The sequence below is a fragment of the Humulus lupulus genome, chromosome 1 (genome assembly GCF_963169125.1).
Source record: "Humulus lupulus chromosome 1, drHumLupu1.1, whole genome shotgun sequence".
Lineage (NCBI taxonomy): Eukaryota > Viridiplantae > Streptophyta > Magnoliopsida > Rosales > Cannabaceae > Humulus > Humulus lupulus.
The window spans coordinates 13,083,520-13,155,608 of NC_084793.1; the positions used below are offsets into that span (position 1 = coordinate 13,083,520).

The window sequence follows — 72,089 nt, forward strand, 5'->3', positions numbered from 1 at the left end:
CGGAAACTAGTGAATTGAAAGGTAAGAAAACTGCACCCGGTTGTATGATTGTGATGGGACTAAGTGCTCCCGAGAGTTGCATCGTGTCAATGTTGGTATTATGCCATGGGACATGTAAAAGCGGTCTAAGAGTGCCGTACATGACTTTAGCGCACAGAGCGTTGATTGGCCACTGGTAGCCAAGAACAACGGGGTAACAGAGGGAGCAGCCTGAGGGTGGTAGCCCTAGTTATCATTTGTGAACTGTGTATATTATGAACTGATATGCCTAGTATGTGGAATACTTGATTATACTGGTTGATGATATGTCTAAGTTTATGTGATACAATGTGAGACATTTACTTGTCTGCTAATTGTTTATGCTCTGTTGTTGTTGTGTTTTCTTGCTGGGCCTTGGCTCACGGGTGCTACGTGGTGCAGGTAAAGGCAAGGGCAAACTGGACCAAGCCTGAGGTGGAGAGCTCCGAGGTGGAATATACATAGCCAGCGGTTCGACTGCCACGGTCGAGGAGTGGAGCGGGACAGGGATCACCTAACCGCTTGTTTTGCCTTAGTATGGCCGGTTGTTGTACATAAACCTAGTGTCTTTTGTAAATGGTCTTTGAACTTAATATTTTTGGGATCCCATGTAACAGATGATACTTTCTAATGAAAACGTGGCTTTGAGACCAAAACGCTTTTAACCCTAGTTCCTTTATAGTTTCAGTAACATGATTTTATTTAAATGACTTGATTAGCAAGTCTGGCACTTTAAAAACACACAGTGTAACGGTCTTGGCTATCCAGAGCGTTACACATTGAGTAAAATAACTTCCATTATACAAACTTGTAAGATCACTATAATTTTTGGCAGCACCTCCCCTTGTTTTTAGCACTTCCCAAAATCAGAAAATTTCTTCACAAACCACAATTCTCCAATCCAATATTTCAGAATATCAAAAATATCCAAAATGCACCACTTAATCCATAATAAAACCCAATTAACACTAGATTTCCTAATAACCAAAGGAGTCTCATTAAATTGAAAAGATGAGAGGCAAGATCACTTACATTAATGAGAAACCCATTGATAATCTACCATTGTTGTCCAAAGCTTGGAGAAATGAACAATATTGAGGAAGAGAATGGGATTTTCGGATTAGGGTTAAAATGAGTGGGAAAAATGGTATTCTTGAAGTAATTAGGTGAAAAGGAACAAAGAAAATGATGGGGGAAGTGATTTTTATGGAAATGGATGAAGAAATTATGAAAGATGAGTGAAATATTGGTGGTTATGGAGGTTGTAGGGTGATTTGGGCGGAGGAGAGGCGGAGAAGATGAAGGGAGGCGGATGGGGTATTTTGGAGGGTCTAAAAAAAAATAGGGCAAATTTTAGGCTTTAAGTGGTGGCCCGTGCTAGTGCCGCGGCGCTAATGTATTTTTCTCTCTCCAGGAGCCGCGGCGTAGGAACAGGGGCCGCGGCGCTAATTCGAGTCCAATTTTTTTGTTGCCTCTGTCAAGCACCTCGCCACGGCGCTAATGCCCCTAAGCGCCGCGGTGCAACAAGCTGCGCCGCAGTCTTACTTAAAAAAAAACAACAAAATTTTTCAACTTTTCACGGTTTTCTCTTTACACAGAATACAATAAAAATACGAAATAAAAACACTTAAAAATACTAATTGTTCCAAACCAAAGATTAAAATGCAAAACAAAATACAATTTGGGATGCCTCCTAATGGCGCTGTTGTTAACGTCATATAGTCGGACGCTGGTTTCCTCTTTACTGCGGAGCTAAGAGGATGACGGACTTGGCTTGATCAAACTAACCACCAAGTAGAGCTTTAATCGCTGACCATTTACTTTAAACTTGCCAGTCTTTTCACTTGTTACTTCAACGGAGCCATAAGGAAACACTTGTAATATCGTGAAAGGACCAGACCATCTCGATTTAAACTTGCCCAGAAAAAGTTTCAATCTTGAATTAAAGAGTAATACCTGTTGAAATCCCTTCTTGACAAGGTTATGGTCATGCCACTTCTTAGTCCTCTCCTTGTAAATCTTGGCGTTCTCATAGGCTTCGTTTCTAAACTCCTCCAACTCGTTCAATTGCAAAAGCCTTTTCTCACCAGTTGCTACCAAGTCCATGTTCAAGTTCTTCATGGCCCAAAATGCTCTATGCTCAAGTTCCACTGGAAGATGACATGCTTTCCCAAAGACCAACCTATATGGTGACATACCAATAGGTGTTTTGAAAGCTATTATGTATGCCCACAAAGCATCATCGAGCTTCTTAGACTAGTCTTTCCCCGAATTCTGTACCGTCTTCTCCAAGATTAACTTAATTTCCCGGTTGGAAATCTCAGCTTGTCCATTACTCTTCGGGTGATAAGGTAATGCTTTTCTATGTCTAACTCCATATTTTGCAAGTAACACTTCAAATTTCTTGTTACAGAAATGACTCCCTTCATCACTAATAATAGCTCTAGGAGTACCAAACCGAGTGAAAATGTACTTTTGGAGAAAAGTAAGAACTGTTTTAGCGTCATTAGCATGAGTTGCAACCGCTTCCACCCACTTAGAAACGTAGTCCACAGCTAGCAAAATAAACAGGTTGTTGTATGATGACGGAAAAGGACCCATGAAGTCAATACCCCACACATCAAACAGTTCCACTTCTAAAATACCAGTCAAAGGCATCTCGTTCCTTCTTGAAATATTACCAGTCCTCTGACAACAATCACATGCCTTGACAAACTCATGAGCATCCTTAAAGAGAGTTGGCCAGAAGAACCCACTATGTAGAACCTTTGCAGCAGTCCTTGTCCCACCAAAGTGACCTCCACACTGCAGACTATGACAATGATTCAGGATAGAGTACATCTCCTCTTCTGGCACACATCTTCTAATTATCTGATCGGCACAGTGCTTATAAAGGGTTGGCTCTTCCCAATAATAGTGCTTTACCTCAGAAAAGAATTTCTTCAATTGTTGTCTTGTTATGTCAGGAGGTGTGATGTTTGCAGCTAGAAAGTTGACATAATCAGCAAACCATGGAACCATCAAACTTTCCTTTAAAGCAAACAACTGCTCATCAGGGAACTCATCATTTATCTGGACTTCCTTCATATTCTGACTCTCTTCTGACTCCAATATTGACAAATGATCTACTACTAGGTTCTCGGTACTCTTCTTATCTCTGATTTCTAACTTAAATTCCTGGAGGAGAAGGACCCATCGGATTAGTCTTGGCTTGGCATCTTTCTTGGTCATAAGGTATTTGATCGTCGAATGGTCTGTGTACACAATAACCTTATTCCCGATTAAATATGAAAAGAGTTGTTTGCCGTCGTCTTTGCTCTTGACAAATTTCGATCTTATTTGATTTGATCACCTATTACAATCTTCACGGATCACTCCGCCTTGAAATATCTCCTTTCCAAAAAGGATGCTAAGGCGTGATTAATACAGTAGATCCTTCTTTTGCAAGAATTTGACATAACGATCAAAGACAAGAAAGGTGTTGAAAATGTCGTTGCAGACCACTTGTCCCGACTTAAATTCAGTGATCCCGCTGATGGTCCAACTATTCATGATGATTTCCCCGATGAACAATTGATTTCTATTACTAAGTTACCGTGTGTTTACCCAAAAAAGGTCACTGATGACATGGCAAAGATTACTTACACATAGATTGACACATGGCAGACTTAAAAGGCAGAGGTGTGGTTCGACCATCGACCAGAAGCGCACCTCCTCGTCGGTGTTTATTTTTGTCATGACCAGGCTGGTCGTGAAGCCCGATTTATTTCCTTCTTAAGTTGTAATCTAATATTAACTGCATTTGAATATTTCTTCATAATTATCCTTGATATGTGGTTATTGAGGATAAGATAAGACACGTTATCACATGTAACCCTCCTTGAGCCTATAAATATGCATGAAATAGCTCAAGGAAGGGACTCTTGGATTCATTTTAGCTTTTTTGCTTATGATTGAGAGAAAATGAGCTAAGGTGAGTTGTTACCATCTGATTGTATTACGCCTAAGGTCTGTGGAACTCAAGAACCCTAGTTCTTTGATCACAACTTTAGGATTCTATAATAATAATATCACAAAGTGGACGTAGGACATTACCAATCACTGGGGCCGAACCACTATAATTCTTGGTGCTTTTTCCTTTCCATTAGATTATCTTTTCAAGCGTCATGCTATTTCTTGTCGTATATTTGACTCCGTATCGTTGGCTTATTTGAGGGTCAACACCGTGGTATGCTCACGTTGGCTGAGGGTCCGTCCTCCGGGAGGCCTGCAGTGCGAGGCTTCTTAGCTTGAGGCACTTTACTGCTTTCCCTAGGATGCCTCTTCCACGCTTTCTTTTTGCATGAGGGAGTCGTGGGAGCCTCGGGGGCGTTGTATATGTCGAACACGCACTCGGAGTCCATATCTGAAACAGAAGCAAACATTCGAGCAGTGAGACAGTATAAACAATTAAATATGTCATGTTAAGAAAAGAAACAGAAAAAATTGTAAGTGAAATACCTGAGCTATCATTATTGGTCGCTACGTTATAAACTCTACTAGTCTTATACTCATTCTCTGGCATGAAGAAGGATAATTCTAAATTTGGAGCGTACTTAAAATTGTCATCCCCGTCAAATAAGTGACAAGGAGTTGGCAAGCTATCTAAGAGCGAGAGATTAGTACTGTTCTCGTCTGAAGATTCGTTGAGGGGCTTGAGGGGTTCGGTAGCTTTCTTTTTCCCTTTTCCCTTTGGGACAAGGGGAGCGGCAGCCCGCGGGGTGCTGGAAGGTTCCCTGATTGTTACTCCGGTGGCCCTCCTCGGAGGAGTTTGTTCCACCTCCGGGTGCTACTTAGGATCTTCTCCGCCAGTAGCACTCCCCGCTGTTAACTCTCTCATGTCCTGATGAGGGGCCAAAAGGCCGACCAACCTAAGGTTAGCCTCTGTGACCAGATGTTTGACGTTTTTTTCCACGTCAGTCATACTGACCAAGAGGGCTGATCTCAACTCCATGTCTGGAGTTGGGTCTGGTCGCAGCCATGGGCCTGAAAGGCATTAAAAGTCTAAGAAAATGTGGAGGAAACACTAAATAAAGAGTAACATCCAGTGGTACAAAGGATTTACCTCCTTGAGCAAAGGCCAAATTGTTCGCGATCATGTCGGTCGTAAGGGAATACTCCTGGTAGTACCTCCCCACGTTCGATATGTGAGTGGTGTCGGTCAAGAAGGTGCGCCCAGTCTCCTGGTGATAAAAGTGAAAGAACCTCGTATCCTCTTGGTTGGGGTTGGATTTGAGGTCGAACAAATAGTTAACCTCATGAGGAGTTGGCACAAGCCATTTCTTGTGGCTGTAAAGGATATAGAGTGTTGCAAGCATTCTATACCCATTGATAGTTATTTGAAAAGGGGAAACTTCGAAATAGTTGGCCACCCCTTGGAATAATGGATGAAGAGGCAAGGTAGCCCCTGCCTCAATATGGTACCTCGACCAGGCGCTGAAGGCACCTCCGGGCAGGTTCGCCCGTTGATCTTGGTTGGGTCGAACTAATGTTACCCCCGTGAGTCCATATTTCTTGATGTAGTTGGCGATCATCCTGATTGTCACTCGGCTCTCAGGTACTACATACCACTCAACATCTGGTTGAATGGCATTTCGGGGCTGAGCGTGAGTTTGGATATTGGGGTCAAGAATATTTTCTGCTCAACCACTGGTCGAGAGAATTTCAGCCCGAGGAGCAGGCTGATTTGAAGGATTGAGAGTTTTCTTTTTTTGGGCTGTAGTTTTTGCTCGAGCCATATTTTGAATAAGGACAGATGGAGTGTTTAAAGTGACACGAGAAAAGGGATTGTCAGGTATTAGTGATGTTGGTTTCTCCTCATCCTCAAGCAACTGAGCCAATAAGTCATCGTCGATGGGTCTTTCTCCTCCCCATGGATCTTGCATGAAAGCTGCGAACAGAGAAAGGAGGAGAAAAGACGCATAGCTTGAAAGCTTATGTTGAAAGTTGGAATAACGTTGCTTGCGTATACGACCAGTAACATTCTAACAAGCAGTTTGAATGAGCAGTTTGAAAAACAGATTGAATAGCGGAAGTAAAAAGTTTTTTGGGAAAAATCTTTTTCGACTTCGAAGGGGCGGGAAAAACCCAGTTTTTCACCTAGCTTAAAAATCGAATTTTTACTTCGATTTTACGCCCTAAATCTACAATCTTAACTACCAAACTGGCTCCTAATTCATACAAAACAATATTTCATTACCCTATTAATCATCTGTCAACATGAAAACATTCCCCATATATTTTCAGCCAAGAACATGAAGGGGTTCCGAGATAAAAACACGCATAAGGCAGTTTCGAATAGCAACTAAAAGGACAAGAAAGTTCGTAAAACTTACTTAGGTAAAGATTGAAGTCCAAAGATGAGATCTATCGAGCGTCCGAGTATAGATGTCTAAAAGTTCTTCAGTGTTCTTCAAGAAGGCAAAGGCAAGTAAAAGGTAAAAATGGTAACTTTAGAATTATTTATGAAGACCAAGGCACGTTAAAAGAGGCAATCATGAGTTGCTTTTTTCTAAGTATGGGGAAGTGGAATGGCCGTCGGACACACTCTTGGGAAACTGAAAAGACCTGATTAGACATGATTGGTCACGATTGGTCACGATTTTTGAGAAGGCATGGGTGGTTCTGACAGATTTCGTGGGGCATACGAAAGGTTAGTTTCCTAAGTTTACTTATTGCTGGTCGTAATAAATAAACTTGGGGGGCAAATGTTTACCCAAAAAAGGTCACTGATGACGTGGCAAAGATTACTTACACATAGATTGACACGTGGCAGACTTAAAAGGCAGAGGTGTTGTTTGACCATCGACCAGAAGCGCACCTCCTCGTCGGTGTTAATTTTTGTCACGACCAGGCTGGTCGTGAAGCCCGATTTATTCCCTTCTTAAGTTGTAATCTAATATTAACTGCATTTGAATATTTCTTCATAATTATCCTTGATACGCAATTATTGAGGATAAGATAAGACACGTTATCATATGTAACCCTCCTTGAGCCTATAAATATGCATGAAATAGCTCAAGGAAGGGACTCTTGGATTCATTTTAGCTTTTTTGCTTAAGATTGAGAGAAAAGGAGCTAAGGTGAGTTGTTACCATCTGATTGTATTACGCCAAAGTTCTGTGGAACTCAAGAACCCTAGTTCTTTGATCATAACTTTAGGATTCTATAATAACAATAGCACAAAGTGGACGTAGGTCATTACCAATCACTGGGGCCGAACCACTATAATTCTTGGTGTTTTTTCCTTTCCATTAGATTATCTTTTCATGCATCGTGCTATTTCCTGTCATATATTTGACTCCACGTCGTTGGCTAATTTGAGGGTCAACACCGTGGTATGCTCACATTGTGAACTACTTAGTAGCAGGTGAACTCCCATCTGAATGGAGTTCACAAGACAAACGCAAATTTCTAGTTGAGGTGTGCAATTTATTTTGGGATGACTCATACTTATTCAAGTATTTCCCCGACCAAATCATGCGAAGATGCATCCATGACGATGAGGTGTCTAGTGTGCTGAATTTTTGCCACAATGATGCTTGTGGTGGTCACTTCTCTGTGAGGAAAACCGCTGCAAAAATCTGACAACGCGGTCTTTACTGGCCCACTTTGTTCAAAGACACTAATGATTTATCTCGTTCTTATGTAAGGTGCCAAAATTTAGGTTCCTTATCCCGTTGGCACATGATGCCCTTGAACCCAATTTTTGTATTCGAAATATTTGATTGTTGGGGGATAGACTTTATGGGACCATTTCCACCTTCTTTTGGCTACCTTTACATTCTTCTCACTATGGATTATGCTTCCAAATGGGTTGAGGTTGTACCATGTCGAACCAATGATAATGCTACATGTTATCCCCATTTCCTGCATGGGCTCGGGGCCTTCGTCTTGGCCCGCTGTCAGGGGGCCAGCTCAGCACGCGGGCTCGGCTCAAGGTCTCTTGGTATGGAGAGTGCCCATGGGGAAGGGTATGGACCGGGGACTCAAGACTGGGCCCATTGGAGGGGTCCGGGATGTCCCTCCGGGTCCGTCCTCAGCAAGGATAGTCCGGGCGGCGTCCAGAGCGTTCCAACCACCGTGGCCTTCGCGTCCCCATCTCGGAAATGGACCCGGATTATCTCACCCCTGGTTGAAGGGGCCAGGCGTCCAAGACCCTGACGCCGCCTTGCTCCACGTGGGCGTTGTCCCCTATTTTTCACCTGCAGAAAAGGTCATCTCGGGATTGCACGCCAATGTGTCAGGGCTGCGTAGCCAAGTACTCTGACCGGTCTTGTCTCCTGAATCCGCCTCGTGACTCGAAGTGGCCAGGCCAAAAGCGCCGTTTTTTCGGGCGAGATATAGCTCTAAGGTCAACCTGTTGGGCCTTAGCTGGTTTTGGATTTATGTATTTTGTACCTTTTCGTATTGGGCCTCCACTAGAAAGGCCCCTTGTATCCATTTCTCCGATGGGCCCGGATCGGACCCGGTCTAGACCCGATATTCCCATCAGCCTATAAATATAAGCTACAGAACACTGTAAACAGGGTCTCCTTACACAAAAAATAGAGGAACTCTGTCAAAATATAAAGAGAAAACTCCATTGTAATAACTTCTTCAAGCTTTAATAATATAGACTCGTGGACTAAGGCCAGTTAACGCCCCAACCACGTAAAAATCCCGTGTTGATTTTCTGCTTTCATTATTATCATCAATAAACATTACTTATCGATAGAGTTGCCGAAAATCTCAGTTAACAGTTTGGTGCTTTCATTGAGAGCAAAAGGAAGCTAGTGCCAACGTCAGGCCTTTACTACGATTGTGAACACACGACACACCACCATCGACCCTACCAATCCAGAGCAAGGCAACGGAGACCCGCTGCCTTCTCAGCATATTCCTCAGAACCTGCCCGAGGACGTGCCTCCTCAGACATCTCACCAAGATGAGGCACAAGACTACGAGGGTGAGACAGAGTACGAGGTGGAAAACGAAGGAGAGTATTATGAGGAGGAAAATGACGGGGAGTACCACGATGAAGCGACGGATCCCAGGACCCCCCGCGCCGATCAGCAGGATTTGGAAGTGACTAGACTAAGGCAGAAAGTCCTGGATCAGGAAACCAGGATCGTTGAGCAGGAGGAGGCACATCGCCGGATGCAAGAGTCTCTCCAAGCCGTGCAGGCTCTCATGGTCGCGCAGGGTCCGGCAGCCAACCCCACAGTTGGCCCACTTCCAGAAACGCAACAACCCGTTCCCCAAGAGCAAGCCGGGGTCCCCAGAGGCGCTAGCCCAGTCCGCCCCCAGGAGCCTTTTGCCGAACCGGTTCCAGGAGTCCCGGACAAGGAGCGACAGAAGACCCAGGAGAAGACCACCCCCGTCGAGAAAACCGGGGCACGTTCACGGCCGTTACCTAGGAAAGAGAAGGTGCCCCCCGTCCTAGGACGAGGCCACCCGATCGATCCGCAGGGGACGCGGCCACGGAACGGACAGCCCCGGCACGCCCCAGGGCCAAACGGGCGGGAAAGGTCTTTGCACTCAAGTGCCTCGGTCAACAAGAACCGTCGAGAACGGCCCCGTCGCGAGGATCGTCACGTCTCAGTTCAGGGGACGACACTTCCCGGATAGATTTGCGCGATGGACTGAACGCTCGAAAAGAGCGGGCCCGCAAGGAAAAAATCCTCCCTCAAGACAGCGACCTCAAGAACGACATCAACGATAGGAGGAATGAGAGAATCCCCCTGGAGGATAGCACGGCCAAGCTACTCATGGAGCAGATGGCCGCATTAAAAAAGGTCACTGATCGCCTGGTCCACAAGCAAGAAGGCGCGGACACTGACTCCGACGAAGAGGATAAAGAGCCATGCGCGAGGCACATCCCGGACGCCGTACTGCCCAAGGGGTTCAAGATGATGAGCCTCACTGCCTATACTGGAAATACCGATCCCAGGGACCATCTGTCCCGATACAGCCGACTCATGACAGTAGCTCATGTCAGCGACGACGGCAAGTGCCTCTGCTTCTCGATCACTTTGGACGGTCCCGCCGAAGAGTGGTGGAAGAGGCTTAAACCGGGGTCCATCCAATCCTGGTCCAGGCTGCAGTCAGCGTTCCGAAAGCAGTTTGTGGCCGCAATGAGGATGGATATGCAAATCAGCGCTCTCGCCAATATTAAGCAACTACTCGCGAAGACATTGAGAGCCTACATCCAGCGCTTTACCGAAGAAGCCTCCAAGACGAAAAACAACGACGGACAGCGCCTGGTGGCACTGCAGTCCGGGATCCGGGCCGTGTCCCCCCTTTGGGATGACATGCAGCGCAGCAAGGCCGCCACCTTGGAAGAATTCATCACGAGGGCCCAAGGATTCATCAACTGGGAGGAAGCTCAGATCCAGGCCTTCGGGTGGCCCCCAGCTCCTCACCCCACCTATCAGACGATGCCGGGATGTGCGGGACAGTTCCCGGCGCAGTCCTATACCGCGCCCCTCATTGCCCCGGGATCGGCCGTCACGCCCGGAGTCAGCTACACCCCTACGGTATACGGTCCTGCCACTTCGGGGTACGCCCCGGCCCAGTCAACCCACTTCTCCGGTTATGGCGTCGCATCGGCAGGACACAGCATGGCCCCCGTCGTGGCCCAGCAGTCACAAACGGGACTGACTGAGGCAAGCGTGAATCCCTCCTGGGGGAAGCGATCAAGCAAGGGCCAGAACCGGCCCGAGCTGGCCAAAAAGGGGAAGAGGGGCTACGAGCCCCAGTATTCGGAATACACCAACCTGGTGGACACCCAGGAAAACATCTATCTGGCGACAGAAAGGGCGGTCCACTACCGGAAGCCTGGCCCCATGTTTAAAGGGGGAAGGAATCCGAGAGACACCAGCAAAAGGTGCGCCTATCACAAAGACGTGGGCCACACCACCGACGAGTGTCGGTAGCTCAAAGACGAGATTGAAAATCTCATCAAGCTGGGGCACCTCCACCAGTGGGTAAGGATGCCCGTGGGAGTCCCGGGCATGTCAGCAAGCCCCGGTCAATCCACAGCCCCGGTAACGACTCGGGCATACCCCCCCCCCCCAAGGGAGGGTATGCACAGGGACCTCCAGCGCAAGCCCTCAGGGGGCCCTCGCCGCGCAAATTCCCGACCCTGGGATGCCCTATCCCTCCAGGGCAGCACCCCCTCGAGTGGACGGGCTTATGGCGACCATCTCGGGCGGACCTCACCTAGGAGGACCCTCAAGGAATGACCAAAAATGCTATCTGAGCGAGCTGGACCACGACCAGGAAGTTTGTGCCCTTGTCCACGCTCCGGCTCAGCGCCCTAAACTGATGAACCTCCCCATCACCTTCACGGAGGACGACGCCCGCAATGTCCATTTTCCGCACCACGACCCGCTGGTCCTAGATGCGCAAATCGCCAACAAATTGGTGTCCCGCGTGTTCGTGGATGACGGAAGCTCCGTCAACCTGTTGTTCAAACCTGCCTTCTCCGCCATTGGCCTGACGGACGCAGATCTGGCGTCCTGCCCGACCCAAATCTATGGCTTCAACGGAGATGCGCCTCTCCCCATGGGAAAGATCCAGCTGCCGGTAACGCTGGGGGGTGAATTGCAGCGCTCGTTCAAGTTCTGTACCTTTGTTGTGGTGGATTGCCCCACCGCTTACAACGTCATCTTTGGCCGGCCCGCACTGGTCGAGTTTAGGGCCATCACCTCCATCCGCCATCTTTTCATGAAGTTCCCATGCGACAACGGAGGGGTAGGGACTGTCCGGGGAGACCAAAAGAGCGCCCGAAAGTTACCATATCTCCGCTGAGCCCATATACATGGTCTGGGAGGAGCCCGTCGAACCAGCCCTCCTCCTTCCTGCTGAGCAAGTGGCCCAGGAAGAGGATGATCTAGACCCGCGGATAGGAGGCGATCGCGTCCTGGAGCCAATGGACGAAATAGAAGAGGTATGCATCAGCGAATCCGACTCGGCTAGGATCATCCAAGTAGGAAAGAGCCTGCCGGCAGACATTCAGGCCGCCATCATCGCCCAAGTCCAGGAAAACCAGGACCTTCTGGCCTGGTCCCACTCCGACATGACCGGGATCGACCGCAATATCATCTGCCACGCGTTAAGTATCGACCCAAATGCGACCCCGGTCCGCCAGAAGCGCAGGCCTTTGGGGACGGAGAGGGCCGAGGCCCTCAAGCTGGAGGTGGAGAAGTTGTCTTCTATCAACTTCATACACGAGGCTGTATATCCCGTGTGGCTGGCCAATCCCGTCTTGGTGCCGAAACCTAACGGGACCTAGAGGACATGCATTGACGTCACGGACCTCAACAAAGCGTGTCAGAAGGACTGTTTCCCGCTCCCCCGAATCGACAAAATGGTAGATGCTACGTCTGGATACGAGATCCTGAGTTTCATGGATGCTTACTACGGCTACAACCAGATCTCCATGCACGTGGCGGACCAGGAGCATACCAGTTTCCAAACCGACAAGGGCATCTATTGTTACATAGTCATGCCTTTCGGACTCAAGAATGCCGGAGCAACGTACCAAAGACTCGTCAATCGAATGTTTCGGGCCCAGCTAGGGCGAAACGTGGAGGTATACATCGATGATATGCTGGACAAGTCCAAGACGTCCCGGAACCATTCGGACGACTTGGCGGAGGCTTTCGCAGTTGTCCGGAAGTATGGTATGAAGCTGAACCCTAGGAAGTGCACTTTCGGCGTGGCTTCCGGGAATTTCCTGGGCTTCATAGTGAGCTTCCGGGGAATAGAAGCCAACCCGGAAAAAATCAAGGCACTGGTCGACATGGCCTCTCCCCGGAAGCATAAGGACGTGCAAAGCCTGGCGGGGCGAGTGGCCGCCCTGAGCCGTTTCGTTTCTAAAGCCACGGATAAGTGCGTCCCTTTCTTCAACGTCCTTCGAGGAAACCAGCGTTTCGAGTGGTCGCCCGAGTGCGAAGAGGCCTTCCGGAAGCTGAAAGAACACCTGGCCAAAGCCCCTATCCTGGAAAAACCAGTAGAAGGAGAGCCACTGTATCTATACCTGGCCGTGACCGAGCACGCGATCAGCGCCGCGTTGGTGCGAGAGGAAGAAAGGACGCAACTCCAGGTATACTATGTGAGCAAGCGGTTACTAGACGCCGAGTCTCGATACCCATTGATCGAAAAGCTGACATTCTGCCTGCTGATGGCATCCCGGAAGCTTCGACCTTATTTCCAGGCTCACGCCATAAAGGTCTTAACCAACCATCCCTTACGACAGGTGTTGCAGAAACCCGAGTCGTCGGGAAGACTCCTGAAGTGGAAAATGGAGCTGAGCCAGTTCAATATATCCTACGTTCCCCGGGTGTCCATCAAGGGACAGGCCTTGGCCGATTTCATCGTCGAATGTTCCGGGATTTCTTCTGAAGACAGTATTCCCGCAGCCCCCGCGGCACCCTTGTGGAAAATCTTCGTAGACAGAGCCTCGAACGAGAATGGTACTGGGGTCGGGATCATCTTGGTGTCACCACAAGGGCACCAGCTACAAAATGCCCTTCGTTTCCAGTTCAAAGTATCGAACAACGAGGCAGAGCATGAAGCTGTCCTAGTAGGTTTGCGCCTGGCCCGGGAGGTAGGAGCAGCGAACCTGGAAATTTACAGCGATTCCTAGCTGGTCGTTAGACAAATCTCATGGGAGTATCAGACCAAGGGAGAAAGAATGGCGACGTTCGTGACTCAGACGAGGGAAATGCTCCAAACGTTCGCAGTGCATTCCATCCGCCGAATCCCCCGGGTGCAAAATGTCTTCGCGGATACACTAGCAAAACTGGCGACCGACGCAGAGGCTGAGCTGGCCGGACTGGTTCCCGTCAACCATCTCCCCGTCCCGAGCATCAGGGCCCCCACCGTCCACACCGTCGACCACTCCGCTTCCTGGATGGGACTGCTGATCCGATACCTATCCACCGGGGAAGTTCCAAACGACCGGACCGCAGCCAGGAAACTCCTGTACCAGGCGCACCGGTACGTCATGATGGACGGAAAAATCTACCGCCGGGGGCTATCCATTCCTTACCTCAGGTGCGTGTCCGGGACTGAGCTGAGTGCCATCATGCATGAGGTGCATGAGGGTTTTTGCGGAGATCACACGGCCGGGCCCAGTCTGTCCAAAAAGATCCTGCGCCAAGGATACTTCTGCCCCACCATGAAGAAAGGTTGTATAGACTACGTCCCCAAGGGCGAACAGTGCCAGAGATACGCGAAGGTCCCACGGGCCCCCCCGACAGAGATAACCTTGATGAATAGTCCCTGGCCCTTCGCAGTGTGGGGGATCGATCTTGTGGGATCCCTCCCGACCGAGAAGGGAAGGGTTAAGTATGCCATTGTGGCTGTGGTCTATTACACAAAATGGGTTGAGGTAGAGCCCATGAACACGATCACTTCCAAAAAGTTCTTAGATTTCGTCATCAACAACATAGTGTGTCGGTATGGCCTCCCCTACAAAATCGTGTCCGACAATGGGAAGCAGTTCGACAGCGCCCACTTCACGGATTTTTGCGAGAGGCACGGTATAGTGAAGAGCTTCTCCACGGTTGCCAGGCCTCAGGCAAACGGGCAGGCAGAAGCCGTGAACAAAATCCTAAAAGGGACGCTTAAGAAAAAGCTTCAGGCCTGTAAGAGAAAATGGCCCGAGGAACTCCCCCGCGTACTATGGGCCTACCGGACGACCGAGGGGACGTCAACAGGACACACCCCCTATTCTATGGTCTATGGATGTGAAGCCGTCATACCAATCGAAACGACAGTCTCGTCCCACCGACGCGACACGTATGATCCCACCCAGAACCACGCCTTACTCCAGAAATCGCTGGATCTCATCGAAGAGATCCGGGAAGAGTCGCAAGTGCAGCTGAAGATGTACCAGGGCAAGATCACGCGGCATTTCAACTCCAGAGTCAAGAGCCGTAAGTTTGGAACTGGCGATCTAGTCCTGCGAAGAGTCTTCCCTGCTACCCAAGATCCGGGAGTGGGGGTTCTGGGCCCTAATTGGGAGGGGCCGTATGAGATCCAACACGAGGTATGCCCCGAAAAATACTGCTTGAAGCGGCTCGACGGTTCAGAAGTCCCGCGAGCCTTGAACGCGGAGCATCTCCGCAAATGCTATTAATAGTCCTAGAACATTTCCCTGTTTAATATTCTCGTTGTGAACAATGTACGCCTCAGGGCGAATTTCTTTCGAACAATGAAAATGACGTGTACAAAACGTCATAAAGGGCTATTGTCACAACCATGCCAATCTTTCTCAAGTGACCCCAGACCCGTCTCCGCTCACTTGCGGGGGGTATCATCCCAGGTATAAACAAAATACCTGGCGGGGCGCAAACATAGGCTAGTCCCAGCTCGAACCACAGTCTGGGAGACGCAAACCCCAAGGCCGGTCCCACCCCGGATGAACGACGTCCGGGGGTATAAAAGAGAGGACCGAGCCCAAGGCCGTTCCCACCCTGGACGAACAACGTCCGGGGGTATAAAAAAGAGGACTGAGCCCAAGGCTGGTCCCACCCCGGACGAACAACGTCCGGGGGTATAAAAAGGAGGACCGAGCCCAAGGCCGGTCCCACCCCAGATAAACGACGTCCGGAGGTATATAAAAGAGGACCGAGCCCAAGGCCGATCCCACCCCGGACGAACGACGTCCGGAGGTATAAAAAAGAGGACCGAGCCCAAGGCCGGTCCCACCCCGGACGAACGACGTCCGGGGGTATAAAAGAGAAGACCGAGCCCAAGGCCGGTCCCACACCGGACGAACAACGTCCGGGGGTATAAAAAAGAGGACCGAGCCCAAGTCCGGTCCCACCCCAGACGAACGACGTCCGGAGGTATAAAAAAGAGGACCGCGCCTAAGTCCGGTCCCACCCCGGATGAACGACGTCCGGGGGTATAAAAAAGAGGACCGAGCCCAAGGCCGGTCCCACCCCGGACAAACGACGTCCGGAGGTATAAAGAAGAGGACCGAGCCCAAGGTCGGTCCCACCCCGGACGAACAACGTCCGGGGGTATAAAAGAGAGGGCCGAGCCCAAGGCCGGTCCCACCCCGGACGAACAACGTCCGTGGGTATGAAAAAAAGGACCGAGCCCAAGGCCGGTCCCACCCCGGACGAACAACGTCCGGGGGTATAAAAGAGAAGACCGAGCACAAGGCCGGTCCCACCCCGGACGAACAACGTCCCGGGGGTATGAAAAAGAGGACCTGCCCGAGGCCGGTCCCACCCTGGACGAACGACATTCGGGGGTATAATAAAAATGATGGAGCTCTAAGCTCGTCTAATCCGGACATATTGACCTCCGGGATATAAAAGCATCCGATTTGCCCCAGGGCAATGCCAGGGCCTAAAAACTGGTAAAAGGAGATCAAAACTTCGGGTTAAACCAAGCCCCGAGGGCCCTAGACTGAGTGCCAAGACTAGAGACTTGGAAAATTAAGTCGTTGGGTCTAGTCCCAGCCGTTGGAATCGGAACTAAACCCCTGCAATCAGTTAGTCGCGGCGACTAAACGAAATTTCTACTGAGCAATGGAAAGAAGCTTTCGTAAAAACCAAAGAAAGTAGTAGTGTTTTAAATTTAATTACAAGCCAAAAACACTAACAAAAGTACAAGTTCGGAGTTCGGGCCTACAGCGCATCCGCTCGGAGGTCCGCATCCTCCCTTTCCTTGGCCTCATACTCGGCCCGCTTTGAGTCAGGATCAAGGAAGACAAGGAGGTTCATATTCTTATCCTTGCACCAGGCCATGTAGATGGCCTTATCAAACGTGACATCCAGTAGGCCCTCGACCTCCTCCTTTTCGTGACGGGTAGTTTCATGCGCCGCCTTCTCCTGAAGCAGAGAGTCGCCCAATTCACAGACTCGGGCTTTCAAGGCCAGGATCTCCTCCTTATCCAGGGCGGCTTGGGCCGCGGCCGTCTCCAAGAGCGTCGCCCGTTCATCGACCTCCTTTGTCTTACGGGACAGCTCCTCTTCCAACCCGACCTTGGCGCGGCCGAGCTCCTCGCGCTCTGCCTGCACACGGGCCACCTCTGCTTGTAGGCGAGTCGTCTCCCGGCCAAGGGTCTCCTTGGCGGCCTCCCTCTGATTCACGGCCGCCTCCAACTCCAGCTTGGCCGTCTCCATCTTTATGGCAAGCTCGGCCACCAGGTCGACGCTCCATTGAGACAACAGATCAACCTGGAGCAAAGAGAAGTTAGAAAATAAAACCATCATCAACAAATGAAGAAAGGAATATGAAAGAAGTAAAAGTTATCGCTGTGGCCTGGTGACGGAGAGCCTGAGAGATGAACAGCACGTCCGGATTGGCTATCGTGGCGTACCTCTTCAGCTGAAGGTTGGACATAGTGCTCCCAACCTGATCCAGCAGATCAGCCGCCATGGGGGCTGTGTCCTGGCCGAGCTTGGGGCGGAAACCCGCTTCGGCGACTAGTTGGTCCACGATCGGCTGGGGAGCGCTGAACTCGGCAGGACGGTCCGAGAACTCGACCTGGCGACGGATCGTCAGGGCCTTATAAGTGTCGTCCCTCCAGCACCGGCCGTTTTCCCAGGTCCGGTTGACCAGCCGGGACTGCTCATCCCGCAAGGCGGACTCCCCCTCCTCTAGAAGAGTTAGGCGAAGGGGAAGAACTAGCGGCGTGGGGATTTCCTTAGCGATTAGCCGACTCTCCCCGTGTGATTCTTCAGTTGAGCCGGCCCGCGTCGTCCGGGGCCTCTTCTCGAGGTTGCCTTCCCCAGCGTTAACTTCCGGGCCCCTCTTCCCGGAGCTCCGGCTGACAGCCTCGCCCACCTCCAAATCAATCACGGGGGGCTGGTCAGAAGCAAGGTCTGCAGCAGGCTCCACGGCCTGGAAGGGAACCACGGCCAGTGCTTCACCTGGACAGAGCTCAGTCCCGGGCGTTTCCCTGGTAAGGTGGGGCTCCGAGCCCGTCACCTCATTTGCCTTCCTGACCGCCTTCTTGGCCGCCCGGTCCTTGATGAGTCTCCTCATTTCATTGGCCGGGTTTGACATGTCGGAGTCCTCTGCAAAAGTACAGAAAAAGGAGTTAGAACAGTGAACCAAACAGATGAAAACACACAAAGCAGTTAAAAACGCCCCGGGACGAACCCTCATCTAGGCCCCGGGCGAGACTCAATTCCCTTGGACCCGATCCCCTATGTCGTCCGGGTTCGGGAAGCCCCCGTACTGGAGGAACCCGGGTAAGAACATTAGGACCTCTGAGCCTACGGGGACGGGAACTAAGGGCATCATCTCCCCATCGGCCCCAAACGCGGGGCTCGGGGGTACTAGCCCATCCCTAGCTAAGTCCCCGACTCGGGGAGCATAAGTTAAGATTAAAGGGGAGTTACCTCGCCCCGATACGCTAGCCCCGGGAGTCTCGATGTTTGGTAGGGCATCTTCGAAGAGCTCCTCCAGCTCCTCTGAGGTGGCCGCTTCCGCCGGGGGCTGGTTCTTCTTACGCCGGGTCTCGTCGGCCCGCGCCGCTCTCACCACCGTGGCAATGTGGTCGAGGGCCAACTGCTCCCAGACATCGACGTTCTTCTCGCAGGGGATGCCCCGAAGGTTCGGGATAACAATGTTCTGGGTGGCCGCGAGCATCCCAACCAGCCGGAGGTTGTCGTCCCTGACGTAGCCCCCTACGTCCAGCTCCTCCGCGGTCAACTTAGCATAAAACCTCCTCCTTTCCTGGATGAACTCGGTAAGGGGGGTTTGAGCGAAAGGCCCTGACACCCGGAAGACATGATAAGAGACTAGTAGAAAAGATGAATAAAAGAGAGAGGTCCGGAGGAATGCTTACCCACTCGCTGGAAGTCCAGAAGCAGTGTGGGGTTCTTGTCCACGAGGAACCCGGACGTCATGAACCAATAATGCCTGACATCCGTGGGGTGCCTCCAGGAGCTGGTAGGAGCAGGATAGCTGCTCCGCGGCTGCAGCCTGTAAAAGCCGTCCAGGGTCTTGTTTTTGACGTTGACCTGCGGTACCATCTTGTAGAAGTACAAGACTTCCGCGAGGGTAGGCTCTGCGATCTCCTTCGCGACACAAAACACACTCCAGCCAGCGAGCAGGCGGTATGCTTGTGGCAACAGCTGGAACGGTGCGATCCCCACGTACATCAGGAACCGCACGAAATAGTCATGAAGCGGGAGCGTAGCTCCCGCGCTGATATGACCGGCGCTCCAGGCTCCGAATTTTTCCACGGACGTATGCGCCTGCTCCTCGAGCTTGGCCAGGCGGTTGTGAAAGAGGCCCAGAGTTGATTCGATGCCCAGTTGCTTCTCCAGGAACAGCATCATCCGATAGTTCCGGAACGAGTTGGCCGTTACGTCCATTTCCCACCTGTTGCCCTTGGGCGTCCGGGATCCGGGAACGACGACAAGGGCCCTATTGACCTCTTCTTCAGAATGGAGCGTAACGCCCGTTGCCATAACTGACGATCTGGGAACAAAGAAAGAAAGACCAAGCAGTCAGTACCTAAACCCAAGAAAGTCAGTCAAGGTACGGGGAATCTCCTAAGGACTGCTTGGAGTCCCGTCGGATCAGGTCCGGGACCCCGAAAAGCCCCGGAACCCTGATCGGGGGAGGAGACTACTAAGGCCCGCCCCTTGTCCGAGAGGCATCCGGATACAGAGCAACCCGAACCAGGCAGCCTTCCTAGCAATTTCTAAAGCACAGAGCCTAAACGCACGCATCAAAAGAACCTAAGTTCACAAAGTTGTCAAGAGAGTTAAAAAGACTTATTGGGTGGTGTCGACCGTAGAAGATGATGGTTGTCCAACTGTAAGGACGGCAGAACCTCGTTCTTGAAATGGTGCAGTCACCGTAGTAGTTCGTCGGCAGGGCAGACCCGAGATACGTCTTCAGGTAGAGGGGCGGGAACTGGGGTTTTGGGGAACAGGCGGCGGCGCAGAGCTAGCAGGTTGCGATGTATGTCGTCGGCGATGTCGGACATGCAAGGCTCAAGTAGTGCTTATCGGTTTATACGCTGGTTCGAAGAAGTAAAAGTGCCAAATGTTGTTTTCTTGGGGTATTTATACTGGCCCCAATTTCTGGCCCACGATCCAACGGACAGGTGTCTCTTCATCAGACGGTCAGGAGTCGCGCAGGGGAATTTATGAGTCCTTTCAGGTAGGATCCTCGCCGTCTCGGATCCGACGGCCCAGGAATGGCGGATGCCAAAGGTCGCCCCATCCTACAGTCCACCTCGTTCCAGGGACATTAATGATGGCCCCCCCGTGCGGATGGGACGCCTCGAGACGTGCACTGACACCCTAGTCTAGGCCTAGCGACCCTTGGGAGGTCTAGGCGACCCTTCAAGACCCGTGCAGCAATCACCCAGCGACACGTGTATCCTTCCCATAAAGCGGGCCGAAGGTAAACGTCCCTAGATCGTGGTAGACGATCCGGGCTAAGCATCCAACCAATGCCACTGCCTTCTGCCCAGACCCACGAACTCGGGCAAGAACTGGGGAGGCAACCTGGCGAGCGCCGTGGGGACGATGCAACCCTCCTCCTGGCGAGCCCGGGCGAAGGCTTTATGTTATCCCCATTTCCTGCATGGGCTCGGGGCCTTCGTCTTGGCTCGCTGTCAGGGGGCCAGCTCAGCACGCGGGCCCGGCCCAAGGTCTCTCGGTATGGAGAGTGCCCATGGGGAAGGGTGTGGACCGGGGACTCAAAACTGGGCCCATTGGAGGGGTCCGGGATGTCCCTTCGGGTCCGTCCTCAGCGTGTATAGTCCGGGCGGCGTCCAGAGCGTTCCAACCACCGCGGCCTTCGCATCCCCATCCCGGACCTCTGGCGCGGTCCGGGCCAATGGTAAACAAAGCGGGACAAAGGTAAATGGACCCGGATCGTCTCACCCCTGGTTGGAGGGGCCAGGAGTCCAGGACCCTGATGCCGCCTCGCTCCACGTGGGCGTTGTCCCCCCACTTTTCACCTGCAGAAAAGGTCATCTCGGGATTGCACGCCAATGTGTCAGGGCTGCCCAGCCAAGTACTCTGACCGGTCTTGTCTCCTGAATCCGCCTCGTGACTCGAAGTGGCCAGGCCAAAAGCGCCGTTTTGTCGGGCGAGATATAGCTCTAAGGTCAACCTGTTGGGCCTTGGCTGGTTTTGGATTTATGTATTTTGTACCTTTTCGTATTGGGCCTCCACTAGAAAGGCCCCTTGTATCCATTTCTTCGATGGGCCCGGATTGGAACCGGTCCAGACTCGATATTCCCATCAGCCTATAAATATAAGCTACAGAACACTGTAAACAGGGTCTCCTTACACAAAAAAGAGAGGAACTCTGTCAAAATATAAAGAGAAAACTCCATTATAATAGCTTCTTCAAGCTCTAATAACATAGACTCGTGGACTAAGGCTAGTTAACGCCCCAACCACGTAAAAATCCTGTGTTGATTTTCTGCTTTCATTATTATCATCAATAAAAATTACTTATCGATAGAGTTTCTGAAAATCTCGGTTAACACTACAGTTGTCAAATTCTTGAAAGAAAATGTGTTATCAAGGTTCGATACTCCTCACGCTATCATTAGTGATCAAGACACTCATTTTTGCAACAAATCCTTTGAGGCTCTTAGGAGAAAATACGGTGTACTTCATAAGGTTGCAAATTCCTATCATCCACAGACTAATGGTCAAGCTAAGTTAGCCAATAGGGAGATAAAACACATTCTGGAAAATATGGTAAATCCCAACCGTAAAGATTGGTCTACACGTCTTCTATACGCTCTTTGGGCATACCGCACTACTTTCAAATCCCCTCTTGGGATGTCTCCCTATTGACTTGTCTTTGGAAAAGCATGTCATTTACCTGTCGAGCTCGAGCATAAAGCGTATTAGGCTATCAAAGCCCTAAACTTTGATCTGAATGCTGCAGGTGTCAATCGCAAACTCTAGTTGTCCAAAATTGAGGAGTTAAGAAACGATGCATATGACAATTCCAGGATTTATAAAGCGAAATTGAAAATCGCTCACGATAAACAAATCTTGTGAAAACACTTTGAGCCAAATGAGAAAGTGCATCTGTATGATTCTCGCTTGCACTTGCACCCCGGTAAACTGTGATTGCGATGGACTGGTTCATTTATTGTTAAGCAAGCATTTCCCAACGACTCTATTGAGGTCGAGGACCCAACTGATGGGAGAATTCTTCGAGTCAATGGCCAAAGACTGAAATATTATATTGAGAGTGTGAGTCATGTTGAAGAGGTCCTTCTTAAGGACCCAATTTATACACTCTGAAGTTCTGAATGGTTTGTTTTTTTATTTATTTTTCCTTTTATTTTCCTGTCTCTCTTTTATTGTTGTATGTTGTCTGTTTTGGGGTATTGTCACCAAGCTATTTTCGCTCTCGCCTCATGGACATGGTCATCATCCAGGTGTTCTCTTTCCTTACGTTTTTCATTGATTATTCATTTTGACATTGAGGACACTGTCTGATTTTTGGTTGGGGGTGGTGAACATGCATTAGCTTTCATTTGGACAATCTTATTGTTGTGTCATTATCATTCATTTAGAAAACATTATTGTCTTGTTGAATTTTTAAGTCAAATTTTCTCAAAATTATCTAAGCATGAGTATAACTTGTTGGTTTGAGTCAGTTCTTACTATGTTTAGCTATTAAGAAGTGATTTTCAGAGTTCTTTTGTGCACTTTCCAAACATGTGATAAATTGATTGTTAACACAAATAGTTGAGAGAAATTTCGAGTTTAAAGTTTTTCATTTTTTGGTGAGTTTTGAGAGTTGAGAAAACAACTTTTTGAACTTTTATTGATCATTTGAGTTGGTAAAGTCACATCTTTGGAATTTAAAACATGACATTTACTAGAGGGATGTTTTTCATTTAAGAATGAGTCTTTGTAATAATTTTTGAAGTTATGTTCAATTTATTTTGTTTGTAATTTCCTTTAATTTTTATGTTGTCTCTTGTCAAGAAAAAAAAAAGGAAAAAAAAAAGGAAAAGAATGATGAAGAAAAAAAATGTTGAAAAAAAAGAAAAAAAAAAGGACAAGAGCAACATTTTCCTCTATTATTTTGTAGTTGTTGAAAAAAAAATATTTCTGTTACTATTATTTTGTGTAATTGTATTAAAAAAACAATTTTATTGTCATTATAGTTCCTTTTCTTATTTATCATTTCTAGTTAGTTGCCATTTTATTTTTGAGCTTTCTCTTGTAAATCCCATTGCTTGTCATTTGAATTCCAATAAGTTGATATGCCTGTCTTGTGATCAATACTTATTCAAATTGCTTATCCTAAAAAGTTTATATTTTCTCATTTTAGTGTAAATTGTTACATTTCCAACTCCAGGAGTGTAATCATTCCCATACAAATATTTTCATTGCCCGTGAGGAATTTGGAGTTGAGACTTTTATACTTTTGAGATTTTTTGATACTATTTGTGTTATGATTTGTGATAAAAAGAAAATAGTTTGGTGACACACACACAACACTAGAATCGCAACTGAAGTAGCTTAGATAGTAATTTCTGACTTCTTGATGATACTTTGAAAATACTTAGATGATTTTGCTTGGCTTGATTTGTTTATTCAACTTGATAATTTATTTTTCGCTTGAATTGCTAGGGACTAGCAATAAGCTAGTTGGGGGTTGTGATTAGTACTCAAAAATGTCAATTTATTATTTTTAAAGTGTAAAATAAATTAAGTTTTAATTAATATTTTCATGAATTTATTGTAATATTTTTTTTTATTGAAAATATTAATTTTTAATTTAATTTATGTTTAATTTTTAAGAAATAGTTTGCATTTGGACAATAATAAAAAAATAGAAGAAAGAAATAGTTAAAATTGAAAAAAAGAAAATGAAGAAATTACATTTTTGAAGAAGTTTGGCCCAGTCCCGAAGGCCCAAAACCGAGGGCCCAGTCAGCCTCTTCCTTCCTCTCTCCCCAGCGCTAGGTGGCGTGCCCTCCTCGCGCCATGCGTCCCAGCCAGCAACCAGCGCTCCACCCGCCTGCGTGTGACCTGCGAGCCCAGCTTCCTCCAGCAACCAGCCCAGCCCAGCCCACGCAGGCCCAGCACCTTCAGCAGCCCAAAACCGAAGGCCTCCTTCTTTCCCTTCAGCTAGCGCCCACGTGGCGCCTCCCCATTGGTTGGGAATGGGTCAAAATCCTTTTGTGCCACCAGCCACCTTCAACCCTTGTTTTGTGGGTATTGGGCGTTGCATATTAGTATTTTGAGCTTTAAAGCTCATGTGTTTTGTGGTATTTTAGAAAAGAGAAAAATGACCATTCACCAAAATAGCTAGGTTAATATTAATAATAAGATTTGATTTTTTTAAAAATCATATTTTATTATTAATATTTCAGATTTATTACGTAACCCCCATTTGTTGTTTAATTTCCTTTTAGTCCTTTTTTTTCTCTCTATAAATAGTGACTTTTTCCTTCACTTATGATATGTAATTTTTAGAGTATAGAAACTATAGCAAAATTTCTACTCACTTTCTTCTCATATTTTCTTCTTAGAATTTTGTGAGAATCATGAACATAATGATCTAATCTTCCTAGGTAAGTTAGGGATGATTCCATATACTGGTGATGTTATTTTGCTACTTTGATTTACTATGTTCTTAATATAATGTATTTGAGTTATTTATGTTCTTTCTTCCTCATCTCTATTTTGTTATCTTTATTTACTTGCACTAATAGTATATAAGATTAGTCATGCTCTTTCTATGTGCTTCTAATTAGTAAAAGTAATATTGACACATAATTTTATGTCTAATCTTCTATAGCATTATTGTCCTTGGGTATTTTGTCATTTTTAGATTTTTCATAAGATTAGCATTGTGCTTTTAAAGTAAAGAACTTTATAACTCAAATGAATTTTTGTTAGAAAAGAATATGAATTTTAATGTTAGATTTTCCAAGTAAATGTTGGGATGTGAACTATTTACTTGTGTATTTTTGTAAATCAAGTAACTAAGTAACCAAACAAGCATATGAATGATTCTTAAAACATTTCTATTTCTCAAACTCTTGATTACTCCTTACTTTTATTTCACTTATCTCATTTTATCATTTCATCAAAAAGACAATGCCAAAATCTCAAATCTCTTTTCATTTCTATTTTTATTTATTTCATGTTACTAACTTTTTGTGTTATTTTCTACTAATCTTTTGGTTTTAGGTTATCTCTTTGTAGATTGACCGCCTGATCATACTACAATCACCGCTTAGTGGTTGTCACGATTTGGGCGTTAAACAATATTAAATAATATCATTTATTCATCTATTTAGATAAGTTTTTATTTTTTAATTAATATTTAATCTGATTTATTCAGATATGAAATTATACTATTTACTATTATAAAATCAATTTGATCTCTTCTTTTAGTTGTTCTCTTTTTTTTTTTTAGATTTTATTAATTATTTATTTTTATATTAGATCTTTTAAAATAAAATTATAAAAAATAAAAGAAGTCATTATCCAAACAAGTAATAAGCGATTCAATTGCTATAATCTTATACACAATTTTATTTATTATTATTAATTGGGATATAGGCGGCGATAATACCTAAATTTTTTCACAAGTTAAATTTTAATACATAAATATTTTTTTTTGCGGTAATAATACATAAATCTATAATTTTGGTACAACTGTTAGTACTTACTGTTAACTGTCTGTTAGGTAGACACATTTTTATTAGTCTAATTGACGGCGACAATACCCAAATTTTTTTAAAAGTTACACTTTAATACTCATTTTTTTATGGTAATAAAATGTATTATTAACAACTAATTAATAAAATGGATTTTGGAATGATTTTGAGTTTCAATTTTAATTTTGGTTTTTTCGAATTTGCAAATTTTAGTTTTATTAATTAGTTTATAATAATTTTTTAGATTTTTTAAAATTGAAAATGATTTTTGTAATATTTAAAGAATTTAAGGTTATTGGCGGTGATAATACCAAAATCATTTATAAAATTACACTTTAATACCTAAATTTATGAATATAAAAAAGTGTCACGTGGATACTTAATGAGTAGTTAACGGTGAGTACTAACAGTTGCACCAAAATTATAGATTTAGATGTTTTTACTGCAAAAAAAAATTTGGTATTAAAGTGTAATTTTGAAAAAAATTAGGTATTATCACTGTTAATATCTCTTATTAATATTATTATAAATTGTGATAAAAAAAATTGGACAAAAATATTAATAAAATAATTTAAGGATGACCCAAGATTATGTTTAATAAAAAGAGAGGAAAAGACACAAATTTGTAATAGAAATATATAAATAGGTTATGCAGACGTGTTAGAATAGTAATATATTACAATAATTTCTGGTAAGAAAAAAAGAATAGAAGAAATGCATATTTCAGAAAGAAAATTAGGATGGTAAGAAAACATCATTTTTACGTTTTCAATTTTGTTCGCAAAAATTAGCGTTTGAAATTTATTTTGATATATGATCAACCAATCATGAACTATTCTAGGGCCCACACTTTTTTAGTTTTAGAAAACATAAATTCGTATTTTGATTGGATATCAAACTCGGAAACACTCCTATAAATAAACTCAAAGACTAATAGTTCTCTTACCATTCCCTCGTTACAAAAAATGGTATTTGTTCAGATAAATCCTCGACGAAGAGTACACTTCTACATCAAAAGGGAAGGAAAAATTAGCCATGTTCTCGGAGTGCTACTTAGTAAACAGTTAGAAAATAACTTATTAAATAATTTATACATAAATTATAATTAAAAGCTAAAACTGGCATAACCAAGCTTTTAACATTTTTAAAAAACTGTTTTTTTTTAACTCTACAATAAATGTGTATATTTTTTTTTATCAAATTATATTTATTTATTTATTATATTAATCTAAATTAAAATATTTAAAATAAATTATTTTTATTTTTTTATAAAAATATTTTTATAATTTTATATTTATTAGATATTTTTAAATATATTTTATATTGAAAAATCACATTAATATTATTTTTACATTTCATAATATTTTTAATTTACAATTTATCAAACACATATTAATTCATACTTTAGAAAAAGGGGATAAATAAAAACATAAAAAATGATGATTTTGCATAATTTAAATTTCATATAAGTTTGATTATATCACGAATACAAATGACAGATATTATTATCTTTTAATATTTAAAAATACTTTAATCATATATTTTTTCAAACAAGCTTTCGACATATATTTTTTCAAACAAGCTTTCGACATTGTCTAACGTCACCAGAAAAATTCTAGAAATCATCACCAGAAAAATTCTAGAAATCATCAAAGAAATTTTATATATATAACATGTGATAAAGAAATTTTAAATATATGAGATGTGGTTGCTACTGAAATCTTTTTTGATAATAAAACTTGTGCCTTTTAATTTATTTTTTTCTATTATATGTTTTATTGAGTTGGAGTTGAAAAGTTGAACAATTTTCAATTGTTATATATTTACATTTGAATGTGTACGCTATTTTGTAGCCGATGTGGGATGGGTGAGAAATATATTTTTTGTGCTGTATGATTTCTAAGTTCTCCATGTTTAACTAAATGAAAGTATTTTCTTTAAAAAAAAAAGTTAACAAACGATTATTTAACCTAAGTTTAGTATCATATAGATTGTAAAACATCTATAAATGAATAACTTTAAAATATACTAAAATTTATTAATCTTGGAATATTAATTAATAAATTATTAGTTTACGTGGATATTAATTATTTCACAAAACAGTGTACCTACCTAACATCTTATTCTATTGTAATCAAGTGAATTAAATATTTCATTTTAAAATTTTAAATAAAGTTTATGTATGATATTTTAACCAAAAATATTTTTTTTAAATATAAACATATTTTCTCAATATTTTACCGCAATCATACTTTTACTCAACAGAGCATTATTTCCTTAAAGTCACCAAATGGACTTTTCCATTTTGTTTTATAATTTTTAATTAATATCTAATTTCAAACTATTTAAAAACACAAATTGTTAGCACATGACCCTAAGTAAAAATATAATATCTAATTTTAGAATTTGGATATTTTTTTTTAAGTTAAATTCGAAATTTTAGGTGACAATCCTATTCCCCATAACACTAGGACACTAGATTGACAACTCCTATAAATAACACAAGGGTCAAGAGTTGTCTCATTTCGCTCTCTCATTCCCAAAAAGCTTATTTGTTGAGAACCTTTATCTTGAGTTGCGTTATAGCCATGTGGTTGAAGATCATCCTCAAAAGCTCAGATGGTGAGTCATTTGAGGTCGAAGAGGCAGTGGCACAACAATCACAGACAATCAATTATATGATTGAAGACGGTTGCGTTGATGATAATGGGGTTCCTTTGCCTAATGTTAGTAGCGCCATTCTTGCTTTGGTGATCGAGTACTGTAAGAAGCACATTGATTCTCCCAACCCCAACGACGATCTCAACTCTTGGGATGCCCAATTTGTCAACGTTGATCAGGCCACACTTTTTGAACTTATGCTGGTATGGTTTGATCTTTCTCAAAACCCCTCTCAAGAATAAATTGTTATTTGGTTCTAAGTAGGGGTGCACACGGGACCCGCAAAACCTGCCCGACCCGAATCCGGAAAACCCGTTATTTCGAAAAACCCGTCAAATTCGAGTCTAACCCGACCCGAACCCGAAATATATTGGGTCGGGTTCGAGTTTAAGAATCAAGCCACGTCGCGTTCAGGTGTAACCCGAAAAACGAGCAAAAATTAAAAATAAAATAAAATCTGAAAAAAAACTGAACCCTACCTACCCGACCCTTTTTTTTTCTTCTTCTCTTTCGTTTCAATCAAGCTTCAGCACTCACGGTCTCCCTGAATTGCAAGCTTCTTCAGCACAGCAGCCTCCTCACCTCTCCTCAAACACGGCCGCCGACTCACCGAGTGCCACTGCCAACCCATCGAGAGATGAGAGCCTCCCTCACCCTCAGCACTCACGCGGCGGCGACACCACCAGACCAAATCGCACGGCCGGCCACCACCAGCGGCACGCCTCGCCTCACCTCGCCAGCCAGCGGTCCGGTAAGCAAGCATGGCCACCTTGAGCTCATTTTGTATTTACATTTACAGTAATTAAAATTGAATTAATGAGCTGATTTTGTATTTATATTTAGTATATATATGTTTTGTATTTAGCTAAGTTTGGGATTGAAACTTGGCTTAGGGCTGCTATGTGTTGCAATCAGCCAAGGGCCATTGTGATTCTTGGTTAGATGTTTGAATGCTTGATTTGTTGGTATGTGTTTTGATGATAAAATGTGGCAGGTCTTAGGCAAGTAGGACTCGGCATACACATTGCTTGGGTATTTCATGATGTTCTTGATTGGTTGCTAATTGATATATGTTGTTGATATTGAATATGCATGGAATAGGCACATAGGGGTTTCAACCTATATTGTGTATGGGGTTTGTACCCACTGTTTTGCTACCACATTTAGATCTGAAAAATATTGTTAAGTGTTTGAAATTGACTTAAGTGTATTAAAGGGCATTGCTTGAATAATGTGTAAAGGCCACGAAGTAGCACCCAGCCAGCTTTGATTTGAAACCTTTAAACAACCTTTTACATTTGTCTTATATAATAGCAACACTCATATAATAATGATGAGCTTTAAATTTGTTTATTTATTTTGTCTTCTTAACTATAAGTTTGGCACTTCATGTAATGACCGTTATATATATATATATATACATATCCATTACAATAAGCAGAGAATACATTCAAAGTGGAAGGGACTTTGATTACTGTGGCAACTTATCTTTTGTCTTACTATTATGATTGTAGATTGGACTTAAAGGTGAAGAGCTAGACCTGCCTAATAATATTTCTTCACAGTGGTCGCAGTCTACCTTGCCCAAACAGCAACCTTTAACATTGTATAAGGTAAATTCACTACTGTTACAACCATGAACACTCAGTTAAATTAACAATTGAACGAACACTATGTTCTAGCAATAACAATTACTTGAATTTCCATGGATTTGTTAGGTAATGGATATTGATGAGGTAGATGAAACTCTTCCCCCAATAGATGATCAAGATCAACCACCTCTCACTCAAACTGAAAACCCTACTCCTCCTACTGATCAGGGTAGAAAAACTAGAGCTAGAAAGAGGGTTAGACCTCCCCCCATCCCTAGTGCTAGTAGTATCGGGAAAACAAAGGGAAAATGGTCATCTATTTGGGATCATTTTACTAAGGAAGATCCTCCTCCACCCTCGACAGATCCTAACGAAGAGTCTCCTCCCCCCAAGTGCATATGTAATTATTGTGGGTCTGACTTCTTGTGTGACAGTAGAAAACATGGGACTAGTCGCTTAGTAGCGGTAGCTTATAACAAAGAAGCTTGTAGGGTAGCCCTCACACAATATATTGTGTTGGATGAGTTGTCATTTAGACATGTCGAGGGTGAAGAGTTCAAAAGATTTGTCAAAACACTCCAACCTAGGTTTGAGATCCCTTCTCGATTGACAGTTGCTAGAGATGTATTGAAGTTATATAAGGAGGAGAAGGCGACATTGAAAAATATTTTGAGCCGTGAGAGGATATCGATTACTACCGATGCTTGGACTTCCATTCAAAATTTGAATTACATGGTCATCACTGCTCATTTTATTGATAATTCTTGGGAGTATCAGAAAAGAATTATCAATTTTTGCCAAGTGGTAGATCATAAAGGGGAAACCATTGGCCATGAGATCGACTTATGTCTTTTAGATTGGGGCATCTCTAAGTTGTTTACCATTACGGTAGACAATGCTTCGTCTAATGATGTTGTCATTAGATACTTGAGGCAACAATTCAAGGAGAAAGAGAGGGGCCTAATTTTGGATGGAAAGTTTTTACATATAAGGTGTTGCGCTCATATTGTGAACCTAATTGTCACTTAAGGGTTGAAGGAAAAACATGGGTCAATTGCAGCAATTAGAAATGCTGTGAGGTTCGTTAGGTCTTCTCCTGCTAGGCTAAAAAATTTTAAGGAGCGTGTCATGCAGGAAAAGATTGAATGTAAAGGGCTTCTGTGTTTAGATGTCCCAACAAGATGGAACTCTACATATCTAATGCTCAATTGTGCAATGAAATTTCGAAAGGCATTTGACAGGATGAAAAGAGATGCTAATTATATGAAATATTTTGATGAGGTTGACAAAGATGGAATACCAAAGGAGGGGCCCTGTAACGCCCTGGATAACCAAGACCGTTACACTGTGTGTTTAAAATAGTGCAAGACTTGCTAATCAAGTCATTCAGACAAAGTGTGAACTCTATACCACCATCAGAGTAGGAATAAAAGATTTTGGTCACAAAGAGGCTATTTTCATTAAAAATGACGGTTTGATACATAGAAACTCAAAACAGGATTTAGATGTCTTAGTTACAACAAATTCCAAGAGTTACAAATATTTCAAGCCACTCTAATGGCAAAATATACATTTTAGGTTTCTGTCCCTGTACAATTTCTCGACTGTGGCGGCCGAGCAGCTGACAATGTACACCTCGCCCCCAGAGCTCTCCAACTCATGGTCGATTCAGCCTACCCTTGCCTTTACCTGCACCACGTAGCACCCGTGAGCCGAGGCCCAGCAAGAAAGCATAATAACATAGCAAGATCAGCAACACTTATCAAATATTTCACAATGCTCAACCAAGAATTCAACATTTCATAACATTTATCCAATCAGTAATAACAGTTTGTCATCCAGACAGTCAATCAACTATATACATAACACAATATTCACGTTCATATCCAATAGATTGTCATATCCATCAAATAACATTCAGGGTTGGCCCCCTTAGTCGCACCCTCTATTTAACACACTGTCTTCGGCTCATTAGGGCCGCCCCCAGTGTAATACTCACTGACTCCGGCCAGCTTGACCGAGCTCAGTGATAAATAAGCTGCCTCAGCTCCCAGTGGCCGAGCCGCGCCTTAGTGCGCAAATATTGATTCCGACACCCTTAGGCCGGTAATCGCATGTCCTATGGCATAATAATACCATCACACGACATGATATACAAATATAGGGAGCTCTTAGTCCCATCGTGTCCACATGATTATTCATATTCACATAACAGTGCATACATACATAGGGAGCACTTAGTCCCAACCTAACCACATACTCAGGTGCAGCTTTCCTACCTGTATCCCGAGCTTCCGATGCCCCAAAGTCGCGAGCACGGTCCTCTAACCCAAGCCTCACCAAAGACCTAGTCACAACACAAACGAAACATCATTTATCACTAACCAATCCAAAACTACTTCCCAGAACCAATCCCACACTCTCGGAATGCCCCAAATCCCTAAAACAATGCACTGAAGACATCCCCCGAATCCCCGGAGCAAAGGCTCAAAATTGCAAAATATCATGTTCTGAAAATGGCCTAGCGCCGCGGCGCCCAGCAAGTCAGAGAGCTCGCCCTTGCCCTGAAACAGCCTTGCGCCGCGGCGCGCTAGAACAGCGTCGCGGCGCTCCTTCGCGAACCCAGAAATCTGGGCTTTTCCTTGCGTTTTTCCCGAACCTAAACCATTCCAAATCATCCCAAACAAGTACCTAAGCCCATAAATCAATTCAAAACCCCAAATGAACCCTCTAACAACCTATAAACACCACAAACAACCCCAATCACACAAACACACCCAAGATCCTATCTTGAGTTTCAAATTCCTAAAACTCAAACCATGGATTCCAAAACTATAAATCAAGCCTCTAGAATCTTAAACCACACCAATTACGAAAATTAAACATAATAAACTCTTACCTCAGTCAAGAACCCAGCTTGAATTCTCCTCAACTCTAGCTTCAAGTCACCTTCCTCTTGATTATCCCAATTCTGAATTCATGCCAAAACCAACCACTATCTTCTTTCAATTCATGCTTATTTTCTAAAATCCAGACTTAAAACTTACATAAATCATAGACAAACCCTTACCTCTGAGTAATCTTGACTTATGCTCAATTTAGTTGCCTTGAACCATCAAAGCTCCCCTCCTAGGTCTCCCAACTTCAGCTTTCCTCTTCTTCTCTTTTCTTCTAGATTTTCCTCACATTTCAGCATAAATCAATTCCCAACCAAGTGTTATACGTGACCCCCCTTTCCTTCAGCTGAAGTAATCCAAATCCTTGCCTAATGACCACTTTACCCTTCCATCTATTTCCCATTCCAACTAAACCTCAAGGCCCTTTTTGTCATTCCTACTTCCTTACAATTCTACCACCTCTTTTAACCAAACTTGTTACTCTCTATGGTTACTAACAGTTACACAAGTTACCAAACCTCCAGTTACCAATATCTCACAAGAACTAAATTACAAAATCCCCAAAATACCCCTAGGCTCCTCCCGAGCCGGGTATAAAATCCCGTTGTGACTTTTGAGTTATCTAGCTTTCTAGGACCGTCTCGGCACGTGCATCGCATTGATATCACCACACCCACGTGGTACAAATTACATCACATAATTATCACACTTATGCCCTCAACGGGCTAAAATTATCACATATCATAATACACATAGTCATGCATCTTAATCATTGAATGCACGCATACTTCCCATTATGCCCTCCAGGCATGCTAATAAGTACTTCATTGAGATCTCCAATATGCAACAGGAGATGTATGACTTAGTAGCTGACGATGATGAGAATGAGTTATTGAGGACAATGGCAATGAGCATGAAACTAAAGTATGACAAGTATTGGGGAAAAATTGATAATTGCAATGAGGCACTTCTAATTGCCTTAGTCCTTGACCCAAGATACAAGCTTGACTATCTCAGTCATTGCTTTAGTGCTACTTATGATGAGATGACGTGCAAAGAGATGGTGAAAAAGGTAAAGAAGACAATGCGGGCAATGTTTGATCAATATAATGAGACAACATCAAGTCTTCATCCATCGGCATCTATAACTCAGCTACAATCAACCTCTATTGTTAGTTCTTCATCCACATTCGTCATGCCTGTTAGTGGTCGACCTAGTGCCAACAAGAAGTCACGAAATTTGCATGATGAGTTTGTGGCATGGAGATTGGAGAAGGATGATGGAGTGACAAAAAATGTGGTCGATAAATATTTGGAAGAGGAACCTGAGCGACCAACTGAGAATTTTGATGTTTTGGGATGGTGGGCTAGTAATGGGTGCAAGTACAAGATCTTGTCACTCATGGCTCGTGATGTGTTAGCTATATCGGTTACCATTGTTGCTTCTGAGGCCGCATTTTCTATAGGAGGTCGAATTTTAGATCCTTTTAGAAGCTCACTAAGCCCAAGGATGGTCGAAGCATTAATTTGTCTCAATAACTGGTGGAGCGGATCACATCAACCCATCATTGTTCGAGATTATATGGATGAAGAAGAAGCGCTTCAAACATCAGAGTATCTTGAGTCAGGTAGTTTAGTACATTTTAATATTTATTTTAAGTGTGTGAATGTTTTTTTATAATCTAATATTTATCTTTTATATTAATAGTATTTGTAGAGATGACCAATGATCCTACAAGTGCTGGGCCTGGGCCAGCTTCATCCTCTGTCAATTTTCAGTCTTCAGCCTTATCTACTGCACAACAATCTACAAATTAAAAGAATTGCAATTGCTTGTAAGAATTTATTCGTGCCTACCTGCCTTTATGCTATTTATTATCCTTGATTTCTTTTCTTTAATAATTTTTTTTTATTTGAATTTTGAAAGGAATGAAGGAAAGGAAGGAAGGAAAGGAAAGAAGGAAAGGGCATGGACTTTTCATGTATTTTGAATTTTTATGGACTTAATTTAATGTTTATGGTTGTAGACGACTTATGGACTTTATTTTGGTTTTGTGGTTAACTAGTTATGTACTTAAGTTTATTGATTTTATACTTGTTTATTTATGGTTGTATTTTGGGACTTTGACATTTTTAATGTTTGTTTTGTAATTGGTAATTTGAACTTTGTTTGTATTTTAAGTGTTTGATTTGATTGACATTATATTTTAACTTCTTTTTTCTTTTCTTATTTTTTTTTTAAATTAAAGGATGTATAATAACATAGTTTAAATGATAAAACATTTTGAAAAGAAAAATTACATTATATAGACAAAACATCCTTTCAATTGTAAAGTTTTGATTTTTGATACTTTTTTTTTAATGAATAAATGTTTCATACAAAGTCTTTCAAGTTCCAACAAATTAAAATTACTTTATGACTTTGTTTTTTTTTTTCAAAAAAAAAAAAATCACACTTATCCATTAATAAAAAATATATTTCATAAAGAAATTCATTTCTACAATTCATTGTTTAAAACATTTAATATAACTCTTATATTAAAAAAATAATCACAACTTTTAAATGTTAAATAAAAATAAATATAAACTTAAATAAATTTAATCATGTATAAAAGTATGGACTATTATAACTCACAATGTTTTTTTTTTAGCAAATAAACAACCATATTTTTGAAAAATATGGTATTTTTGCAAATCTGGGCTTTTCGGCCCAAAATCACAAAAGGTCCAGCCAACCCGAAATGAAACCCGAACCCGAAAATTTCGGATTGATTTCGATACCATTTTTCTTAACCCGAAACCCGAAAATCCGACCCGTGTGCACCCGTAGTTCTAAGTTTATGTGATGTGTATTTGTTCCTTATAATTGTTGGGTTCGTCTTCCATTGTTGGTTATCTCATCAATTCATAATCTTATAATTCTATTGTTTTGTTTGTTCAGTCTGCAAATTATCTGAACATCAATCACTTGCTTGACTTGACATGTCAAATTGTTGCTGATAAGATCAAAGGAAAGACTCCAGAGGAGATCAGAAAGATATTCAACATCAAAAATGATTTCACTCCGGAGGAAGAAGAAGAGATTCGAAGGGAGAACCAATGGGCTTTTGAATGATTTCATTTTATCAATGTTTCAACATACTCCCTTGAGTCTAGGCTTAGTCGATGGATAGTGTTAGTCTAGTTCGATAATATACATTTTTTTATTTCTTATTTTCTCAATATATTTTTAGTGTTAGTTTATTTTACGTTTTTTATTCGACTGCATACAAATAAAATTTAGAGGTATGGAGCAAAATAATGTTATGTGAAAGTAAGTAAATGTCTATATTTTTAATTTTGTAGTAAAATAGTCTAATAATTTATTTAATATCACATATTACCAAATATATCATTTAATAAATTACTATTTTATTCTGAATATTTTAATATTATGGTATATGTATATTAGTTTTGTTTAATTAGTTTTTATTTTAAAGTTATTTTGATTTTTTTTCGTTTTTTATGAGTTGTTGAATAATATACTATACCACAAAATATATATACTGAGTTGAAAAATAATATACCATCAAAACTTACAAAATTATTACTAAAAAATGTATATACTATGCTAACAAAATTATATACTACCATTAAAATGTATATACAATGATACAAAATTATATACTACTACTATGTATAATAAAATAGAAATTAAATATCACAAAAAAAAATTATATACCATACCACAAAAAACATATACACTAATTGTAAAATAATATACCAACAACCTATAAAAAACTTAAAAAAATCAATATAACTTTAAAGTAAAAACTAATTAAACAAAACTAATATACATATACCACTATATTAAAGTCATACAGTCCTAAATAAATAAATAAATTATAAAAAGGGGTAATTTAGGTAATCAACAATGTAAAATGATAATTTATCTACAATTTTAAAAATGAGGACATTGGCTTATTGATGGCTTTATTTTGGGTCATTTCCTATAATTTATCTAAAATTTGTATCAAAGGAGCTAATATATCTACTAATAAATATCTTTAAGAGACCAACATTACCAAAGTGTGATGATATAGTTTATAATATTGAGATAATGTCAGCAAAAATACCAAATGTACTTTCTCTTATATACCAATTGACAATAATAATACCAAATCTTTTTAAATATTTTTTTGTTATAAATAAAATTGAATAACTATTTAAGGAATATATTTGTGGCAATAACACTAAATTTCTACTAATAGTGTCACTTAAATGTAAATTGAATTTTTTTCTAAATTTTTATTAGATTTTTTTATATGCTTATATAAATTAAAATTGATTTTATATATTTTTTCAAAATAACTTAAGGAATATTTACAACAATGATACTAAATTTCTACTAATATTTTCACTTAATTATTAATTTAATTCTTTCTATTTTTCCATTTAATTTTTTAGATTTTAATAATTTAAAATTGATTTTATACATTTTAAAAATTATTCAAGGAATATTTGAAATAATTATCTTATAAAATTCGTAAAATTTTGGTATTATTGCCGTGACAAAAAAAATAATTAATACTTCACTGCAACTATTAAAAAGATTGATATTATTGCCGCCAAAATAAAAGAATTGATACTTAAGTGTAACTATTAACAAAAATTTAGTATTTTTACTGCCGAAAAATAATTAATATAAAAGTGAAAGTATTTGAAAATATTTGGTATTTTTTCCGCCATTATCTCTATAATAATTTTATTTAAAATAAATACTTTTGTATAATGTAATTTTTTATAAAGATTTATGGGTATGCTTCAAGTAGTTTTTAATTTTAAAAATTAAAATAAACAAATTGGAAAATCAATCGAATATTTTACAAATAAATTACATTTGTAGTATGTAATTATGTTTTTTTAATTTAAAATTATTATTTAGCATTTATAATAAATATTAGGGAAAATTATTTTGTTTAAATAAAAATGAAAAGTCCATTCATTATACCAACTTCTATATTTACTGTTTGGCCCATTTATTTGGGCCTATCTTAATTACAAGAGGCCCACATCCACTTTAAACCCAAGACTGCAAGTGACATGGGAAATTTACATTATTTATTACATTTATATTTAATATTACAATATATATACATTTAAATATTATTATATTTTAGAGAATTTTTAAAAAATATAATATTTATAATATCAGTGTGCAAAAATATGAGAATTATACTTTTTTTAATTTGTAAGGGAAAATTTATTATAGAAAAAATTAAAGTATGAGAAACACAATTAGTAGCTAACTAAAATATGTCAATGCCACATTTTTTATCATAATTATATTTTCTTTGATTTTGAAGATTATTTTATTTTATTTTTTTCAATTTTTATTTTTCCAACAATTTTAATTATTTTTTCTTTGATTTTTTCCCTTTTTTTTCTACCAATTTTTTTTTCTATCTTTTTTTCTTTGTATCAATTTTTTTCATTCTTCTTCTTATTCTCATTTTTATTCATTTATCTATTTTTTTTTCTTTCATTTGTATTGTTTTGTTCATATTTTTTTATTTTTTTTTTATTTTTTTTTTCTTCATTTTTGTATTTATTATTTTCTCCTTCTATTTCTTTTTCTTTTTTTTACACACGTGAGCTTTTTTTCTTCTTCCATTTTTTTTCTACCAATTTTATCATTCATTTGTTTTTTTTTCATACTCTTTTAGTTTTATTTCTTAAGTTTTTTCCTTCTTTTTTCTTCATTTTTTGTAATTATTCTTTTCTCTTTCCATTTTTTCCCTTTTTCTCACACATATTTTAATATTACATAATTATTTTACTATTTTTTATTTATTATATTTTATTGTTGTAATTTTTTTTTATAGTTTTTTCCACTATATATATAAAATTCAAATTAATTTTTCAGCATTTTCTTTTTACTGTAACCCTTATAGGAACACCAAAATTTGGAAAGAAAACTAATAAAAATATGATAACGTGAATGGGTAACCAGTTACCCTGATAGGAACATTCAAATCTAGAAGAAAAAAAATTATATGAAGAAGATGGGAGAGAAGGAAAAATGGGTGGATCTGATTTTTTTTTCTATCTTCAGGTTTGTGGTAACTGATTACCTTCCCGTTCTGTGTGTGTATATTTATGGGGATAACTTGTTACCTTCATACTCTTTGTATGTATATTTCTTGGGGTAACTGGTTACATTCACATTCTGATGTGTATGTATATTTCTGGTTTTTTATGGTAACTGGTTACCTATGTTACTAAAATCATAGTTATTTCTTCTTCTACTTTTTTTTACTGAAGTGTTCCTCATTTTCCTTCAAATTTGATGTTTATTTTCATATTTAATATGAGTAACCCATCACCCCTCTTATGGTAACTGGTTATCTCTCTTATGGCAGAAAGTTACTCCTCTCAGTATAATTGGTTACCCCTCCTAATACATATTATTTAACCTAGCTCTAGGATTTTTTTTACATAACTCTCTAAGATCAATCAAGTAACTGGTTACCTTACCCAAGATTTGGAAAAAGAAATATACAATCTAAAAAAGGAAAAAAAACGTTTATAATAAATAAAAAATAATTTTAAACACAACTAATATTACAAAAAAAAAAAATTACAAAACAACCAAATTACAATCAAAATAAAAATAATATAAAAAAAACAAATAAGCTAAAAAAATAATAATCAAATTACAAACATATTCTTCCAAATTAATAAATTTGATTAAGAGTAAAAATATGGCATAAGCCAACCTTTATACAAAAATATGGAAAAATAAACCAATAAAAGTGAAAATTGAAAAGTCATTGAATAATTTTTTTTTTAAAAAAAAGTCATATTTTTTCCCACTCTATTAAAATTCACATATAAAATGTAATTTCCTCAATATTTTAATATTACAATTTGTATTACCTTTTAAAAATAATAATGTTTTCTTTCCTTAACTTCCTTTATTAATTGAGAATATTAAAGAAAGTTACGTAACTCCTCTATTTCTCATATCTTGCTAATCACGTGCAAACCAAAAGTCTAATACTCATTATTTTTAAAGCTAGTATTTACTATTTGTATTTTTTTTCTTTTCAAATTAATATTTTTTGTTTGGAAAGTTAGAGATGAATTAGGGATCTGGGAGATTTTTTTTTTAATTTATATTGTTGTCAATTTTAATTGTAAAAGTTTTTCTTTTTGTAATTGTTTATTTTTCGTTTGGTATGATACAACAAGAATTACAAAAAGTCATATTTTGTATTTTATTTATTTTTAGGTTTATATTTGATTTACTTATTAATTACTTAAAAACTTAATAAATCAATTAAAAACTCAAGAACTAAGCAACAATTATCATATAAAATATAGTAAAATAACTCTATTTTCTAGAGTTATCATTGGAGATCACAAACTTGAACAAGGTTTAAAATATTTGTCCAAAAACTCATTTTGGAAATAACTTTTTGGAATTATCAAGCCTACAAGTATTTTCTAGCAAAGTGCTCTAATGGATAGAAAAAATACGTCTTTCAAGTGAGCAATAGGCTAATATTTATAGAGTTTAGAGACACCCTTTGAATTTTAAATTTCACCAACCCCATGACTGTTACCAATGATTAATTGGATATTTATGGAATTTTAAAAAAAAAATTGTGAGTTATTTGTATTTTTTGAGCCATTAAAAAAAGTTGGAAAAACTGAAATTTTTGGTCAGTCAACCACATTGGCCGCAGCCACTGGTCTCTGTCCCCCAGGCCGCGGCCACTGACCAATTTCAACACACTTTTTGTGTTGTTTTTCCAAACAGTTTCAATCTACTCCCAATTGATTTTGTAACCCCTAAACACATTATTGGAATTAAAATCATATCTCTAACAATCATTTCACTTATGACTTTGAGAAATTCAACTCAAAATTGTGTAACAACATATCTACACAATAAATGACAATATTTGAAAGTTACAAATTTGTAACTGAATTTGTAACACCAAATATATTACATATTTGTATATTCACATACATCTAAATATTGTAACTCTATTTTATATGTTACAATATATGACATTCTTTGTCACATTTATTTAATCTAAAATATTATATTATAAAATAATATAACACTTATATCTTTCATACTTGAGTCGATATTAGAAATCATATTAGGATCAAAATTAAAAACCATTCAATCACAATCATCAACTTGGGAAAACATTGATGAGATTTGTATCCACAGCCTATGGTTCCATTCCAATCGAACTATACTTATTCCAGTTTGTCAACATACATTTATAGACAGATAATACATTTCACTAAAAAAAAAAAAACACAAGTCGCATTTTAACACCATCATCTAAAACTAACACCAACCCAATTGAAAGTAACCATTAAAATAAGTATCTAATCACAATTAAACCATAATTTCCTACACCCAAATGGCCCTTGTTACCCCAAAATGCAAAATTGAAGAAAGAAAAATCAATAAGTGTGTTCCATAAGATCAATATATTCGCAATTTAAAGGTCAAACTACTATTTCTAACATTGTAAATAATTATCGTTGCTACAAAATTCATCGATGTACCTGAGACAAGTAAAGAGGTTGGAATTTCACTGATTTTTGTTTTTTGTTTTAAAAAATAAAAAATACGTTTGATAGCTTTTTTTAACAATATAAAATGAGGTGTTGATTTAAAAAAAAGAGGAAAAAAAAAGAAATAAAATATGGAAAACTTTATTATCACTGACATTAGAGGTAAACTTCAATCACCTTGTGGTGTTGTAATGATAAAAATGTTTTCTTGCTCATTTTTTTATAGCAAAACTATTAAACTTACACAATAATAATAATAATAATAATAATAATAATAATAAGACCATTAGGAAATCACATATTTTGACATCATAATGAATCCTAAGATATTTAAGAAAGACCTTTAAAATCATGCATCTAATACATGTAGTCCATCTAATAAATAGCTGCTATATACTCATTTTGATAATAAACTATTAAAAATTAATAATCCATAACTTATGAAGTGGTGTGGTTGTTGTTCATTAACAAAATATTCATTGATAGACACACCATGTTGAAATCAAATTCAAGATACAATTAATTGTAATAATGATAAACCAAAAATTGTTCAATTATAATAATAGATGTTTTATTATAATTTTATATGCTAATTAACTTAAATCCCGGATACTTTTAAAGCTGACATAGATGTATTGGCCGACAACATGACTTCATGTTTATTAAACTCAAACAAATAAAGATTCTTAATCTCATACAAAAATAATAATTAAAATTATTGTAATAAACTTGCATGCAATCATAGATGGTCCAAAGTCATAATTGAGACATATTTTTGCCAAAAGTGTTTTTTACTCTAGTCCCAATTTAAAAATATAACGGAGTAGTGAGTGTAAATTTTAAAATTAACATAATATACGTTCCTATAAAGATAACCCAAAACTCACCAATATTTTAATATTCTTAATGATTTATTTTTTATAGTGTTTATAACGCATTTAATAATGAACTTCATACAAGGATTATGCGATTTAGGTCGGAGGAAACAAACAACTTTTTTCGTCTTCTCATGGCTTTGCCAAACACAAACATTTTCAATGCCAGATGGGGACATCATTAATCAGAATATCACACCACAAAACATCATCAAAATCAACTCACTCATTAATGTCCCTTCCATTCACATAATTACTCCCACGTTTCACTGTTATGTAAGGCTAGAATTTACTGTGATAGATTTGTTCAATGTTTTTATGAGAAGTTAAGATTGGAAAAATATATAGTTTCTGGATTTAAGAGAAAAAAATATTTATTTAAAATATGGTAATTTCATAAAATATAAAAATAGATTACCATAATAAAAATATACAAAATTCTCTTTTATTCTCCGATTTCTCTCTCTCATGATATCTCCATCTCTTTTATAATGTTTTCCTCTCTCATCTCCAATTTGGTTCTCTCATCTCAGCCCTCCGCTGGCGATGCCACCTCCGTCCTCACCCCTGACATCGACGTATCTCCGCCCCTCTGGTTTTTCTTCTTCTTCTTTAGTTTTATTTCTATTATCTTTGTTATTCTTCTTCTTTTTCACATCTGGTTTTGTCATTTCAAATATGATTTTGCATTTCATATTTATTTTTTTTCCTTCTAAACGTAACGGTAACCGTTTACATTCACGATCTGTTCTGATTTATGGGTTTTTTTTTTTTTTAGATTTGTTTAAGTAACCGGGTACAATGATGTTTGATTCTTTTTATTCATATTTGATTTTTTTTAGATCTAGCTATAATTAGTTACAATAACGATTAATTTAGATTTGTTTATTTAGATCTGATTTTGTTTTCACACCTGACTAAGTAACCAGGTATCATGACAATTAGTTTTTTTTCTTCTTAGATCTGAATCTGTAACCCATTACGATTATGACCAGTTTAGTTTTTTTGTTTGTGATCCTAGTTGTTTCCAAGTCTTGCAAAGTAAACGGTTACCATCGCAATTAGTTTTTTTTATATCTATTTTGTTTTTCAGACCTAGTTGTAACCAGTTTCCTTCACGATCAATTTAGTTTATTTTTTTCATATCAATTTTTTTTTCAAATCTCACTAAGTAACCAGTTATAATTCAGTTGATATTTTGATAATGGTACACTACTAAAAAGATCAAAATTATTTTTATAGTTGTAACTAATTACTACAACACCACTTAAAAAATAAAACAGATTTTTGTTGTTATAATCTGTCACAACACATCACTAAAAAAAATTGATAATGGCACAGGATTACTATCACAAAAAAAAAAAAATCAAAATTATTTTGATAGTGGTGACCAATTACTATGGATAAAATGTTGATTGAAAAAGATAAAAAATGGAAGAAAATAAGAAGAAATGGGAATAAAAAGTATAGTGATGAAAGTCTCAGATTTTTTTCTTCAAATAATTATGTAAAAAATATTTTATAAAATATAAATAATAAAAAATAATACAAATAGATTAAAATTATAAAAACAATCTCAAAACATATAAAAACTAACTACTAAAATTGTATAAAAGATCAAATATGGTAATCAAATAAAATTCTACAAATATATGGGAAAAAAACTCTCATAAAAATGTAAACAAAAAAAATATGCCATAAAAAACTTAATGAAAAAAAACTGCAGCATTTTTCAAAGTTTAATAATAAATCCCATTTTTGGTGTAATTTCCTCATGTTTTATTTGTTGGATTGTGAAAAAATGATTCCTCTTTTGAAAAATACTACAAAAAAGCCTATTCAGGCCCACAATGCCCTAACAAGGTCTATTTCCATCTTCGGCCCTCATTTACGGTTAGTGGGCTTGGGCATATGCGAGGCCTGTCTTGTGGCCCATGAAGTTTTATTTTTTATTTTTTTTATTATTATTGTTTGAAAAGGTGATACACAAAACAGGCCTGTGGAAACGAATATGCTTTTAATAAATAATAGTGGAAATTAATTCATTAAAAGGGATTTAATACTTTAAATTGCATATTTGCATTTGCATGTGAAGGGAGAGAAAACTTGAAAAGTATTAGCTAAAAGTAGAATTATATAGAAAAAGGTTCTAATCCTTTTTTTAAAAAAGTAAGTGAGAATGGAATTCCAGTCTATACACAAGAATGGTTGGTTTTATTTTTTTGATGTTGCTAATCACCTAAACTAATGGTTGTTTTTGTTTTTAGTGAGACTAGTGGATTTTCTTTTACTTCTAACAATTTTTTTTTTCCTTTTTTAGTTCATCTTATTATATTCTATATGGTCACTTTTCTAGAAAGATATTATATATATATTTATTTATTCCTACACACAACAATAAAGTCTCACATTTGGATAGATGACATAAAAAAGATTTAACTTGCTATCAATTAAGAAGTTATGTTGGGAATATACAAATTTTGCGGCATATTTGAGAAAATATCACAAGGTAGTTTAATAATAAACAAAAAGTATTTCCAAAACGGAATTTAAGAAGAAAAAAAAAGGAAGAGAATAAAATTTTAGAAAGATTAAGAAACTTTATATATAGTAGTTATAGATATTCAAATCAATCTATTTATTCATATATGATAAAAGCACATAACCTTGTTTTGAGCTATATTCATGTATGTATAGATATCAATTTAGAGAAAAGTAAAGTGTGGAATGAGAGAATTTATACTCAAAATATTTTTTATTTCATAGTTTATTGTTATACATTGAATTCTTTTCAATATTGAGTGATTTATAGTTAAAATGTGAGAGTGTAATATAAATGTACTTCAAAAAGATCAATTTATAGCAATAAAATGCAAATGGAGATGAGAGAAGGAAATTTTATGATTTTAAATTGCTAAATCTATTCATCCCATTAACCAAAAACAGAAAACACTCACTGACATATAACCCAAAACATGGACAGTATTTTATGATGTGTAATGAATTATTGATAGTTTGATTATTTTATTTCATTTCTTTCTTATTATTATTAATTTGAGGCAGTAAAATCCAAATCAAAACTGTAAATTTATTTCACCAAGCTTCCACATCGAGGGAAGAGCTATCCATCTTTGACCAAAAGATTAGTAGTGGCATAGTTATGGCCTTTCCCAAATCCCGACCTCTAGGAAATTTCGAGCTCAAGGCAAAGACTAAAAGAACCTCTATTTTTCCAAAAAAAAAAAAACTTTCACAAAAAACTTTTTTAAAAAGAAGAGTGTCACCATGAAAAGAATCCAATTCAAAGTCATCAATACTTATTTTTTTCCACGATTTAAACAAAGTCTTCTTCATCAAATTAGAGCATGAAAAGTGCACAAACAGAAAATCAACATCAAGAAAAGGGTTTTGCACTTTTTTTTAGTGTAAACACATCACTACCATTTCATACACCCAACTCCCCACTAAAATATAAAAATATATATATATACACAAATAATGATTATACATATATTTTTTTGGATCATTATATTTTACAATCAAATATACTATAATACAATACAAAACATGTTATGAATAAACTCAAATTCTAATAACTAAGAGGAAAACAACCCACACATAAAGATAGTAGTATAAACTCCTTTAAATTTGATCTTGTTTTCCAATACTAACAATACATCCATAAAGAAAATAAGTATCAAACATCTTTCAATAAAAAGGCCCAAGACACCACTACAAACAAAAATAACAAACAACCTAATATAAAATACACAATATGCAGGATCGGGCCTGAGTAACAGGGTGCTTTATATAAAATTTGTTATTTAAAAAATATATAAAATGATATTTTTCAAACTTTAGGACTTTATACATGTAAAAAATATATATATATTTTTAAAATTGAACCTCATTATGTGGGATACTAAACACAAACCTAATCGGCCTGTGTATAATAGGAGTTCACAGCAAAAACTACAACCCTACACAAAGATGATGGAGCTCTTCTACATAATTTGCAAATACACTAATCAGTCAACTTTATAAACCATTTGGTAAACATTATATAGTTAAAAAAATGTCTCATATTGTATGCAAATATATAATGTTTATGGCACTAGTCAAAAAACCCACAAAAAGGTGAAGAAGATCACGTACTTCACACAAGGGTAACAAAATTTCACTTGAGTATTATTGTAAATTATTGTTTCTTCTTATTATTAGTGCCCATTCAACGGAAAAAAAATATAAAATTAAAAATTAAAGAAAAAAATGTGTAAGTAGCATGCCTTCCCCACATGTTCCTCTAATTGTAATTACATTTTTAAAATTCAAATTCATTTAACGTGCGTGACACAACCCGCATTCCTCGATTAAATTCACGGTCAACTATATACTAGAGAAGTTGCAAAAAAAAAACTATATATTAGAGAAACAAATATAATCAAGTCAAACAAAATGGATAATCCAACCAAATACCGCCACGGGTTATCTCTCCACGTGTCGTTTTTTTATTTGTTGCGTTATAAGGGCCCGTGGTGTTCGTACGCCACAGAATATGAATAAGAATATTTCCACTCACCTCCATTATATATAATCCTCACTCCACTACAGCCATCACAATACTTGCCCTTTCTCTCTCTTCTCTTTCTCTGTAATAAAAAGCTTGGTCTCTGTTTCTCCAATGGCGTCCTCAACTCTCCAAATTCTGATCCTAGGGTTATCCCTATGCGTTATGATAATCTCACCGGCACAGTCCCTGACCTGCAAATCTCAGAAATTCAGCGGAAAGAAGTTCGCCAACTGCTCCGACCTCCCGGTCTTGTCCTCCTACCTCCATTGGACCTACGACGCTTCCAACTCCTCTCTCTCCATCGCATTCACCGCTCCTCCTCCAAAATCCGACGGTTGGGTTGCCTGGGCCATAAATCCTACCGGAACCGGCATGGCCGGAGCTCAGGCTTTCGTCGCCGTCAAGCATTCTAATGGATCCGCATCCGTAACGACGTACAACATCACTTCGTACAGCATGCTCATGCCAGCGAAGCTTTCTTTTGATGTTTGGGGAGTTAGCACCCAAGTCGTCGGTGGAAACATCACGATCTTCGCCACCGCAAAGGTGCCGGCGAAGGCGAAGACGCTGAACCATATCTGGCAGGTCGGTCCCGGAGTCAACGCAACAAATGGATTTCTCATGAAGCACGATTTTGCTCCGGCGAATCTTATGGCTAAGGGGACATTGAACTTGTCCACCGGAACTGAAACTAGTGGTGCTGCTCCGGTTCCGGCTCCGGCTCCGGCCACAAGCTCAGCTTCTTCTCCGTCTACTGGCTCCAGTAACAGTACTGGTAATTCTACCACTGGTAGTGGCAAAAATGGAGGTGTTTCTTTGATCGGTAGCAGTAACAGTTTTGGTTTTTGTATGGTTTCGCTTCTGGTTCTTGTTAATCTCCTGGCTTTTTAGATTTGGTGAAAGTGTTATTGTAGAAGTTTTTTTTTTTTTTTAATTGTTAAATTGATGATAGAGATTTATTGCGTCATCATGTGGAGATTTGAGTATGGAAGATTTTTAGCTGGAGAATAATATATTAAAAAATTTATGTGATTTTTCTCATTTTAGTATAAACAAAATATCATTTGTTCAGTGTTACTAATTATAGTAATGGAGGATTTTGTTCATTGTTACCGACAAGAACTCCATTTAAAAAATTACTTGGCAATTACTTGGAATTACATAAGTTGTTATTGTTCAGCAATTTTTCACTCACAGATCTTGAATTATCTGATGACAAGTGGCTCATTTTTTTTCTCGCTCATTTTTTTGGATCTCAAGTGTTTTTTTGCATTATGTGAATCTCAAATCTCAAGTGTATTTTTGCATTATGCGAATCTCGTGCGGCTTAACTCACTCTTTTTGGATTAGTATGGATCAAATGCTTGCTAGGGAATTGACTCTTGATACCATGACAAGAATCATGATGCTCCATATAAAAACTAATTGGTGATTAGTGGAGTTACACATATTCTTATTAATGGTTCAATATTCTTACACTTATTCTATATAGTACATAATAGTGTAATAGTTACTTATATCATTTGTTTTTGGTTTTTAAAGAATTTTGACTATTTTTTTTATCACTATATACATTGTAGTTATTTAAAAAAAATTAATTAGATTACTTTATATGATTATTAAAAAAAATAGTCATGTGCAATAAATTATTTAAATTTTATTTTTTATATTATAAATTATTCAATATGTCGTGCACCGTATAACTCCCTATAGCATTTATATATAAAAAAATAATTTTTATTTTTTGGAAGAGAAATTAACGGAGTGGAAGAAAACCCCATGCCATTATCTACAGTGGAAATGCTTTTTTCCTCGTTTTTATAAAATTTACGAAAATCGAATACTGAAAAAGGAATCAACCTTTTTTTTTTTTTTGGGGAAATACAAGGGGTATTTAATGCAAGTTCGAATAAGAAATCAAAATTAGAAACTCTTTTATTACATACTCAAAAGGAAGATTGTTTGGTTGGAAAGATTTAAAAGTCAGGATTTTGGTGATTTTATATAAGAAGTGCACGTGGTTGAATTGACAATTTAGGGTTTGTGTGTATATATAATAAGAAATAGAGGCAAATAATGGCTTGTCTTTTGTCCTGAAATTCCACTTAATTAGAGCACCCTTTCCCAGTCTATCTACCTCTAATTTAGATTTCGAGGCCTACAAACCTAATCACATCCCACCTTTTTAGTAGGGTTGTTTGAAAAATTACACCTAAAACTATTATAATCTAGTTAATTGAATGTAAAGAAGAAAGAGACTTAAATGGATTAGTTGTATTTTCACAAAGATAATTACTAAAAGTATTATTGGTGACTAACACCACGGAGAGTTAACGTTCTATTATTGGTGTAATTCAATATCGAGTCATACTTATTTAAATTTAATAAGTATTATGAGGTATCGCTAATGTCAACTTATGTAGTGTTGAACACCTTAAAATGTCAAATATTAATACTCTTTCACAAATACATTACAAAATATTCAATAAAATAAATGATGTATTATGTGTTGTTTCATTTGTTTTTCAAATCCTTATCCCTTGCAGACTTGTGTGTTTGCTTAATAATTTAGAATCTTTAATATTTATAGGTGTCTGAATTCGAGTACAAGATTGAACTTGAAAGTTGTGGAAGTGGAAGATTCAATTATAATAAAGTTAAAGTTATTTGTGGTTTAGTGTTTGTAATTGTCTATGATCAGACACTAAATATTCAATGTTATCTGTTATGTTATATTTTTCCTTAAAATTTACACGTTAAAAACTTCAAATACATTCATTCCAGGTTCCGACTGGGTCATTTTCAATATCAGAAATAAATTGAATCTGAATGTGAACTTTTTTCAAAATTTAATACCTAATTGAATTGAATGTGTTGACACTTGGCTTTTGTCAACTAGAAAATAAGAAGAGCTCGCTTGGATACAAGTGTGATATAAATAAAAGAACAATTAGTCAATCAGATATAAATAAAATTGATATTTCAACATGATTCAATCCATAAAATCATCTATATCTATGATTATATTTTAAGTAAGGAAATTTACATATTTATCTAAGATTTTAAAAAAAATATTAAAAATACGAAGCAGAATTTTTTTTTTAACAAAATTTATAAATTTATAACGATATAATTTTTTTGTAACAAAATTTATTAATAATTTTTTTAAGTAAGGAGTAAATCAGCGAATTCCTTAAATGTTAGAGGGTGTACCACCACATCTCTCGTCCACGCGTTTATTTGTGTTGATCTTTTTAAGATGAGGGGCAGGATTAATTCGCATCTCAAAACTTATCAAGAGGTTCGAAGGTGATACTAGCTTGGTATGTATAAAGAGTAAAATCACACCGCTTCTCACCAATGTGGGACTAATGCTCAATGTGCACATAGCCAAAGGTATTTTTTTTTATCTTTTTAATACCAATTTGGTATGTATAAAATTGTATGTAATAGGATGTGACAACTAGGATATCAATACATTTTTAATTAAAAATTAATATCCTCCATTCATTACCAATTGTTCTTATTACAAATTTAAACAAATGATTACATTTTTTCACAATAAAATTCATAGTATTAAGATTATGTTTGGTAAAAAAAAAGTAAGATGGATGAAAATGAAAATATTGTAATGTTATTAGACAATTCTCATACAAGAGCTTCGGTTTAAATTTTATCAGTGAAGTTCTACAATGTTCTCGACACGTGAATAGTTTTTAGTACGATTTTTTTATGATCATATATATTGTAATTGTTTAGAGCATCCTGCAAATTTTCAGAAAATTTTGAATAGTTTATAGTACCAAAAATTAAGTTCAAACATGTTGTTTTCCACATGTATAAAAAAAATTAATCACGCGTGCAACATGTTTGAACTTAGTTTTTGGTATCAGAATTTTTTGAAAATTTGCATGATGCTCTAAATAACTACAATATACACAGTCATAAAAAAAATTGTGCTGAAAACTGTTCACAGACCGAAAACACTACGAATCTCGCCGATAGAGATTAAAGTGATACTCCTGTAGGAGAATTGTCCTAAAATTATTATATTGTCTATTATAAAATACATATATTTAATTTTTTTCTTAATAATTATCTATTCTTTCTATTTTTTGGAAGGACATTGTGAGCATTAATAATTTTTCCATACAAATGATTTTAAGTGTCCTCCCACCATTTTTCCCTCCTTCCCTGCTCAAACTTCCAATGTTCTCTGGTATAAGTCATAATATAAAGATTGTTGCGTACAAAGAATATGCTTTCATCAATAAAGTTTTAGGAAATGACACAAAAGTACGTCCATAAACACTAACTTCTAGATAAGAGAGGAGAAAAGCTATCATTCCCTTCAATAATATTTTTTTTTATGGGGGCCTTCAACTTCAATAATTTTACATGTCCAATTATTATATAATTTTTAGTACCCACTCATTTTGTATGAGTTGTAAATTTGTTATTACGAGAGAAATATAAAACAAAATAAATAAGAGCTAAATTTAAAATAGCGTTCGAATAAGTACATATTTTTTTCAAACCAAAAATTCATTTTATAAAGAAAGTCTTATCTTCTATTTGAAATCTCATTCTAAGTATGTATGCAATGCATTATTTAGAAATTTTTCCAATACTCAAAATCTAATACAAACTTCGTAATTAGACCATCTTTGATGGATGGTATATAATTTTTGGTGAATTTGGTCCAAAATATGTGTTAATGATATTTTTGATTTACTTTTTATATTTATTGTCCAATGCATAAGAAGTAAACTAATTAAAAAAAATCAATATACTATTAATGTTTATTGGAAATATACAAAAATAATTAATTTTTTTATTAAAAGACAAATTAAAATTTTAAAAAATTAATAATTTGTATTAATAAGTGACAAAGAAGTAATTAAAAAATGTGATATTTATTGTGGACAAAATTTAATCAATGTTATATTTTGTGTCAAATTTGGCACAACTTTTAGCATGTGCAAAATTTGACACATATTTTAGACCATAATTGAAGTTCAATTTTACGAAGATGAGTTAAAAAATAACTATACACCGTTTTTATAGCACTTACTCTTAATCTAATCTAATGTAAGATAATTAGTAAAATTAGATTAAAGTGTATAGTAAGAGTTAAATTCTGATTAGATTGGTGGTGCTGACAAATAATATTTAAAAAAATCAAATTAAATACCACACAACTTAATATAAATTGGATGAGTTGTGAACACCTTATAAGTTTTTTTTTTTTTTGTTGAGAAAAGTGAGCACCTTATAAGTTATTGTATTATTAATTACACTATGGCCATTAAAACATTGTTATTGTCCTACCTTTGCCTATTTTAATTTAGATAATTTACTAAGTTTTTTTTTTTCTTTTTGACAAGGATAATGTACTAAGTTGAGCAAGGATAACTTGTTAAAATGATAGTATAAATTAAAGTTTGAAATTAGAAAACAGAATTAACTTTTGCACTAAACCACTTTTGGAGTCGCTATTGTAAACTTGAGCAATCATGAAAATCATATGTGTATATATATAATTATTAAAAATTAATCATTTTACAAATGACTGGTTGAGCAGTACTTAGAGCACTTCCATCCGGTGCTCTACTTCAACCTTTAAAATACCTCCAAAAAACACACATTTTTCTATTTTACCTCTAAGTTTTACATACATCAGATTCTCTATTTTTTTCTCTATATCATTTAAATAGTATATTTTCAAACATTTTTTATTCATTTCAAATATTTTTTATAACTATCAATAATATCCTAATATATTTTAATATTATAATATTGGGTTAAAGGATGAATAGTATACAATAAATATAGCTTGGTACTGTAGCTTTATCTAAAAATATTTGTAAAATACATCATCCAATGTATACCCATTTTTGTTAGTTTTAGCTATTTTTTACATATTTTGGTAATATAACTCACCCAATGTAAGTGCTCTTATAGTATTAACCTTTTGTTATTTGTCAATAAAAAAATTTGAGATAAAAGCACTTCATAATATTAACTATTAATATATTCAGATTTTAATAAAATTAAAAAAAATTATTGTTTTCATAGACGTTATGTTTTTGAGATACAATTACATTGGGCTATTTATTTTTGCTAAATATTTCTTTGGAGTCTCTATTTTAATTTTTGTAAACGGGTTACAAATAGTCTCCTAAATGAATGATTTTGGTTAAAATATTTTTTCTATAGGATTTTATTAATGTAATCATTGATTTGAGAAACACATACATTTGTGACGGGTATTGATTTTTATGATGTTATATTAAAAGATATTTTGATTAAAATGAAGTTTAAGCGAGTGTTTGTAAGCAATTTACAAAATACTTGGTCCAATTTTTAATTTATTTAAATCCAAGAACAAGTTATTTAGTAAAATCAAAAGGCACAAAATGATAATATCACTGTATTATTATTTTTATTATTATTATTATTTAGTAAAATCAAAAGGCACAAAATGGTCCTGCGCCCTGATTTGATGACTAAAAATACATTTTGGGGTCTTGCACCCTGATTAGATGACTAATAAGACATCATGGGATCCTGTGCTTTAAGCCATGTGACCATCAAGTCACCTGAATCTTTTAGCTCTGGCTCTGAGTAACTAGACATAGACTAGCCAAGCGCCTTAGTCTTCTTCGACCAATAGGTCAAACAAGCATATAATGCTCTTGTTGATTAGATCCAATCATTTCGAGCAGCGTTCAATGCACTATTGTTGCTCTTGACTCATAAGTCAATTTCATACGACCAATGTTCAGTACTGTTGCCGATCCTGACTAATAAGTCAGAGCTTCACGACCAGGACTTAACACCATTGTCGTTTCTGACTAATAAGTCAGTGCGTTGCTCAGATAAACAATGCATTCATAATGCAACATATATTCAAATATAGAGCAATCAACATGCTTCAACAATAATCATGTATGTCACACAATGGGTGTAGTTTTCTTACCTCAGGCTCAAGCGTAAAATAAGTTAAGAACGACCCTTGAAAACGATCCTGACCTTAGGCCCTTAGCGGTAACCTAATCATAACCAATATGAAATTTCATCAATAAAATGAGTAATAAAATATTCCTGGACCAAGTCCTAGCCCCCGGGACCTCGAATCCCGCTAAAACGGTTAGTAGATTCGATCTCGAGCTTTAAGGTTCGAAAACCCGCGCTTAAAACTAAATAAAACTAAACCTAGCTAAAAACAGACAGGCGGGCCATGATCTGCCCCCAAGGGCTGCGGCTCGCCTCCCAGACAGACAGGCCCCCTGTTTGGGTACCAGGGGCGGCTGCGACTTGCCATTGAGGGTCGTGGCGCACCTGCCAGACAGAGCCCGAAGAAGGTTCTAGGGTTCACTCAAGTCGGAGCACCCATGAACTTGGTCGCGACTTGACCCTGCGAACCCAACTCCCTGCATTTTCTTCAATCCGAACTCAACCAAAACACAACCAAACAAATCCCAATATTAAAACCAAACCTCAAAACCACAACTTTATCACCAATCTAGCAATAAAACCCAAGCTTCAAAACACCATTGTAACGCCCCAAACTCCAGGGACCGTTACGGTGTGCCTTGTAAACAGTGTTAAACTCGCTAATCGAGTCATTTGGCCAAGATGTGTAACTAAGTATGATTAGCGGTTTAGGGTCTAAACATTTTTGGTTAAGATGTAACGTTTCACTAGAACGTTTAATATATACATTGGGATCCCGAAAATATAATTTCAGAGTCTATTACAGAAAATATTTACAACAGGCCATTCTAAGCGGCAAAACAGGGTTCAATCCTAGTTCCACTTTAAACCTCGGCCGTGGCGGACGAGCAGCTGCATATGTACACATCATCACCTAAGCTCTCCAACTCAAGGATGGTCCAGCTTCCTCTTGCTTTTACCTGCACCACGTAGCACCCGTGAGCCGAAGCCCAGCAAGAAAACACAATAAAGCATGATATAATATCAACAACGATCATAATAACCATTCAGGACTATCAGTCCAAGCAAATAGGTGAAAATAGCCAAAAGTCACAATAATGAGCATCGCTCCTTCAAGCCATGTGACGATAGGGTCACCAGGGCTTAACTGATACATGATCCTTTCATAAGTTTGATTAGGACAGGTGCAAGGTGATTAGTCACCAACATAACCTTCCTCACGACTCTAGAGTCGAAGCTATGGACAACGTCCCTTAGCCATGTGACAAACGGTCACCGGGGTCAATACCTTGGCTATAGTCATCTGGTCGTAGACCAGGCAAGCGCTTATAAGTTCTTCGACCCTTTGGGTCTGTCTAGCATTAATACCCCATATGAGTCATTCAATGCGTAATTCTCGACTTAAGCTTGTTTAGGACAGGTGCAAGGTGATTAGTCACCAACATAACCTTCCTCACGACTCTAGAGTCGAAACTATGGACAACGTCCCTTAGCCATGTGACAAACGGTCACCGGGGTCAATACCTTGGCTATAGTCATCTGGTCGTAGACCAGGCAAGCGCTTATAGTTCTCATTGACCTTCCGGTCGATCCAGCACTAATACCCCATATGAGTCATTCAATGCCGACCTCGAATAGATCTAATCTTTATTTGGCCCGGCGTTCACAACGCACTGCCACCTCTGACCCTTAGGTCGATAAAACACGACCAGTGCTCAGCCCGTGGTGAACTTAACTAATAAGTCACAGCTTCACAGACGGACCTGACACCATTGTCGATTCTGACTAATAAGTCAGCGCCATACACAGGTAAGCCATGCCACCAAACATATATCACATGTCCAATATCCATAAACAAGGTATTCAGCATGGTTACTTAACAGATATTAATACAATTAGGACTATGCATTAACACAGAGGCTCAAGCTCTGAACGATATCACACCCAGTATACAAGCATGTCCAAATCACATGTTTCTTATGCATCATATGCAATATATTCAACAATCCAACATGCACCAATAACAGCCATGCATGTCACGTTTAATAGCCAGCCTACATGCATCAAGAATAACCACGCATGTCATACCCAGTAATCAACCAACATGCATCATAATAGCCATGCATGTCACATATACACAGGGTGCAGTTTTCTTACCTCAAATCCGAGCTAGAACCAATATAAGAACGACCCTTGAGAACGGTCAACCTTTAAGCCCTTAGCGGTCAACTAATCATAACCAAACATGGAACACCATCAATAACATGATAACCCAAAGGTTTCCAAACCAATATCTAGCCTCCAAGAGATCAATCCAAACTAATCCAAGTAGTAGGGACACTCCCGAGGCCCGTAGCTAAGTTCCCGGGGTCAAAACAAGCAAACGGGGTGAAAACAGGGCAAGGGCTGCGGCCCTAGCACCTTGGGCCGCGGCCCCCAGAATTTCCAGAGGCAAGCGCCGCGGCGCCCCACACAAGGGCCGCGGTGCCCAGCGAAACAGAAGGGCCACCTGCTAACTCGAGCTAGGGCCGCGACGCCCAAGAACAGGGCCGCGGCGCCCAACCCAGAACCATTCTCCAATGTGTTTTCAACACTTCAAAGTCCTCAAAAACACACCTAAACATTCCCCAATCATCAAAACAAAGTTCCCAAGCTTCCCAATACCTCAAAACCCTCAAAACCCAAGGTTCAAACAAACCGAAAACTCAACGATTCACAAAATCAATTCAAAGCTTAGAAACTTGAAATAACTCAAAACTTAAACTTCAATTACCTTTGATTGGGTTGTTTTCCGTCAAATCCTTCGGCCAAGAAGCTTCTATTCTTTCCTAGGATCGCTATGCCTCGACCCTCGCTTGATTTCGACTCCTAGAACTCAAGATATCTTCGAAAACGCTCAAACGGTAAAACGGACCGTCTAGAGAGAGAACGAGAGGTTTCCTAACGTACGTTCTTATTTGACAAGCTACTTCAAGCTTAAGTAACCTCAAATAAAACCTAGTGCTCGGGGTCCCGAAAACACCCCCGGGGATACTATTGTCAAAACTTCCAGAATTTCACCCTGATCTCAAATATTCCCAATCTATCACCAAATAACATTTCTATTACCCCAAAATTGACCCCGTTATGACAAAACCGCTAATCCATTATATATGACCGTCTCATGTCGAATAGCTCGAATATATCTCCATAATAATTAAATCTCATTTACAAATTACGATATGAACCCAATTTACAAATATGCCATCAATAGGCCAAATTACCAAAATGCCCTTATCATTATAAATACACCCATATGCATGCATTTACCATCATATAATAATATAATTAACGTAAACATGCATATAATCATTAAATACAATAATAAATCAATTATGGCCCTCCCGGCCTCCTAATCAAGGTCCTAAACCTTATTAGGAAATTTGGGGCATTACAACCATCAAATACTCAACTCCATAATCAAACTATCAAGCATACAAACAACCTTAAAAACAGAGTAAAACTTAAAATCATTACCTCAACAATGAATTAACACCTTCAATTGCTGCAACTCAATCCTAACCTCCCAAGCCTTAATCCCCTAACTTGCCTCAAAAATCCGACCGAGTGAGAGAGAGTATATGATCGAGAGAGAGAGAAGAGAGGAACTTTGTTTTGCTCTGTTAATTCTACCGCCTTCCTTGGCTTAAGTATATCTAAAGCCTTAGATGACTAAATTGCACCTACGGCCATCCTAATCTCTCAAAGCCACCCAAGGACAAAGTTGTCATTTCCATCTACCCCGTTAATCATAATTAACGTCATCAAATTCTTATTACTCACAATATCCTCAAATAATTACTAAATCAGTTCCCCTTACCCGCTCAATCCCGGTAATGTACTAAGGACCAAATTACCACTAGGCTCACCCCGAGCCCGGTAATTAACCCCGTTATGACAAAACCACTAACTTGCTTCTTAAGGTCGTCTCATGTCGAATAGCTCAAATATATCAACATAATAATGTGGTCTCACTCATATATCACATACATGCACATAGATATACAAATACGCTATCAACAGGCTAAAATTACGAAAATGCCCTTCTTATCAGAAACGTCTCACATATATGCAAATTCAATCATATGATAATATAACACACATAATCATGCCTATAGTCACAAAATAATGCATTAAATTAATTATGGCCCTCCGGACCCCCTCATCCAAGCACTAAGCCAGCCACATTAGAGATTTTGAGACATTACAAAAGCTACCCCTTAACAAGGACAGATACTAACCCCAAATTAGAATAAGATTAAACTTATCAAGTTCTCTACTCAGACACACCAAATAACAGTTCACTTTTAAAAGATCTTGCAATCGAGTTATGATGTTCAAAACTGATTACGCAACACCACCCCGAGCAAAGGAGAGATCAAACAAAAATGACACAAGCCAAAGTATCCAAAAGACAGAGTGATTAACCACCATGATTACAACAACAACCCGAAAGCAATAAATCTCAACTAAAAACAATGAAAACCAAACAGAAAAAAGGACAAGATAACCTACAATGTCCAACCCCCACCACCGAGAAAGGCCGCCCCTGTTCCAACGCCCACCCCTCCAACTAGCGTATGCTGTTTTAGAATTTAAAGATGTGATTTAACAATATCAATATATCAACTTTGGTCAAGGGATATCACATTATCTTCTCACCCATACCCATCTTAACTAATTGTCAAGTACAAAAACCACACATTTAGTTTTTTTTTTTTTTTTTGAGAACCACACATTTAGTTTGTAGAAATATACATGATAAATTTACACAATAAACTCAATTTATAAATGATAAAAATAAGATATGTAAGAATATTTGAGACAAAATAATCCTACACGTACAAATATGCCATAAATAAATAGTTTGTTCATAACCTATATATCTATCTAGACATGTTTTGAATTATCAGTAATGCTAACACTATCAATAGAATTCTGTTTTCAAGTTTATCTTTAATTTTCTATAAAAAAAAAAATTATCTTTTTCTAAATGAATTAAACTTACACATCCAAAAAAAAATTACAATTTTTTTGTTCTAATAATAGAACAAAATCTGAATATCAAAAAAGAAAACAATAGAACAAAATCTTTGATTACTTAACTTCTTTTTATCGATTTATAATTAGGTACATAAAATTTTACCTTACTTAAAAAAGAACATTACAGATCTAACATTTCTCCAAATTTAAAGGGAAGCCCTCAGTTTGTACCATCTTTCTAATATAATTTTCTATTTAATATTTTCATTTTTCAAAACTTATTTTCTTACTTTACTCAACTCAGCCATTGCTCCAAGCCAGGGGAGAGCTTCCTCTGTAATTTTTCTCCTCAGCAATGGCGACTCTTCATCATTATCTTCTTCCTCTGGCTTCGCTCCAAACGCTTTCGTTGTGGGTCACAATGGTTCTGCTAATCTCACACGCTCATTCCCTCACCTGCTCCTCCCAAACGTTCGCCAACAAACTCTACTCCTACTGTTTAGACCTCCCAACTCTCAGCGGCTACCTCCATTGGAACTACGACGCCGCAAACTCCTCTCTCTCCATCGCTTTCACCGCTCCTCCGGTCAAACCCGACGGCTGGGTCTCTTGGGCCATCAATCCAACAGGAACCGGCATGGCCGGAGCTCAAGCTCTCATCGCCGTTAAACAAGCTAACGATTCAGTCTCCGTCCAAACATACAAGATCAGTTCCTACAGTTCCATCATCCCATCTAAGCTCTCGTTCGAGGTTTGGAACCTTAGCGCCCATGCCGAAGGCGCTGAGATCACGATCTTCGCCACCGTTAAGGTGCCGGAGAAGGCGAAGACGCTGAACCATCTTTGGCAGGTGGGTCCAGGGATCAATAAAGAAACTGGGTTTATTCTTAAGCACGATATGAATCCGGCGAATCTGGCGTCCGTGGGGACATTGAACTTGGTGGCCGGGACGAACACCAATGCTACCACCGCCGCTGGTGCTGGACCAACTGGCTCTGTTCATAGTAATGGAGGCGTTTCGCTAGCTGGGATGATCGGCAACGTTAAGAATTTGATGGGTTTGTGTGTTGTTTCGATTATGATTCTTGGGAATGTATTGGGCTTTTAGATTTGGTGAATGGTTGTATTATTCTTCAACAGGTGCAGATTTGAGTGTGATCTTCGACTTTTTTGTTGGGAGGAATAAGATATCAAAATGCAGAGAAGAAGAAAAGAAAAAAATATAAAAATTTATTTGTATATATTTTTTTTATCACAAATATAAATTTAATAATTTTATTTATGTTCTCCATTGTATCTCTTCTATATATAAAAAATGTGTAGATAATAAATTTTTTTATTTTAATTGTTTGTTTGGTTAACAGAATATATATTTAAAACTAATTTAAAAATAGATATTTATCAATTGTATTAATATAAATTTAAATATTATAAAATAGCATTATTATAATAATATTTAATATAAATTCAAATGTTATAAAATATCAATATTATAATAATATATAATATAAATATTTAATAATTATATTAATATAAATTTAAATATTATAAAATATTATTACGATAATTCTAATTTTTTAATGAATTATAATAATATTTAATACAAAATTAGATATTTAATACTTATATCAATATAAATTTAAATATTATAAATTATCATTATAGTTATAATATATAATACATAATTTTTATTTTTATTAAAAAAAATATCATTTATGTTTAAAAGAATTATCATATTATATATATATATTTAATAAATTAATAAATAGTGTTCTTGTTTAAATTTTTATTTAATATTTTTATGTTATTTTTTTATATATAATATTATTTATTTATTTGAATTTTATATAAAAGTGATATAGATTTACTAAAATTATTAATAAATTTCATAAGTAAAACTAAGCTTGCTTGTATCTATTATATATAAAAAAATGGTCATTGCATTTTATGTTGGAAAATTTGAGATGTGACTAAAGGAGGTTGATATTTAAAAAAATATATTTAATTTAATAATTTTTTTGAAACTATGCTCCAAATTTGAAGTTGGACAAAAAAGTTTTTAGTATGAAAGTGTCTCTCACTTCTCATTCTCTTGCTACCTATTTGTTGTCTCCTTCTTTGTAACGAATTGTGTCTCCAATCGCCCACTGTCATGAACGCTGACCAACACCGTTCGTTGCCATCACCCCACCTCACGAGCGTTGATGTTGTCCACTATGTAGTAACTTGAATTGATTAGAATTGATCTATTTCAATTTTGTTCTTAGGTTGAAAAACTAGATATTTTGTTAATTTTGATGCTAAATTGATACAAATTTGATGTTAGTTCAAAATTACATTAAAAAACACAATAAATGATGGTACCATCAAATTCTCATTGAGGTAGCATCAATTGGCATCAAAATCAATATTCTAACTATTTGTTGGTGCTGGATGCAAAATGATCGATGTCTCCTCAAAGGCATAAGAAGGCATCGACCAACGCTTTTTCATTTTCTGCTTACATCAAAATACATGGAAGATTCATTAAATTGACTTGAAATAATCCCCAAATCCAATTTTTGAGAACATCTACAAATTAGAAAATTTAATTGGTTCTCATCAATTCATTTTCACACTAAGATGCATTAAACAAACACTTGAATACTACATTGATTTAATCTAATTTAGTTTTGAGTATTGACATTAATGGCCAATGGGTGTGTCCCCGGAGATGAGGATGTTGCCATGGGTTGAGTGCGTTGTTGGGGTGCGTAGCTGTAACTCTCTGGTTACCCCAAGACAATTACGGTGAACTTTGAACCGTGAATTTAACTCGCTAACCGAGTTATTTGGTTAAAGCATGCTTCTAGGTGTTATTAATAGGTTAAGGTGGAAAACCAATCAAAAGGAAATGATATATTTTATTTAAAACATCAAACTGTTCATGGACCCATAAAAAACGTTTACAAGTTATTTATGATACAAAATAGTCATTACAGTATAAAATTTACAACTCTCCGATCTAAGCAGCAAAAAATAGGGTAAACCCCCTAGTCCCCCTGAGTACTCCTTGGCCGTGGTGGTCTAGCGACCGCATATGTACACATCACCACATAAGCTCTCCACTCAAGGCTGGGTGAGCTTTTTTTTCTCTTTACCTGCACCACATAGCACCCATGAGCCAAATCCTAGCGAGAAAACTCAATAACGCATGTATATAATACCAAATGATGATCATGATAATCATATAGAGCCCATAGCCCTGAACAGATGAGTGAATATCACTTTGTGGTTATGTTAACCATGAAGGAGTTTATAGCTTTATTGAGATGAGTGATTTAATACTTGAGGTTTTGGTGAACCATAATAAGTGACTGACGAACAAGTCACTAGCTTAAACAAATGAGTGACTAATGGGTAAGTCACTAGCTTAAACATATGAGTGACTGATGGGTAGTCACTACGGGGCTCGGCACCCATAGCCATGTGACTAAACAGTCACCGGGGCTCGCTGGCCCTGGCTCTAACTGACTAGCCTTTGGCTAGACAAGCACTTTTAGTTTTCATCGAACTTGAGAAAGGTCCGGCATTAATGCTCATTTGAGTCATTCAATGCAGATGTCGATTAGATCTAATATTTGTCGGCTTGTGTTAACACGCTAAGACCGTTCTTGACTTATGAGTTAATACCATGTGACCAGTGCTCAGTACTACTGCCAAACTTGACTAATGAGTCACAGCTTCACAGTTGATACTGACACCACTGCCAATTCTAAATATTTAGTCAGTGCTATACACAAGTGAGCAATATCTGCTAAGCATTCGGTATTCAGTCAATGTCTACATTCAAACGTTCAACATGTCTCATGAATAACCATGCATGTCACATATGGGGTGTAGTTTTCTTACCTCCGATTCGAGAGAGAATTAGCAAAAGAACGACCCGTGAGAACGATCTGTCTTTTAGTTCCTTAGCGGTCACCTAGTCATAACCAAATATGAGATTCCATCAATAAAATGAATAACAAAGGTTCTCGAACCAAGACTTAGCCTCTAGGACATCAAATCCTACTAAACCGGGTAGTAGGAACGTTCCCGAGGCCTAAGATTTGACTTCCCATGATCAAAACACTTATTTGGCCTAAAAAACCCTTAAGCGCCGCGACCCCAATACCCTGAGCATCGGCCCCCAGCCAAGATAGGGGTAGTTGAAGCAAGCGCTGCGACCCACCTTCCCCAGTGCCGCAGCCCCCAGACCTCACAACTCCACCGTCCATCTGCAACCTGCTTGGGCCGCGGCACCCCAAGAACAGGCTCGCGGCCCCACTTGGAAATTCAGCCATAACCCCCATTTTCTACCTTTTAATCCTTCCAAAAACCTACTTAAACATCTCCAAATCCAAAAAGAAAAGTTCCCAAACATCCCAATAATCCAAAATCATCAAATCCTGAGGCTCAAACAAATCAAAAACCCATCAACACACAAAATCCAAATCAAAGCTTAGAAACTCTAAAACTCAAAACTTAAAGCTTGGATTACCTTTGATCAAGTTGTTTCTCGCTAAATCCTTCGATCAAGAAGCTTCTAATCTTTCCTAGGATCGCTATGTGTAACTCCCATTTCTTTTTACAAATTATAACAATTATGAAAGATAAGAGAAGATGTTTTTATTCATACTTTTAAGTGCATTACAATGCTAACCGAAGGCTAGAGCTATTAAGTAAAGTGGAAGAATAACTAATGAATATGCAACTATAACATTCATGGGCATTTCATTAGTATAATACCCATAGAATGATGCTAAATACAAGCAAACAATCACTAAAGTTATGAAAAATAAAGAGAAATTCATGATTTGATGATGAATTTTTATAGAAGGTTAAGAGGTGAAGAAGTTGTGCAAATAAATGGTTGAAGGAACAAGTATTTATAGGACAAAAACTAGCCGTTTATGACCGTTGGTGAATAGTGATCATGACTGTTGGGGGTATAGTTGTTTTCTATTATGGGATTTTAACAATTCTAAGTTGTTGAAGTAACCAACAGGTGGGAATAATTAATTTATGGGTGTTAGAGAAACTTTTTCAGAAAAGTTTGTGAGTGAAAAATGTTGGACTAAGTAATATAAGAAGATTGAGAAATTTTTATTTTTTTTACTATTCACCGGGTACTATTCATAGTGGGTCCCACAGCGGGGTCCACCCCATGGGTTCCACATGTTGATGCAGTAGTTACACATTGATGACTTAAGCAAATTGCTATGCTTGATATTTTGAATATGTTATTATTCCACTATGCTTATTATTTTTAATATTTTATTAGAATAGTATCCCAAGTTTTTCCTATAAATAGCCCTTCCAAAACTCATCTTGAAATCACAAAAACCTCATTTTCCTTTCTCTTACTATACCTAAAAATCTTCTTAACATCCTTCTAAAGTTCTAAACCTCGGAGATCTAGGCGAAGTTCTGTCCGTAACGCTAGCCTACGAAAACCTTTTAGGTAAGCTCTTCCCGAGCCTTTCTTTTCAGTTATTTAGTTATTATATATGTATAGATTATTTTACTATGTCGTTATAATGCCAAAATTTATATATAGATTATTTTACTATGCCGTTATAATGCCAAAATTTATATATAGATTATTTTACTATGACGTTATAATGCCAAAAGTTATATATAGATTATTTTACTATAATGCCAAATTTATATATGGATTATGTTACCATGCCATTATAATGCCAAAATTTATATAGATTACTTTACTATGCCATTAAAATGCTAAAATTTATATATGGATTATTTTACCATGTCGTCATATTTTACAAATGCCAAAATTGAAATATAAACTATTTTTTTATGTATCTTTATAATACTAAACTTATATAGGCTATGGTCACACTTTGGACTATTTGGACTTTTATTATATGACCTTATTCCCTATTATTATGGACTGATACTATGACCTGGACATTTCCGTATGACCATGACCATGACCACGACTTTTAGACCAGGATCTTGCCATGGACAATTATAGTATGACCATATGCTTGGACATAAAATAAACAATAAAATAAGAAGAAAAGAAAAATAGAATAACAACAATTATAAACTAAAATTACATCATGTAGATTTTATGTAAGTTAATAGTTTGTGTTTTTACCAGGAAGCTAACAATTTGGGTTGTTTTATCATGACGCAAGGTAAGTAGAATCCTCATCTACAATACAAGTATTTTATGTGTCTTATGTGCATTTATATGCTTTATATGTTAATCTGTCATATTGTTCTTATGCATAAGTTATTTTCAAGAATGTTATATTATGCATAAGCACGCTTAATGTTCACAGACAAGTTATTGAAAACGTTAAAGTAGAGGTGCTGCTTGGGAGACCTAAGTCCCAAAAATGTAAGGAGGGAGATGTACGTCCCTATATGATGAATGTTTATGAGGGAAATTCTCTATTATCATGTTTATGTTTAGGTGAGAATGTGATTCCCTATGTAATGCCGGCAGCAGCATCCTCTAGGGCCCAAAAGAAAGGAAAGTGAAAGAAATAAAGAGAATACATAGCATGTTGCACGTTTATTTTAATGCATATGAGGTAGTTATTCTGCTTACTGAGCCTTAGCTCATCAGTTAATGTTTTGTATTGTAGGTAAGAGGCCCCAAATATAAATCGTTGATGAGTATACGTGGAGCCAACATGACTGTACATATGGGGCTGACCTGAAGGGAGTGGAGTTCTGCTATGCTATTTTATAAATAAACAAGATACTTGGTTTTATTATATTTCATTAAAAGTATTTTGTGAACTTTATCATTTACTTAAAGCTTTAAAAGTATTTCATAAACTTTGTAATTTACATAAAGCTGTTCAATTTATCAGTTGGATACATTTTCATTTCTACGTTAATGTGTAGTAACGCCACGAAAATGATTTATAAAAGTATTAAGAATTGTATGTAAGATAAAGTTTTTATTTAATTGTGAGTATTGTGTGGTTTAAGGTTATAAACATTATTTATGTATTGTTTAATAAAGTTTTTGTAAATTCAGAATTTCAGTATTGTCGTATTTAGGTTAAAATTTGTTTTTACACTATATATGTATGTTAAGAAAGGAGGTCGTTACACTATGCCTCGATCATCGCTTGATTCCGACTCCTAAAACCCAAGTTTCCTTCGAAATTGCGACGAACGGTCAAAAAGGAATAACAAGAGAGAGAGAGTCAAAGTGTTTGAACGTAGTTTTCTTTCTGACAGGCTACTTCAAGCTTAAGTAACCTCAAATAAATCATAATGCTTGGGGTCCCAAAAGCACCCCTAGGGACAAAATAGTCAAAACTCCCAGGATTTCCTCCTGATCTCACTAACTCCCAATATATCATCAAATAATCACTCTCATTATCCAATATCCCAATAATTGACCCCGTTATGACAAAATCGCTAACTTGCAACCTAAGATCGTCTCATGCCGAATAGCTCGAATATATCCACATAATGATGGGATCTCATCCATAAATCACAAACATGCACCAAAATATACAAATATGCCATCAACGGGCCAAATTACCAAAATGCCCTTATAATGAAATGTGACCCACATGCATGCATTTGACATTATATTATAATATAATTCACATAAATATGCATATAATCATTTAATGGCATAATAAAACGATTATGGCATTCCCGGCCTACTAATCCAGTCATTAAACCACATTAGGGATTTCAGGGCATTACAACAGTAGTCATCATCGCTATTAGGGCTGGTTCGTGGGTGATGGATGGACATGCTGCCTTTGGGGATAGATGAAGGAGAAACCGATAGAGAAATGATAGAGGAATTATGAGAATAGTATTTTAGTCCAATTTTAACTCTCATGCATATTTTTCCAATGTTTTATAACTTAAGCAACGTTTTAAATATGGTACCCTTCATGCATAAAATCTCAAATTTCCCTTTATACATTAGTTTTTTTTTTTTTGGTGGACAAACTTTTATGTTTTTTTTTACAAAGCTTTATGTATTAGTTTGATATCTTATAAATGTATTTTAATAAGTAGACAAAATGAATATTCAACAAATTAAGCATCTTTTTGCTAAAAAAACAAATTAAGTATATAAATCTTATTTTTCTCTTTTGTAAAAAAAAAATCATATTTTTCTCTTCTAGGTTTGTAAAAAATGACAAACAAATTATGTCTAGTTTTTGTTGTCTAAAAAGCCCGATTCGATTCATACGCAAGATTGTTGTAAAAGATTTATTCGATTATTTGCAAATTGCTTGAATTTGCAATAAGTAATAAGTACAAAATTATGGGATTTTTTTTTTTGATAAAAAGTTATTGGGAATTTCTTCCTTCCTTTTTTTTTTCTTTCCGAAAGTGAGTTATGGGAATTTCTTTAAAGTAAAATTATAGGAAAAAGCTTCAAGTTTAATCTAAATTTGATGGGTCCCAAAAAAGAATATTTTTAGATGTTCTTCATTATACCTCATTATTTATTACCTGTATTCTTTACTATTTGTTTTTATATAAAATTATATATCATTTCACTTTTATCTTGCCTTTCACGAATTATTGAACAAATCCAACCATTCCTTGGTCGCATTAAATGAAAAAAGTAATAGATATTGTTAAGAATATTTAGCCAAGCCCAAGGTCGAAAGTGGTGCAGGCTGGTGTGCCCGAGGCCATACCAAGGGTAGCGACTTTGTAGCCGGCCCGGCTTACTTGGGTGGTCACTCTCTGGTCAGGTAGATCTGTTCCTAAAGCCAATCTCATCCTTTAGGACAATGACCTCACGCCGAACTGAGTAAAGAATTGAGGTCGTGCCTCGTAACCCTGAGGTCACCCCTCCCTCAGTCTAAGCCACAAATGTGAGTCGATTAACCTATCTCGATATTGAAGAAATTGACCTTGCCCACTTAATAGGTTAGAGAAGTAAACCAGTCACATCAATAAGGGGCGTTATTCCCTGTTTTTGTTGCCCAAGATGCCTAGCTAGTGACTGAATGAACGCAACGAAGTGGGTTACTCACAATAATTTCCCCTTTGATCGATTGATTGATCTTACATCACATGTTGAATTCTATTCCCTCTAATTATCTCCAAGAAGACCAATCAACTAGAGTCCTCTCTCAGTGAGACATCTCTCTATCTTTACATGAGATGACAACTAAAGTAGTTTAATATTACATGTGTTGCTGTAGAATAAAAATAGTAACAAAATTACCAGATAATTTTACTAGGGGAAGTCGTAGATTATATCGCTCTTTTTTAGACATTTTATAGTTATACCTTAATCATAAAACGGTCTATTAACTAAGCTGCCCCAAAGTTTAAAAAACCAAGATACAAGTCTTCTTGATACTCCTCTATATGTAAGAACAACAGTCTACACACATCCTCTCATTGCTAAAATACCTCTGACTCAAAAATTGTTTAATTTTTCTCTATCCCTCTATCAGTCTTTTCATCGAGTTAAAAAGACAGAAATAACAAGGGAAAAAAAAACTCAAATTAAGTTGTTTTTCTCGTGTCTCATGCACACAAAACGGGGTATTTCTTGAGTCACAACCCCAAAACTAAAACCCCACACTCCAACTAAAGAAGGCTCAAGACACTTGTTATCTTATTAGCAATTCATTTTACAAAAGTTCCAACATGTAGTGACTAAGCTAGTATGCATTCACTCAAATTGAAATGGTGCAACCTTTCACAATTCAACCAATAGTGTTTTTATAAAAGGTCCGTGTGAGTAGGGGATTTTCTCAAAGTTATAAACAAGTAATGAGTAATGCCATTTGGTGAGTTGAGATTGAGTACTCTACACTAATGTGAATTAGTGCGTCAGTTAAATTTCAGTCCAAATGTTTAAAAAGATTATCTACGCTTTAATATAAAATTAAGAAAAACAAGAATAAATGCATTTTTGTTCCCACCCAAAAAGAAGCTACTTTACTTTGGTCATCCAAATCTTCCTAATTATTCTACTTTTATTTATTAAATACACGTGCTCGAATTGGCAATTGTCAGCTGAACACGTTTTGTCTTTTGATTTTTTTTATTTGATGTACGGATATAATTTATATATTTTTTGGTGGCAATTTATTTTGTATAATTTAGAAATAAAATTTCTATGATAAAGAAATTGTATAATATTTGATCTAAAACACAAAACATGGGAAACTAAGCTTTTTAAATACTTTTTAATCTGATAAGATAATTTATTTGGTAAGATTATTTAACATACCAAAAATTGAAATATATTGTTGAATAGATACAAACTGGGACATGAAAATTTTATTTTTACAATTTGAGATTAATAAGAGTCCAAATGGGAACATGACAATTCATTAATTTAAGGCTTAATTTGAGAAACGTTGGTGATGTATAAAGTAGAATAATTAGTAAGATATTTATCAATAAATTATACCTGAATTCAAACAACTTACCCATTAGGGCAACCTTTTTGGTCAACTTGTTATTTTTAATGTATTGTATATTGATAAAACTACTAGTGGTCCTAGTCTTAACTTATATTTTTGCTTATTGTAAAAGGAAATTATTATTTGTTGCACTACAAACAAAAGTGTTAATGGGTTATATTAAAAATAGTAGTTTTTTGTTATTTATTTATTTTCTAAAGGAACACTAAATTATAATATGTGCAAAGCTAAATAATAATATAGTGGTCTGTCCAATACCAAATTAATAGTTGTCAGTGTATTAAATTTTCATGTAAATAGTCATATATTTGTATTGAGCACTAATAATTTCTCATAATAATACTCATCAGTATTTATTTTTATTTTAGATTTCAAGTTTAGACAATTTTTTTACTGTGATTGAGGTCCCATTTTTTTTAACACTATCAACTATACATAGCCATATAAAATGCTCACCTCTTAATACCCTCCTAGCAATTGAGAAATGAATAATTTTTTGTTTATAATATACATTTTAAAATATGTATGTCATTTTGAGGAAAAAAATTTGATGGACTGGCCCTGCCACAGCAACCCCTGCCTAACTTTATACACCATTAATTAATTACAAAAATTATTTAAACTTTGGAGTTTTTGTTCATTTTCATTTACAATTTTTTTTATTAAAAAAGAAAGGATATATTAATGTAATCTATTCGTTTTTTGTCATCAAGTAATAAAGAGAACATACTATAAGAGAAGGGTTAATTAATGCATTAATTATATCTAGCTGTGTATTACGTTTATTATATATTAAATAAATAATCCATTTCCATTTAAAAAAAAACAAATAAATAATTCATTTGTAGTTATAAAATTAACTTTATCATTATATCGTAATGAACACTTTGTCTGCCCTTCAAAACACGTAAGACATTAAAAAAAAAAACTTACGTAAGAATTAATTAATTACTATTTCATATATCTACAAAATTGTGATATATAATAAAACCTCTTTAATTCGTTGCTTAATTATTTGGAAATACAGCATGAGAAAAAAAATGTAATAAATACACATACGAATAATAGTAATAAAGTAAATAACTTTTTTTTGCTTACGTGGCATCATCTAAAACCGTAATAATAAGTAAATTGAGTAAAATTCTTAATTTGGGGTTTAGTGTGATGTTTAAGTATGATTTAGTATCACGTCATTAGGTAGTTCTAACGTATCTTTCTTGCCTATATAGTATTCAAGAATCCTTTTAACAAAAATGAAATATTAATTAAGAAAAATTACCCCTAACTCTGTAAATTCTAAAAATTAAAATTAAAATTTACAAAAAATGCGAACAACAATTTATTATGATTTTGTATTCGCGGGTTACAATTTTTTATTTATTATGTGAATGTTGTTTACAAATTTGTAACATTCAAGTTACAAACCTGTAAATTTTAATTATAATTTTGTAAATTTTAATTAAAAAAAATTATATTGTTATAAATTTGTAAACTTTGTTTATAAAAAAAACTCAATATTTATAAATATGCCACTATATATTTTTGTAATTTTTTACAAATTCTGTATTTTTTTAAAAAACCTTAAGCATTTTTCTAAATTTCCCTATTAATTATAGACACTTTACTACAAAATCTATATAATTATTATATATTTTTTTTACAAAAAATCTAAATAATTATTTTATATTTATTTCTACATATTTTTTGGCGATATAATTCCTATAACGGATAACGAATATTTGGTTACATAAACTAATTAAATACATGATTATATATTTTGGAAAATTCATATATACGATTCCAAATTAATTAGTGGAAATATATGCACGTAGTCATTACGGAAAGAATGTGTGGAAAAATCGAACTTACCTTATACTATAAGCAATAAAATAATAATTAATAAAAATGTGATATATTTTTTAAGTCTGAGAAAGTAAGAACCATCACATGTGAACGGTCTTCGAAAATTCTAATGATTTATGGTCTTCCTATCATTGTTCAATGGATTTCATTTATTTATTAGCTTTGCTTTTACAAATTTCGTACAGAATATATATTTTAAAAACAAAACTTTTGTTTGTTAGAATTTATTCTAACTCCTTTATAAAGACTAAAATTGATCTAAAACGAAATGTACACGCTCAAACATATTTAGTTTATGAGAAAATATTGGCCTGACCTGTATTTTTTTTTTAAATACGTAATTAGCTTTCATATTTTGTTAAATAACAATTTAAATTCTGCATTTTATGAAATTAATCAAAATAATATTTTATACCTAATTTTGATAAAAAAAAATTTAAAGATAATATTTCATTCTTAACTTTTCGATTACTTTTTTCGTTTCTCTAAACACATTACATTATTAACGATCCGATAATTGATTTTATAATTGAAAATATTTTAATTAAAATCAGATCTAGAGTATTATTTTGATCTATTTTGTAAAATACATAATCTGAATTATTACTTAACAAAACATTGCATATTCAAGAAAAATAATTGGTCAAAATTGTATTTTTCCTTAATTTATTTTGGACAAACTATTTATTTAAATCATTCTAATTAACTTTTTTTTTTATAGAATTAGAAGTTTCATAAATAAATAAAATCCCTCTAGTTATCTTTAATGATTTTTTTTATATGATAAAAAATACTACAAATTCAATATTATTTTTTGATCATTGTTATTTAATTGATTTTTTTAAGGGGAATTTACTTATGAATTCGGACTTTATTTTCGACCGCTCACATCACTCGTTCCTTTTATTTATTTTTTCCATTCACTTTCATA

General features: G+C 37.0%; 4 protein-coding genes and 1 long non-coding RNA gene across 6 annotated transcripts; 4 read left to right on the forward strand and 1 right to left on the reverse strand.

The window, feature by feature from the left end:
• Window positions 1-1,770: 1,770 nt before the first annotated feature.
• On the reverse strand, window positions 1,771-2,214 carry LOC133782179 (uncharacterized). Its single transcript, XM_062221425.1, has one exon. The coding sequence runs from the start codon at window positions 2,212-2,214 to the stop codon at window positions 1,771-1,773; it is 444 nt and encodes a 147-aa protein (XP_062077409.1).
• Window positions 2,215-17,193: 14,979 nt separating this feature from the next.
• LOC133814829 (SKP1-like protein 1A) lies at window positions 17,194-35,961 on the forward strand. Of its 2 annotated transcripts, XM_062247757.1 has the most exons (5): window positions 17,194-17,213; window positions 17,788-17,802; window positions 18,472-18,490; window positions 28,297-28,560; window positions 35,788-35,961. In XM_062247757.1, exons 1-5 carry the CDS (start codon window positions 17,194-17,196, stop codon window positions 35,959-35,961), a joined length of 492 nt encoding a protein of 163 aa, XP_062103741.1. The 2 variants fall into 2 exon arrangements, with proteins under 2 accessions (XP_062103741.1, XP_062103778.1); XM_062247794.1 differs by lacking the exons at window positions 17,194-17,213; window positions 17,788-17,802; window positions 18,472-18,490 and adding an exon at window positions 18,074-18,094.
• Window positions 35,962-46,911: 10,950 nt separating this feature from the next.
• On the forward strand, window positions 46,912-47,906 carry LOC133785778 (auxin-induced in root cultures protein 12-like). Its single transcript, XM_062224996.1, has one exon. The coding sequence runs from the start codon at window positions 46,986-46,988 to the stop codon at window positions 47,763-47,765; it is 780 nt and encodes a 259-aa protein (XP_062080980.1). The 5' UTR covers window positions 46,912-46,985; the 3' UTR covers window positions 47,766-47,906.
• Window positions 47,907-59,140: 11,234 nt separating this feature from the next.
• Window positions 59,141-60,127, forward strand: LOC133814933 (cytochrome b561 and DOMON domain-containing protein At3g25290-like). Its single transcript, XM_062247853.1, has one exon. The coding sequence runs from the start codon at window positions 59,212-59,214 to the stop codon at window positions 59,962-59,964; it is 753 nt and encodes a 250-aa protein (XP_062103837.1). The 5' UTR covers window positions 59,141-59,211; the 3' UTR covers window positions 59,965-60,127.
• Window positions 60,128-64,228: 4,101 nt separating this feature from the next.
• Window positions 64,229-65,790, forward strand: LOC133814998 (uncharacterized). Its single transcript, XR_009884807.1, has 3 exons — window positions 64,229-64,341; window positions 65,005-65,041; window positions 65,498-65,790. It is a non-coding gene; the product is annotated as an uncharacterized LOC133814998 (long non-coding RNA).
• The last annotated feature ends 6,299 nt before the right edge of the window (window positions 65,791-72,089 follow it).

Excerpts from the sequence above, each read along its gene's own strand:
- LOC133782179 (XM_062221425.1), bottom strand. The coding sequence starts at position 2,214 with ATGTCACCATATAGGTTGGTCTTTGGGAAAGCATGTCATCTTCCAGTG.
- LOC133814829 (XM_062247757.1), top strand. The coding sequence starts at position 17,194 with ATGGCAAGCTCGGCCACCAG. Across the intron at positions 28,561-35,787 it reads CACTTTTTGAACTTATGCTG|TCTGCAAATTATCTGAACAT; the intron begins GTATGGTTTGAT and ends TTGTTTGTTCAG.
- LOC133785778 (XM_062224996.1), top strand. The coding sequence starts at position 46,986 with ATGGCGTCCTCAACTCTCCAAATTCTGATCCTAGGGTTATCCCTATGC.
- LOC133814933 (XM_062247853.1), top strand. The coding sequence starts at position 59,212 with ATGGCGACTCTTCATCATTATCTTCTTCCTCTGGCTTCGCTCCAAACG.